At 35.3% G+C, this 72089-nt stretch overlaps 1 protein-coding gene, 2 non-coding genes and 3 pseudogenes across 3 annotated transcripts; 4 read left to right on the top strand and 2 right to left on the bottom strand.

Moving 5' to 3' along the window:
* The first annotated feature begins 4004 nt into the window (after positions 1-4004).
* LOC127901656 (small nucleolar RNA R71) lies at positions 4005-4108 on the top strand. The gene has a single exon (XR_008053900.1). It is a non-coding gene; the product is annotated as a small nucleolar RNA R71 (small nucleolar RNA).
* Positions 4109-9354: 5246 nt separating this feature from the next.
* On the top strand, positions 9355-10505 carry LOC102614054 (agamous-like MADS-box protein AGL11; annotated as a pseudogene).
* A 20692-nt stretch (positions 10506-31197) lies between these two features.
* Positions 31198-32069, bottom strand: LOC127900727 (uncharacterized). The gene is made up of 2 exons (XM_052435931.1): positions 31869-32069; positions 31198-31821 (listed from the first exon to the last, which is right to left on the bottom strand). Exons 1-2 carry the CDS (start codon positions 32067-32069, stop codon positions 31198-31200), a joined length of 825 nt encoding a protein of 274 aa, XP_052291891.1.
* Positions 32070-35757: 3688 nt separating this feature from the next.
* LOC127900726 (agamous-like MADS-box protein AGL11) lies at positions 35758-36848 on the top strand (annotated as a pseudogene).
* Positions 36849-47245: 10397 nt separating this feature from the next.
* On the top strand, positions 47246-47349 carry LOC127901663 (small nucleolar RNA R71). Its single transcript, XR_008053907.1, has one exon. It is a non-coding gene; the product is annotated as a small nucleolar RNA R71 (small nucleolar RNA).
* A 2432-nt stretch (positions 47350-49781) lies between these two features.
* Positions 49782-65069, bottom strand: LOC102619704 (immune-associated nucleotide-binding protein 9-like; annotated as a pseudogene).
* Between the last annotated feature and the right edge of the window lie 7020 nt (positions 65070-72089).

Raw genomic sequence — 72089 nt, 5'->3', positions numbered from 1 at the left:
GAATTGCTTCTACCCATTTTGATACGTAGTCAACAGCAACCAATATGTATTGATGGCCAAAAGAAGGGGGAAAGGGTCCCATGAAGTCGATACCCCATACGTCAAAAATCTCAACCACTAAAATTGGATTTAGTGGCATCATGTTCCTTCGTGTAATGCTTCCCATTCGTTGACACCTATCACATGAAGAACAGAAAGTGTAAGCGTCTCGAAATATAGATGGCCAATAGAAACCACATTGTAAAACTTTAGTCGCTGTTTTCTTAGCACTGAAATGGCCTCCACAAGCTTGTTCATGGCAGAATGAAAGGATATTCTGAATTTCACTTTCTGGGACACATCGTCTAACAATTTGGTCTGCACAATACTTGAACAAATACGGGTCATCCCAAAAGAAATTCTTTATCTCTGCAAAGAATTTAGCCTTGTCTTGCTTGGTCCAATGCTCTGGAAGTTTACCTGTAACAAGATAATTAACTATATCAGCATACCAAGGTAATACTTCCACATTCATTAATTGTTCATCTGGAAATGACTCATTCAATGGTAATGATTCTGTAATTGTGTCAAAATGGAGACGAGAGAGGTGGTCCGCCACAACATTTTCTGTCCCTTTTTTATCTTTGAATTCCAAGTCAAATTCCTGCAAAAGTAACACCCAACGAATTAGTCTGGCTTTTGCATCTTTCTTTGTGAGAAGATATTTAAGAGCAGCATGATCTGTGAATATAATTATTTTACAACCAATGAGATATGATCGAAATTTTTCCAATGCAAACACTACTGCTAGCATTTCTTTTTCAGTAGTTGAATAGTTCAACTGTGCATCATTTAATGTCATACTAGCATAGTAAATAACATGGGGAATTCGATCAACTCTTTGTCCTAATACTGCTCCTACTGCATAATCAGATGCATCACACATGAGCTCAAATGGTAATTTCCAGTTCGGGGGCTGAATGATGGGTGATGATGTCAACAAATGCTTTAATTTTTCAAACGCAACAAGACATGAATCATCAAAGACAAAAGGTACATCCTTAGCAAGCAAATTGCATAAGGGTCTAGAAACTTTGCTAAAATCTTTAATGAAACGTCTATAGAAACCAGCATGCCCAAGGAAAGATCTTACTTCTCTGACTGTTTTGGGTGGAGGAAGATTAGAAATGAGATCCACCTTGGCTTTGTCAACCTCAATACCTTTGCTCGAAATGATGTGACCGAGAACAATACCTTGTTTTACCATAAAATGGCATTTCTCCCAATTTAAGACCAAGTTCTTCTCGATACATCTCTGCAGAACTAGTGTTAGATGATGTAAACATTGATCAAATGAGTCACCAAAGACAGAAAAATCATCCATAAAGACTTCAAGGAATCGTTCCACCATATCAGAAAAAATGCTCAACATGCATCGTTGAAATGTAGCAGGTGCATTACATAATCCAAATGGCATTCTCCTATATGCAAATGTGCCAAAAGGGCAAGTGAAAGTAGTTTTCTCTTGATCTTTTGGTGCTATGGGAATCTGATTATATCCTGAGTAACCATCTAGAAAGCAATAAAATTCATGTCCTGCTAATCTATCAAGCATTTGATCAATAAATGGTAAAGGAAAATGGTCTTTACGTGTGACAGAATTCAATTTTCTATAATCAATGCATACACGCCATCCTGTAGTCACTCTAGTGGGTATCAATTCATTATCAGCATTGGTAACTACTGTGACTCCTGACTTTTTAGGGACAACTTGTACAGGACTGACCCATGAACTATCAGAAATTGGGTAAATGATACCTGCGTCTAATAGCTTAAGGACTTCAGTTCTAACAACTTCTTTCATATTAGGATTTAACCGACGTTGCATTTCCCTAGTAGATTTAGCATTTTCATCAAGGTGAATGTAATGCATGCAGTCTACTGGATTTATACCTTTAATGTCTGCTATGGTCCATCCTAATGCTCCTTTGTGATCTTTTAAAACATCCAACAACTTACCTTTTTGTTCGTCATTTAGGGATGATGAGATGATTACCGGCAGAGTGCTTTCTTCTCCCAAAAATGCATATTCCAGAGTGTTGGGTAATGGTTTGAGCTCGAGTTTCGGTGGTGATTCTGATGATGGGATGAGTTTCTTCTCTGATGGTGCTAGTTGTTCAACTCTTGACTTCCATTTATTAGTGTCCAAGGATGGTGCGGAGTCAAGCAGGGCGTTGACCTCATCGACCGATCTGTCAATATCAAAATTCAAACCAAAGTGAGTTAAACATGTTTGTAAAGGATCACTAAGGTTTGAAACAAAAGTATCATCAACTAATGCTTCAATTAAATCCACATCAACAATTCCATCATCTGCACTGTGAGGTTGTTTGGCAATGTTGAAGATGTTCAGCTCCATAGTCATGTTGCCGAAAGACAACTGCATATTTCCAGTCCTGCATTGAATGTGAGCATCTGCAGTTGCCAAGAAAGGTCGGCCTAGAATAATGGGGATGTGCTTCCTTGAATCCTGTATTGGTTGAGTGTCAATTACAATGAAATCAACAGGAAAATAAAATTTGTCTACCTGGATAAGCACGTCCTCCACAATACCACGAGGTATTTTCGTGGACCGATCTGCAAGCTGTAACACCACTGGAGTTGGGTGTAATTCTCCAAGTCCAAGTTTCACAAACACTGAATAAGGTAACAGATTTACACTAGCTCCTAAATCCAACAAAGCATTCTCAATTGTGTGGTTCCCTATACTACATGAGATAGTGGGGGAGCCAGGGTCTTTGCATTTTAAAGGAATTTTATGTTGGAGTATAGAACTAACATTTTCTGTTAAAAATGCCTTCTTTTGAACATGCATATTTCTCTTTTTAGTACAAAGGTCTTTAAGAAACTTGGCATAAGATGGAACTTGTTTAATAGCATCAAGCAAAGGGATATTAACACTTACCTGTTTGAAGATTTCGAGAATCTCACCTGTGGATTTTCCCTTTTTTCCTTTCGCTAACCTCTGAGGAAATGGAGCTTTGGGAACGTATTCTCGTGGGTTAGTTTCTTCTTTCTCCTCCGGTGATGAGTCCTCAACATTCACAGGTACAATTTGATTTTCTTTTGTCACCGGCATCTCCACTTTGTTGTCGACTTCCTTTCCTTTTCGCAAGGTCATTACTGCTTTGACCTCTCCATGCTGCTGTGGTGAACTGGTACTTGCTTCATGTACTCCTTTAGGATTAGGTACTGGTTGACTTGGAAATTTGCCTTTCTCAACGGTCATTGCCAAGGTCTGAACTGAAGAAGCAAGTTGTCCCACCATCTTCTCGAGGCTTGAAACCGATTGAGCTTGTGAGTTGAAGCCTGCTCTCAACTCATTTCGTAGTCCATCAATGGTGCGGTTCTGTTGCTCAATCGTAGAGTGAGTAAGATTCTTGAGATTTTGGAATGAATCCTCCCATGGTCTGGGTTGAGAGTAGTTCTGGTTCTGATTGTATGGTCTAAATGGTGGTTGAGAGGCTTGAGAAATTTGAGGAATTGGTTGCATTGGTGGAGCTGGAGCTGCTGGTCCATTCTGTTGGAGTCCTTGAGACCATGAAAAATTGGGGTGGTCTCTCCATCCAGGGTTATATGTGTTGGAGTATGGGTTGTAATTTGATGGCTTTCTCATTACACCTATGGCATTGGCTTGATCTGAGTATGAGTCATGGTCATGTGGTTCTGTTGATTTAGCAGTCGATAACGATGCTATTTGTCGAGCAAGACCTTCAACCATCTCCTTGACTTCTTTGATTCCCGAAGTTGACTCGCCAATTTGAACCTCATTTACTCCTTTAATTCTTCTAGTATTCCTGAGTGATCGACTCCGTTGTTGGGAATTATCCGCTTGTCGCTGGAAGAATTCCCAAATTTCTGATGCACTTTTTGACATTAGCTCTCCTCCACTTGTTGCCATTAGCCATTCTTGCACATTTGGTAGTAATCCCTCCAAAAAGTATTGGCATTGGTGCCATTTCTCGTACCCATGATGTGGACACTTCAAGAGTAGCCCATTGAATCGCTCCCATGTTTCGAAAAATTGCTCGTCCTCTCTCTGGGTAAACTCTGAGATTTCCCTGCGAATAGCATTGGTTTTATGCACTGGGAAATATTTATTCAAAAATTTCGTTACCATTTGTTCCCATGATGAAATGCTATTAGCAGGTAAAGTATTTAACCATGAACGAGCTCTATCTTTTAAAGAAAATGGGAATAGTCTAAGTTTAACATCATCATCTGAAAAATTCTCATATTTGAATGTTTGACAAATGGCATGAAAATCATTCAAATGATTATATGGATCCTCATTTTCTAGGCCATAAAATGTAGGGAGACAATTTAACACACTAGGTTTTAATTCAAAACTCCTAGCAGCTACATTTGGGTATCTTATGCATGACGTGCTCAAATTAGCTAAGGGACTAAAATAGTCCTTAAATGGCCTCTCCTGTGGTGCTTGTAAATCCATTTTATTTTTAACGTGTTTGTGTGTGCGAAGTGTTTTTTCTAGTTCAAGGTCTATAGGTTCAAGATTAGGTAATAATGACCTACGACCATGCATGCAAAATAAATAAAATAAAAATAAAGATGCAAACAAAACAAAAAATAAAGATGGGAACAAAACAAATAAAAATAAAGAAGAGTGAGAAATTACGATACTAACCTTATTGCGCTATTACAACCTTTCTATAAAAATACACAAAAATAAATACGTGAAAGAAATTAACTAAAAATTAAATTAATAAGATAAACAAAAAAAATTACAAAGAAAAATAAATGGAAAATTAAATTACAAAATTTTAAAGAAGAGAAAAAGAAAAGAAATACTAACCTTTAAATGTAGATTCACTTTTTTTTTCTTTTTTTTTTAATAATAAAAAAAATACAAGAAAACAAATAAAAGAAATTATTCACAAAAATTAATTCTATGAATTAAAATTACTTACCTCCCCGGCAACGGCGCCAAAAACTTGTTGTGCAAATTTTAATGTACTCGCAAGCGCACGAATCTATTGTAGTATAGATCTATGGTGACGAGTGTCGATCCCACGAGGAGGTGGATTTTAATTGTGTTTAGAATTAATTTTGTAAATGGGTTGTTGGATTTATGGTGGAAATGATTTGGTATATGCTAAAACTTAAATTAAAATGGCGAGGATAAATTCTGAAATTGGTATTGAAATGGCGAGAATAAATTGATGAGAATTATATTGAAATGACGTACTTGGGTATCTGGATCCGTATCAACATGCATCATGGGCTAAATAATCCGTATTAATGCCAATTAAATCATGAGGGGGGAATCCACACCTCATGAACCACGCTCTAATCAATATGGTGCTAAGGGCTTATCGTGCCAAATAATAATAACCTTGTACTAGAGGGCCGGTGAAACCAAGGCGGTACTAGACAAGATTAGTATTATTTGTCGACGAGAAGTCAAAACATCCACAAAAACTAGAGGGGAAGAGAAAATAAATTTACCAAATAAAGCCCATGACACATGTTGAGACTTCACCTTCAACCCAAGCTTGAAAGAAAATTAGCCACTCATAGTTGAACTAGGGGCAAAATGGGAATTTATTAAAATACGAAGAAAATACAAGATGGAGAGGGAATTACAGAAAATGGATCCCAAAAATGGATTCAGAGATATCAAATTAGGGGGGGGAGGCCCCCTTTTTATAGATACATGGAGTAAATCATGGCCATCGGATTAAAAACAGTTTGGACGCTCAGGATTGCGCCACGTCATCAGTCAACAGTCCACGGTTTGACCACGCGGATGAACAGTAACACGGTTTGACCCGACTTTGAACAGTAACGCGGTTTGACCCGGATGAACAGTAACGCGGTTTGGTTGAAAATAATCCTGTGTGATGCATGCACCGTACACGAGATTTTTCGTCCACTGATATGCTGCCATTTCACCATCAACAGTACATAAGAATTTTAGCCCAACAGGATCGTGACACCTCATCAGTCAATGCCACATCATCGGTCAATGCCACGTCATCGATCCGTCTATGTGAACAGTGTCGTGAACAGTAACGTAGACAGTACCGTATACGTGAATAGTACCGTACATGTGAATAGTGTCATTTTTCCTTTTATGCTCCTCCTAAGGTTTTCGACCGTCCTGAGTTCAAAAGTGATGTCCGTTTTGCCGTCTGATCTCTCCTTTATTGTGAAATGACTATAATGCCCCTAAAATACATAAAATACTTAATTAAAATAAAACACATGTAATTAAATCACAAGAAGGTTAAATATATAAAAGTAAGGGTTGTTAGTAAGACTTAAAATGTAAAATGACGGTTTTCTCCTTTATAAATATGCATTTTCTAACACTCAACAATCTTGCCGGGTATAGGTTGGGTCATGACATTATGGTATCAGAGAGGCTCCGCGTGTCCTCTTGAGCGATGGTGGGGCAAACCTCAGCGAAGACGCTGAGTCCCCAAGGGGGGGTGTATGTAACACCCTAGGCAAATCCCACATTGGCAAAGCACAGGAAAGATGCTGGGTTTATAAGGGGCGATCCACACCTTAATTGGCAAGACGCGTTTTGAGGTGTATGGGTGCCCCAGGAACAAAGCCGTGTGGGCCTTGTTAAGGCCCAAAGCGGACAATATCTTGTTAGGTCTAGGTTGGGTCATGACAAAGTGTTTGTCATGCAATTTGGCTCAGAAATTTACTGAAGGAGTTGAGTTTGCCACAAGAAGAGCTAAGCGAGATTTATGTTGATAACAAACCAGCAATTGACCTATCCAAAAATCCAGTCTTTCATGATCGAAGCAAACACATAGATACTCGCTATCATTTCATAAAAGAGTGTAGTGCAAGAAAAGAAGTGCAAGCCAAGTATGTAAAATCACAAGATCAAGCAGCTGATATCTTCACCAAGCCGCTCAAGCAAGAAGACTTCGTAAGATTCAGAAGTTTGCTTGGTGTCACAGGTTCAAGTTTTGGGGGGGGGGGGGGTTGGATCATAAACTTGATCCAAGATTAATAAATTCAAGCCCAACTCATGGAAGGTTCCATGAGTAGGTATGGTTGGTGAGGTTTGAATTATTTGTGTTAGGTGTGGTAGGTGAAGATGAATGATTATTAATTTTTTGTAATTTCTTATTTGAATGGTTGTGATTCGTTTGTTTCATGTATAAATACCCCCTCTCCTCTTTGGTTTATGCATCAAGTGAAGTAACAAAATCTCTAAGTTGTAGGGAGTAAAAAATAAGAATTGTAGTTGGTGAGAAGTGTTGTTGAATAAATAAAATAGTGTGTTTCTTGTGTGTTTTATTTGTTAATTCTCCAACAGTGATTGGTGCATGAAGAGCAAAATGGATTTTGTCATAATATTTGCCTTTTCTATCCAAACCCATATTTGATTGGCTTTTGAGTCCCACTAGTTATTGTCCCTTTTGTTTACTATTGAGATTCTTAATACCAAATCATTGATGGAGATGCTTGGAAAATGATCGTCTAAAATCCTAATTACGGTAGTGTTACAATATTTTTAATTACGGAAAATAATGATAATGTCATCATCTTGATAACATTTAATGTTAATAATTAGTTAACATTCAATATCGCTAGCATGGTATATGTACTACTAAAAGTACAATTATTTTTTTCCTTTTAGTTTATAGAATTAGCAGTTAGATATTGATTAGAATGGCATGGATTAGCCTATTATATAACAGAGTTCAGATATTTAGATTAGCCATTTATATAACTAGTAACAGTTCAAAATCCCCCATAGGAGCAGTAATAATGTTATTGAGATAAAACCACGTCATGAATTCATTTTATTTTATTTTTTCAAGTTTTATTAAAGGGGAAGGAGCATAGCGCAAACATTATTTTTAACTCATATCTTTTTTAGGAGTTCAACTCGAATGACTAATTAAACAAAGAAACTGAAAGTCGTTCAACTGCATTTTAAGGTAAATTATAAATAATGTTATCCTAATTAGAAAATAGGTAATGAGACTTTAGTGGTCAAGAATATTGCTGGTCTTGAGTCACTGCTTTGGTTAAAAACAATAATTTTTTTTTTGAACAATTTTTTTTCAACAATTTCAACTTTTTGATATAATTAAACGAATGTCATAAAGGGATTTTTGTTCGTGATGAAAGTTAGACATTGCAAGTACATCATTTCATGGTAGCAAAATCTTTTTTATAAAAATAAAAAAATAAAAATTTGACCGAAGTTGTCCACTCCAATTTCCCAGAAAAAGAAAAGGCTGTGGTGACTTTCCTATCTGTATCTTGGGTTTTAGATCATTTGACAAAATACACAGCAGTTGCAATACATTAATAATCAAATTAATAATTACAGCATGCTGCATGCAGTGATCTGAAATCTGGCCTGATGGATTCTTTCCTTTTATAATCATTTACAAATTCTCAATTTTCTTTGGCTTTTGTTTCTACTTTTAGCTTTAAAAATTTTCCCATATCTTTTTTCTTCATTGAAGCAATCTGAATCATATCTTTCACTTCAGTTTTCTTCAGTACTTTTGACTTAAAAGCACCTAAAATTTTCAATCGTGTATTGGCTTCTTTCTCAGTTTGCATTAACATTTCATGCTATTAAAGTGCTGGACTTGTTTGAAGAAATTTAAAATGATATTAGGTCTTACTCTTTCCGCATGCATGGTGAATAGAAACCTAAAACGTGAAAGAGATTTTTACTCTTCAATGTGATGGGGATATAAAGTGCTAGCTTCTTCACTTCAAAGTTCAAATTATAGGGAGTGGGCACATATAATTTCATTTATGATTAGGAAGCTATAGGGAGTGGCTGTCAATTAAAATGTTAGATTAAAGAAACCTTACACATTAAACTTACAATTGAAATATCAGGCGTAGAACTTGAAATGTTAACTTGATACGTATATCAAGAAGCACCTATTAGTTTAGTAGTTCTCATCTCAATATTCAATTGGCTTGTGGGGATAAAATGCTCTCAAATTAGAGAGTAAATAATGCCACTTTGAGCTTGGAATTAATGAACTAGCTAGATGTAGAGGGTAGCTAGGTTTAGTAAACTTATTCCAATGTCCTCATTGAGAATAAAGAATTAAAAATAAAATAAAACATTTTTACATACATCTTACTTAACATGTCTTTCTTTTTATGTCTATGTTTGTTTATCCATGTAGCTGAAGACTGAGGGATCATGAAAACTAATGAGATAACATAAATGATATTTAATAAAGAAATAAAATTGTTTATTAAACTTCAGCTCCCTCTTTTCTTATTCCTCTCTTTTTTTCCCCAAAACAATTTCAAACAATTATGCTAAATAATTAGAAATTTATGTGTTATGCACGTAGCAGCATAAGGTCAACCATTGATAGGTACAAGAAGGCGTGTTCGGATAATTCAAATTCTGGCACTGTTACTCGGATCAATGCTCAGGTAAATAATTCATTAATTTAAGCTATAAATTCAGGCTTTACTAGGAATATATGCTATTATGAAAAGGTTAAAAAAGAAAAAAAGCCAACTAATTATCATTGGTTACCACATAGCTAGCATTGAAATAAAAAGTTCCCAATAAAAATTAAACTTCTCCAGTTACATGTGACCCATGGAAACAGTACTATCAGCAGGAGTCAGCAAAGCTGCGGCAGCAAATTCAAATCTTACAGAATTCGAACAGGTATTTTCAATTATTTCATCAACAATCATTTTCACATTAGGTGTAGTTAATTATTTATTCCAAAATATACAATTTCAATTGGTTATCTCACTCTTGACTCCTCATATCGGCATCTGATGTGTGATTCTCTGAGTTCTTTAACTGCAAAGGAGATTAAGCAACTGGAGAACAAGCTTGAGTGAGGCATCACTAGGATCAGGTCCAAGAAGGTAACTAATTAATTGCATTATGCATGCATGAAATCAACCAAAAAAAAAAAAGAAAAAATTGAATTTGAGCAATACACCATTGTTTTGCAACAATACATTGCATAAACTTTAACGATATACGTTCAGTATATGTAATTTATGTCATTTTGAAAATAATTTGTTGCTTTGTCTGTTTCCTAAAATTGAGTTCTTGCAGAAAAGGGTAATAATTAAAGTTCATTAAATCCTGTTTAGCCTTTTTTTTCGTTTTCTTCCAAGCTTTTATGGAACTCTGTGACATTTTCATTTTCATAGGAGGTTGAGCTGGAAAATGAAAGCGTGCGTCTCCGATCAAAGGTATGCAAATCAATCCTTTGTATGTATAATGCATTTGTTCTCGCCCTCTTCCAAAATTTCAGCACGTTATTAAAATTTCATTGTTTCTGAAACTCAGATAGCAGAAATGGATAAGGTCTCAGCGAGCAAACATGTCGACTGGGCAAGAGCTGAATGCAATCCATACATTAGCTTCTCGGAATTTCTTCGGTCCTGCTATTATCGAGGGTGGCGGCTCTGCTTACTCTCACCCGAACAAGAAGATACTCCATCTCGGGTAATTAATTCTCCCATCACATTTCATTTCTATGAGCTCGTGTTGCGCGTGCATCAATGTTTTCTCCCGTTTGCAAGAGATCAAGCTTGTGGCATCTCAATACGAGATCTACGATCAGACTATCATTATCTACTGAATGTGTGTGCTACTTGATACCTATTTTTGAAACCAACAATATATGAAATTGGATGAGTTTATGTGTAACCTAATTACTTACGCTGACTTATCATTGGCATCTTCTCTTTGGGCGACCAGTTATTATGCTGAAACTTAATATCTATAAAACTTTCAAAACTGAGGCTGTATGATGTCGAAGGATTTGCATTATGTATGAGGTAAATAAAGATTGTGTCATATGTGCATAAATAAATTGTAACGCCCACTTTTATTTATTTATTTAATTTTTTCTTTTACCCTTATTAAATTGAGTAGGATAGTTATTATTGAGTGTTTGTGTGTGAGTAAAATTTATCAAATTGGTTTAAATAAGTTAGGTAAGTTATTAGTTTTTATTAAAAAAAATATTTATTAATTACCAAGTATTTAAGAGGAAGTCATCTTTTTAAGAAGTCTGTCTTTTATTTTCTACATCGTTACAAACCCTAGAAAGAAAAGAAAGAAACATAAATCTTTGGAGAAGAAAAAGAAAGTTTTATAACTTCTTTGCATGGATGCCATCCTTGGCCATACCGAGACATTTGACAATTTCCTTGCCGACAAACTCAGAGCCAGCAGACAAATCAAAGAGTCCTGCAATGGCTCATAACATCAATCTACTTACCATCACAACATCAACAAGCATGGAATGGAATATCTAGGCACCAACATTAGCAAATTACCGGGGGTGTCAATGACATTAACAACTTGGCCATCTTTGAGCACGGTTGTCTTCATTTCACAAGTTGTAGTAACACCAGACGAGCCAGCACTCGCCTTGAAGGCTCTTCTTCCGAGAATACTATTGCCCGTCGCACTTTTGCCATTGCCAGTACGGCCAAGTAAAACCACAGTGCGCTCCCCATTAGATGGAGAAGTAGGCTTCCAATCACCATCAATCACTCTTTCTCCCATCCTAAAAAAAAATTCAATTTACCTGCAATGCATTTACAATATCAAACCACTTTCACATTGAATTCACTTTTTATCCTTTAACAATAAGAAAGGAAAATTTAGTTACCATACCCATACAATTTCACTCCATTAAAACTTATATTTGTTATTACTTTAAATATTATCCAACCGAACATGAATAAATTCATAAAAAAAATTAAAAATAAAAATCATTCAGACCCCGACGACATAGTTAAATTTATAATCTTAATAAAATATTATGAATTAGTATATAATCAAGCACAAAATCTAAACATCATCAGTTAATTAATCAATTATGCCTATGTATAATTTAATTTAATTATGCTTGTTTTGGCCCAAATTATTGAAAAAACAAACGACGACGATGAATTTTGCATAGTGGCAGACCCAGATACTTAAATTAGGGGGCTTAGTTCAAAACATTTTATTTAATTTGGGGTTTTTTTTAATGTTCACACGAATACATTTTAAATCTCATTAACTCAAATTTCATTACTTTCTTTTAAATTTTAAATAATAATAGTAATAATCTCTTTATTTTAAATGCATGAAAGTATCATTTTTCTAAGTAATTTTCAAAAACTATTTATAAAAAAAACAAAATAACGTGGCTATTGGGATTTAAATCAGGATTTTAAAACCATCAAATAATACTCTTATCATTGAACTATAACTCTTTTGTTACATAAAAAATGTGTCCAAATTGTTTTATTTAATTCTTTAGAAGGGGCGTGGGGTACATTCAAAAGAAAATTTCTTTTAGAAGGGGCGTGGGATACATATAAGAGAGTTTAAATATAAAGTTGAGAAGTAAAGAATGTAAGAGATTTTAAATAGAAAGTTGAGAAGTAAAGAATATAAGAGAGTTTAAATAGAAAGTTGAGAAGAAAAGAATCTAAAAGAGGAATGAACATGCAATTTCCCTCTTTTGCCTTTCATTATTTTGTCACTTTTATTATTAAGGAAGTTGTTAATTTTTTTCTATTAAAACTAATATATATAATTTATTTATTACTAGTTTTATAATATAAAAAATTCATTTAATTTATAATAATTATAAATAAAAATTTATTTAAAAATAAAAATAATACTATTAAAAAATTATTGTCTATTATAAAAGCAATACTCCAATTCCCCAGAAAAAACAAAATTTTACTTAAAGATTTAAATTCGATAAGTGATACGAGTTTAAGTCAATATTTTCAAAATGAAAAAATTAAGATTTTGTAGAGAAGATCTCAACAAGGGCAAGCATCTCAAAATACTTCCAATAATATTGGCTAATATTTTGATGATATTGGAGGATCTAATAATGATCTCCTAGATTATTAAATAATTGTTCTAATTTATGCTAGTAGTAGTAGTAGCTTTTTTAATTTGTTAATTTAATTTTGTATTTTTAATTTTGTAATATGTAATCTAGTAATTAATGTTATTAGCATTTTATTTTTATTATTAATTTTTGTGTTGAATATTTTTTATTTAGAATATAGTATAATATTCAAAAATTAAAAATGAAATAAAAGTAATAACAAAAATAATAATAATAACTTAAAATATTATATAAAATAGGACATATATGTAAATAAAAATAATAATAAGGATATTTGAGACTTTTTCTCCCTAGCACTAAATGAATAGTGTTGCACCATATTTGGTGCAATACTATTCAAAACGCCATTTTGGTGTTGGTTTTGGTGTTACATTGGAGAAGCATTTTACACCAAAAATGATGTAAAAGGTGATTTGGTGTTAGTTTTGGTGTCACATTGGAGATGGCCTAAACTCCCCATAAGTAAATACGAAGGGAAATGAGGAATGCCAATTGCCCTTTGCCCCGGGCAACGAAAAATGAATCTTGTTAGTGCTTAAAGGCCTCTCCAGAGGAAAACACAACGGTTATGTGCGTCTAAAACTTTCCAATAAACAATATTCCAATTTCATTCTCAACCCAAATTGAAAATTAGTGTACCAAGTAATCAAAACTCTTTTTCAATTTTTCGAATTCAATACAGTCGGAACAAATTGAATGTGATGAAATGAAGGAGCCATTGCAGAGAACCAAAGTAGTGATTCATCATTTGCCTCCTTTCCTCTCTCAAAATGACCTTTTAGCCGTTTTCCACGATCACCTCAACAACGGTTACAATTGGTTTCACGTTCGACTAGAAAATTATGATGTGTTTGAGTTTTCTGAGTTGTTGAATGGACATGTGTTTGTTAATGAAAAGGGCAATTTTGCTAACCCTTTTTCTTTTACTTATCAATCTTAATTTGGTATGAATAGGTGTTGGTTGATTTTATAATCAAATAATATTGCTGTCAATGTGCAAGTATACACAACAAGTAATAAAGTGATGAGTATTCAAGATCGTCTCCACAAGGATTGATGTTACCAGAAATGTTGTAGCAATCACAATAGTGCAAACTAATTCAAATCTGAAGTTAACAAACCTAAAATGTGTTCGATCGTAATTATTGATTGTGAGAGAATAAAATAAACAAAACCACAATGAAATAAACTAAACTAAGTGTGTCTAAGATTCAAGTGAGAATATGGTAGTTGAATGATCAAACTCTCCTTATGGGCTGACTGTTTTTCATCAAGTTGACTCCAATTATTACGACAAGTGCTGCAGCACTAGGCAGAATTAATTTGCATCCTCAGTTGTCGCATATTGGAACTCTCATACCCTCAAATACACTAGCAATGATCAGTTGCTAATCTACTCATGATATGACTTTATGATCCTTTTTATCTCTCCACCCTAAAAGGTGAGCACTTATGTCTAGTGTGTCACAAATCTTAACTTCAAGTATTGCCCTTATGGGATTCAAGATAACTTAATCCAGGAAACTTAACTTAAGATCAAGTAATACTCTAATAATATCTGCTAAAACATGCCATTTTACTGCTCTATCTTAATTGAAACTATTAAATGGGTGGTCAACCGAAATAACAGTTATATTAATAATAACTACTAGAGTATAATGCTACAGCAATGACATAACAACACATAAGAACAGTCAAGAACCCATTGGATTGTTTGTCACTCAACTACAAGCAAATCTAGTTCATATTCTGAATAAGAAAAAAAACATAAATATGTTGTTTACGGGATACATTAGAACAGTCAAAGGAAGAAGATAAATATAAGTAGAGCACAGTGAAAGACAAATCCGAATAATTCTGCAAGATTCTTCAATGTTACCAAAACAGTACTCTTCAATTCCGATCTTCTTCTCTTTTTCTTTCTAATGATTTTTATGATAATTTTTTGTCGCCTTTCTATGTGGTGCACACCTCTCTTTTATACTGCAAACTAGGGTAAACCAAAAGTCCATAGGTGTGCATGAGTTAAATTAGAAAACATGCAAATCGCGATTCTACAGCTGACCCGCACCTAAATTTTCTCCCGCATTGCTCCCAGATTGCTATAGCACTGATTGCTCTAACATCCGCTACAACACTGCACTATTCCCGATTGTACTTTACTTCTTTTGCAGCTATCTTCTTTCCTCCTTTTGCTCATCCACTGTCTCACCATCCTCTCATGAATTAAGACTTTCTGAAAACCTATAATTATGCACCTGTTTTTAGCACCAATTACTTTGATTCAAACAAAACTTATTAAATCTTAACTAAAATGAATGTTTATGCAAAATATAACTAAAATGTAATAAAAACACCTTATTTGTTCTCTAAGTGATTTTGATTTAAGTTTAGAATTGATATAATAACTCTCATTTCCTAGAGTTATCACATCCCCAAATTTAAACCATTACTTGTCCTCAAGTAATGACAACATACTAATACTTCACACAAACAATCATGCAAAATAACTTTAGCTCTTTTATCAAATTTGCAAGGATTCTTCCACCTTCAGATCACCATCCCAATCATGCAACGTGACCATAGTAAATCAGTTCTAGACTTAAGCTTCTTTTTGTCCATTGTGTGTGTGTGCTACTTTGATTGTATTCTAAAGATGCTATAACATCACCAAGAGACTGCATGAATTTCAACAGTGATAAAACTTTATTCATATATGGGGTAGCATAAATTTCACATACTAGAACTGTGATGATTTTAAAATTGAGAAACTGGAGAGTATTCAACCTCCTCACTGCAATATTTATTTTTTATGTGAATGTCAATCAATTGTAATGATGACACCCAATTACTCAAATCATGCATAGATCACAATTACTGTAGCAATATCTGTAATATAGTCTTATCTAGGCATATCTTTTACTCAAGACTGAACATGGGGCTCATGAACAGACCTGTCTACTCAATGCCTTAGACAGAGGACCTTTTTTTTTTTAAATGCTACAGCATTACTCTTAACTCTTGCTACCTTTGAAGACAATTCTGCATATGGGGTACATACTCAGATCTGGTTATTCAGCAACTTGAGTCATTAGAACAGAGTTTATTTCATAGATATCACAGTCAATCAACTTACTTCCCCCCCTCAAACTTAATATCTTTTCTATTCTTTTGGCTTTGGTTTAGCAATCTCATACAATTCAACCAAAGTCTAAGTGTCAGGTTATAATTTCAACCTCCATCTATAACTATCTCTACTTAGCATTCTCATAAATCTTGAATAACACTCACTGTATTTTCATTAGGTTTTCAAATCCATACACAAATATTATATAACAGAGCTTCACACAACACACAACACAAGCATACACATAAACATAAATATTTGGAAACACAACCCCCTCAAATTTGAGAGTTGTTGTCCTTACAAGCAGATAGAACAAAGGTACACAAGTGGACAAGGACATGGAAGACATTAGAAAATACCACACAATTTGAAAAACATACTGAAAGAAATTTTTTTTAACAATAAATTAACTAGCAAGGAAGGGATACTCTCCTGTGGTTGGGACTGCTGCAAATGACGGGATGATATCAGTGCTTCTTGGATGCACTGCGCAGCTTATCATTTAGTGAAACTTATGGGGAAATGGTTGGCAATGTCTTTGTCTTTTTCGTCATTGGGCTGGCGAGAGGAGTTGCGGCTGGGGTAGGTTGCGCAGTTAACACCAACCTGGTCTGTTTTGGTTGAGGCGAGGCTATTGTAGCAGTGCCTTTAGACGTACTGCCTTTTCTTTTGCTAGATTGTCACGGACTGGTACGAACAGGTTGGCTAAGAATCTGCTGTTTGGTTTCTGCAGGTGTAGGCATAACTCTGGTTATTGCAGTAGCCAGCTCTGCATCAATTTGCTCCATTTCATCTTCAGTGGCAGGAGGTGTTGCTATTTTTGCCTTGCCCTTGCCCTTGCCCTTGCCCTTGCCCGCAAGGATTGGAATGGAAGGTTCCTCTTCAGGGTCTTCTTTTTCTTCTTCTTGAATGATGTGTCTTTTCCTGATTTTGGAATGAGTTGGAATGGAAGGTTCCTCTTTAAGGTCTTCTTCTGCCTCTTCTTGAATGATGTGCCTTTTCCTGATTTTGGAATGAGTTGGAATGGAAGGTTCCTCACGTTCTTTCTCAAAGTTCTCCTATGCCTCTGTGGGTGAGCTATCAGTTGCAGACTTGTCACCTTCTTCCTCAGGTTAATAAGATATTTCAGCATCTTCTGATTCTACTTCTGCTTGTGGTTCGGCTGTAGCTTCTTTTTCTAGTTCATCTATGGCAGTGGCTTCTTCACTGGCTGATGCTGGAGCACATGTGGTGTTGGTGTAAATTGTACTGCTGGAGAAATGAATCAGGGAAGTTCCGGTGGGTGTGTTTCATGTACAGAGCAAATTGGTGTAGTTGGTTGTCCAGGTGTTGTAGATAGCTCTAAAACTAATCGTTTTCCCTCTGTTCAGCTTCAGCACATTAAGTTATACTGGTGCTGAGTGCCTGGATTGTTTGTTCTAACCCAATAGCTCGTCTTGCTCCTATTACAGCAGCTGGTTTGGTTGTTGTTTCAACACTCTCACCAGAAACTCTCTCAATGGTACGTGCCGTAAAGGCACCATCATTCTTGATATGGTCATCTCTTGCGTCAAGACGAACATCGAATACTACACAAATGCTGGTGATGAGTGAAGGAAATAGCAAAGCAGCAGTTTTGTGATTCTTAACTGCACAGTCCCTGATTTCTTTTTCGATGATGCTACCCACATTTATGGGAAGTCCTCAAACAATGACATATAACAAGACCAACCTCTCTTCTGAAACCGTAGTAATGTGAGTGGTTGGCATAAGCATAGATTTTAGAAATTTCACCCACACCTTAGCAATAGATTTCAAATCTATCTTATTAACTGCACGCCCTTCCTCGTTAGCCCATGATGCCCCTTCGATTGTAAGAGTTGTGAAGATGGTGTTCCATTTCCTTGGGGTCAATTTATCAAGCAACTTGGCATACTCACAATTAATTTCAGTAGGTAAATTATAAAAAGCATTTATAACGCGGGAGTCTAATGGAACAAGTGTGTTTCTTACCCAAATGTTGTGCTTATCAGGGCTTACCAAATTGGCGTAAAATTCCTTGACTACTGGTAGCACAGGATCTTGACGGTGGTTGCAAAAGTCCAACCATCCATGCTTTGCAGTAGCATTGTGTATTGTTTGCGCAATTCTGGTGAGTCGCTCTGGAAATTAAAACCCTTTTTCTTCCAAAATCTTACGCGGCTCTATAAATTCTTCATATTTTTCTTCGGTGTGGTAACTCTAGAAGCGTGAAGGGTCTTTGAGGTGGCTGGCTGTTTTCTTATACCTTGGCATTGCTATAGCAGTAACAATTTGAGGGTCTCTGAGAGTAAAATGAGAAAAAGAGGTTAAGAATTATGAGAGTTGTATTTGCGAAGGAGATGGGGAATAGTGCCGTAGATCACTACTCACAGTGACTCCCTTTTATAGTGGACTTTAATTGAAGATAAATCCGGAAACTAAAGATAAATGAGGGAAGAAAATATTTTGAATTTAATATGTATATCCCTAAAACATAGGGCAACGAAATTAATGCATTAATTTCAGAGATTTCTTCGCAATTGCTATCCAAATCCACGCCACCATCTGTCATGATTTATCTCCAACAATAAGTGAGAGGCTCTAATTTTTAATTTATTGTAACGGTAATATTGGGTGCTGCAATACACACTTGCTTGCTCTAGTAACGGTTACATACGTCTCTCCAATGCTCTTTGACACGTGGCTTGCCTCTGCACTCTGTCACCATACAACCCCACTGGTTAAAATGGAAAGCTAATGCCACTCATACTTACCACAAAAACTAACACCAATTCTAAAAACATAATTAAAAATAAAGAGATCAAATGATAGCAACATAAAAAAAAGCAATAATGTGAAAAGATTAAACTAAGTAACTTGAATTGAAGAACAAGATTAAATAAAATGGAAGAGAAGGAAAACCATCAACAAAACCAAAGATGATCAAACTTGGTTTGAAGTGGCTATCTCCATAATGGGTTGCCTCCCATGGAGCGCTTGATTTAAGGTCCTTCAGTCTGACCTTCTTTTACTGCTCAATAGTTGGGTTCTTTAAGGAGTAAAACCTCCTTTGAACACTTTGCTGCTGGGTGTATGTAATGCTTAACCCTGTGTCCATTAACTTTAAATTCGTGACCTGTTTGTTCATCTAAAAGATCAACAGCTCCATGAGGGTAAAATTTTAATAGCCTAAAAGGTCCAGACCATCGTGATTTAAGCTTCCCTGGAAATAATCTTAGTCTTGTATTGTAGAGCAGCACTAGTTGACCAGGGCTAAATTGCCTGTGTTTGATATGCTTGTCGTGCCAGTGTTTTGTCATTTCTTTATAGATTCTAGCATTTTCATATGAAAATAACCGTAATTCATCAAGCTCACAAAGTTGAAGCTTTTTTTGCTCTGCTGCAGCATGAATGTCCCAATTTAATTTCTTCAGTGCCTAGTGTGCTTTATGCTCTAGCTCTAGTGGCAAATGACAAGCCTTCCCATAAACAATTCGGTAAGGAGACATGCCAAGTGGAGTTTTGTATGCTGTTTTGTAGGTCCATAGAGAGTCATGTAACTGCAAAGACCAATCCTTCCGTGTTAGGTTCACCACTTTTTCTAAGTTGGACACTTCAGCCTGACCATTGGACTGTGGGTGATATGCTGTTGCTACCTTGTGTCTGACTCCATATTTTACTATAGCTGCAGTAAAGACTTTGTTGCAAAAATGAGTACCCTTATCACTAATAATTGCTCTAGGAGTGCCAAACCTGGAAAAAATGTTTTTCTAAAGAAAAGCCACCACTGTTTTAGCATCATTGGTAGGTAATGTTGCAGCCTCTACCCACTTGGAGACATAACCCATAGCAACAAGGATATACAAGTTCCCAAAGGATGGTAGAAAAGGTCCCATGAAATCTATTCCCCATACATAAAAAACTTCCACTTCTAGAATGTTGGTCAATGGCATTTCATTTCTTTTAATTATGTTCCCTATCCTTTGACACATGTCACAATATTTAACAAATTCATAAGCATTTTTAAAAATAGTAGGCCAGTAATAACCCGATTGTAGAACTTTAGCAGCTGTTCTGTGACCACCAAAATGTCCTCCATATACTGCAGCATGGCATGACTCCAGTATGTGGGGAATTGATGGGTGTCGAAGCCAACAAAAATAAATTCCTACTCTAAATAAATTGTGTATAGTGATTGAGCAGGGTCGTGTCCACAGAGATCGGTAATTATTTAAATCCTTTTAAAATGCAAAACATAAAATGGGGGTTTTGTTGACAATAATAAAAATCAAATTAAAATAATAAGAATGCAAATTAAAGTTGTAATTCAAATTGGAGAAAGCTCTGGTTGAAGGAATTAACTCAGCTTGATTCGACTACTGATCATTGATTCAAATATAGATTATTATTACTTATGAATAGACCGGTTATAGCTATTGAGATCCTCTAATAGCCAATCTCTCCTTAACTAGTCGATAACCAAGGTACGACCGTTGGTTATTTCCCTAATCAATGGACAACCCTAGATACGATCATAGGATTTAATCAATTGACAGCCTGAAAAACCAGAGAGACCCAAATCCTAATCAACACATATGATGATTCATTTAAATTAGATTGTTTATTCTCACAACACAACTCTCTGCTATGTTATTTGTCACAAACATTAAATTCTTCATACGATGAATCCTTTAATTGACAATAGATTAAGTTGATAATTAAATAGTGGCCAATTACCTAATTAACAAACATAATCATGAAACTAATTCAGAGAATAAACAAATACCCAAAAAGTAATAAAACAATTAAAGCATAAGAAAGATCTCACAGTAGTGATGAATCAAAGCTTCATTATCCTTCAACCAGAAAAATGGGTTTAGTTCCTCATAGAGAGAAGAGAAAAATTAGATCTAGGGTTTCTTTTTCTCCAATCCAAAAAATCTCCCTTTCCACAATAGATTCCTCCCTTAAATACTCTCTCTCTCTTCTCTTTTAGAATTCTATTTAAAATAAAATCCTAATATCTGAAATATTAAATTCGTAATTACAAAAATAACCAAAAATACAAAACACGTTAAACTAAAAACTGCAGGTCCGCAGTTGACAGCACGCGCCCACGCCTTATCAACAAAGTTCTTCTGCCGCTCATAATTTCTCCAAGGGAACAATAATCCTTAAACATCATCTTATAGCTCAATTTTATCATCAATCCATAGAATTGCACCTACAAAAGTAAAACACAAGTAAATCACTATTATTAAGTGCAAAACATTGATATTAAGGGAAGTAAATAATGCAAAACTAGTGCATAAATTGCACTCTAACAAATTCCCCCACACCAAGATGATGCTTGTCCTCAAGCATATAACTCAAGATTAATCTCAAATCTCCACTCAATTCTCATCTCAACTCATCCAAAAACAATTTTAAGCAAGCATACCTCAAGAAATTAAGTCGTTCAACGTTCGAGAGACAAGGATTTTTAAAGCATAGAATCTCATAAGATAGAATAAGAACATTCAACCACCAAGAAGATCCATTCAAAATTCAAGTGCAGCAAGATTTAATAACCCTCTCATTGACTTCACTCCATGCACTCAAAGTGTTTAGGGTGTCATTTATGCACTCAAATCAAATCAAAGAATGCTATTACCATAAGCTTGCTTATATATCACATCTCAATCCACAAAACATGAATAAAATGCAAAAATCTAAGGGTCTTAAAAGGGTTGTAATGGGGTTAAATGAAAAAGAAAGGTTTACGAAAGAAAAAGAGATCAAAACGAGAAGAATGAACTCATTGAATGAACTTATGATATCAAAATGCTTATTTCTACTCAAGTCACCAAGAATGTAAACATTTTTTTCTTTTTTTTTTCGATTTTTCTTTTTCTTTTTTTTTCTTTTTTTTTTGTTGTTTTTTTTCTTTTTTTTTTTTGAATCAAACAAAAGAAACGAACCTTGCACAATTTAATTCAAGCATAATGCTTGTTGATCTAATTGAGAAACTTTATTACAAGGTAGAAAAAGCAACAAAATATATCCACACAATGAGTCCAAAAATCTCCTTAAATTAAGGCTCAAAAAGAAGAAAAATGGTTCAGTAGACGGAGAAAATTAGATGGGTAATGGTTAAGGCTCAAACAAAGATAGCAAATACAGGTATTCGGGTAGAGAAAAAAAAATGCGAGAATAGAAAAATGGAAAAGGGTTTGCCCTTATCATTTTAATGCATAAAATCCCGTAATGCGGCTTCAGCATGCATAACAAAGCAAGTTCTAGAATAAACAAACTAAGATTGATATTCACACAACAAAAATATTAGAGCAAAGTGGTTGCTCATAGGCTCAAATCCTCACAAAGTTGGTAAATTTGCCATCAAATCATGTACACTCTTCAAATGAATCAACCATCAATAGTGGTGTAGAATGAGAAGAAGGTATGAGTGATATATAAAAGAAAAGGTAAAAATGATAAGAAGTGAGAAAGATGTATGTAGTAATATGAAAAGTGAAAGATAAAATGTGAGTGATGAAAGAGTATGATAGAATAAAAATAGATGTAAATAATTTGAGATAGATGGGAAAAGAGTAGTGTGAGTGATGAAAGAGTATGATAGAATAAAAATAGATGTAAATAATTTGAGATAGATGGGAAAAGAGTAGTGAGAGAGAGAGGAAAAGAAAATTAATAATATATGAAGCATACTAACTCCAAAATCATTTAAGGATGAGTAGAGTGAAAACAATAATTCCAGACATCAATAATGCAAAAATCCCTCCCCCACACCAAGAACTGACATTGTCCCCAATGTAAGATAATCAAAGCTCACATAAAAATTAAAGCGTAAGGATAAAAGATTAAGGGCAAAAACTTCCCTGAATTGTGAGCTTTGATCCTCATAACGTCTATGGGCTTGGCGGGAATGGTGGGATAAATCCCACACTCTTGAAGTATGCGGCCAAATTCTGCTCCATCTTGTCACGGATTTCGATTCACGCGCCTGGAATGCAGGTCGTAGGCTGGTTGCGTTGCGATTGCTGCTCGGCTGGAGCTTGCTTGATGGACGCGGGATGGCACTGATTGTGTTGCACGCGCGCGCTGGGGCTGCTGGATCTGCGCGCTGCGTGGGCTGTGTTGTGCGCGAGAGCTGGGCTGACGCTGGTGCTGCGTTGCGTTGCGCTGCGCGATGGTGATGGCTGGAGCTTGCTGCGCGCGGGATGCTGGTGCTGCGTTGCGTTGCGCGCGGCTGCTGCTGATGCGTGGGCTGTGTTGCGCGCACGGTTGCTGCTGCTGCTTAGGCTGCGGCTGCTGGTTGCTAGTTGCGCACTGCTGGTTGCGTGCGGGCTGGAGCTGAGGATCTGCGTTGCGGGGCGTTACTGCTGCTGCTTCGCGGGATGTGTTGCGCGCACGGTTGCTGATGATTTCGCACGATGGTGATGGCTGGGGCTTGCTGCGTTGCGCGCGGCTGCTTTCGCTGGTGGGACTTCGTTGCGCGCTGCTGGGCTGCGAGACACGGGATGCTGGTGCTGCGCTCACGGGATGGTGCGTTTTCCGGCGGGCTGGTTTGCTGCTGGTGTGCTGCAAGTGGCTGGAGAAGAAAACAATTTCTGGAAAATTAGGGATTTTGTGAACAGTGAATAGTGAACAGTGATTTTCGATTTTTGGTTTTTTTTTTTTTTTTAAAATAAATAAATAAATAAAAAGAAAGAAAGAAAGGAACGAAAAAAAAATAAATAAATAAATAATTTTTTTTTTTTTTTTTTTTTTTTTTAGTGATGAATCACTTTGAGACACTAAAAATTTCAGAAGTACTTTTCTAATAAGTACGTGGGCACGCCTTATAAAAAATTTTCTTCTGACCAAAATAAGCAAACACATTAAATTTCAGAAGTACTTTTTTATTAAGTACGTGGGCACGCCTTAAAACTATGTTACTTTAAAAATTACAGAAGTACTTATTAGCTAAGACGTGGGCACGCCTTATCAAAAATTTTCTTCTGACCAAAATAAGCAAAATTTTTTTTTTTGAATCAAAATTAAAAGAAGATATAACAAAAACCAAAACAAACAAATCATTTGGGTTGCCTCCCAAAAAAGCGCCTTTGTTTTATGTCTTTGGCTAGACACATTTATGCATCAATCTCCATAATTGGGACTCTCGAGAGCCACATCCTCCACAATATTCACCGAAAAACCTTCATAAAAAGGTTTTAAGCGATGACCATTAACCTTAAAAACTTTGTCAGAGGTCGGACTCCGAATCTCAACTGCACCATGAGGAAAAACATTAGTAACAATAAAAGGTCCAACCCAGCAAGAACGTAATTTACCCGGAAAAAGTTTAAGTTTAGAATGAAAAAGAAGAACTTTTTGACCAACAGAGAACTCGTTTCTCAAAATCATTCTATCATGAAATGTCTTCGTCTTTTTCTTGTAAAAAATTTCCTGCACTATAGGGTTAATAACATCCACAGAAAATACTGAATGTTCCTCACTAGGATATTTCATGGCATCATTCATATTGAATTCTATAACCTCTCCATCAAACTCCATAGTGAGAGTTCCTTTATGTACATCCATTTTAGTCCTAGCAGTCTTAAGAAAAGGTCTTCCTAGCAAAATTGGGACAGAATTAGAGGAGTTATCATCTTCCATATCAAGTACATAAAAATCAGCAGGAAAAACCAACTCATTAACTTGTACTAAGACATCTTCTAATACCCCATCAGGATATGCATTAGACCTATCAGCTAGTTGAATTATTACGCCAGTTTCTTTTAATGGACCAACATTCAAGGATGAATAAATGGAACGAGGCATGACATTAATAGAAGCTCCTAGATCTAACAAAGCCTTTTCAATTTTAACACTACCAATTTTACAAGGGATAGTAAACATACCTGGATCCTTGCACTTAGGAGGTAGTTTCTTTTGAAGAACTGCTGAAACATTCTCCCCCATGTGAACTTTTTCATCTCCTCTTAATTTTCTCTTAGAGGTGCACAGTTCCTTAAGGACTTTAGCATATCGAGGTATTTGTTTTATAGCATCTAATAAAGGAATATTTACCTCAACCTTGCGAAATGTCTCAAGGATGTCTTTCTCTTGTTCCTCCTTCTTGGATTTTGCAAACCGGCTTGGAAAAGGAGGAGGTATCACAATAGGTAGGGGTTTCGCTCTGGTGGGTTCCGTATCTTGAGATTGAGGCATCAATTCATTCTTCTCAAGCTCATCTTCTACATGCTTTGTCACTTTCTTACTAGGCTCTTGCAACTCTTTCCCACTTCTAAGGATGACAGCACTAACGTTTTGCTTTGGATTCACCTCAGATTGTGAAGGCAATCTCCCTAATACTTGAGACTCCAGACGGCTCACTGTAGTCGCCAATTGACTCATTTGGTTCTCCAAGTTCTGAATGCTTGCTGTAGTTGCCTGCTGAAATTGTTGAGTGTTAGTCGCAAGTGATTTAACAATTTCTTCAAGAGATATACCTGACTTGGAGTTTGACTGTGGAGGTGCTGGATATCTTGGTGGATACTGTTGTGGGAATCCTGACGGCCTAACTCCATAGCTGAAGTTGGGATGATCCTTCCATCCCAGATTGTATGTTTGTGCATAAGGATCATACCTCCTCTGAGGCATGCCTGGAAATCCTCCAACTGCATTGGCTTGTTCAATGGGTTCTTCTTGAAGTGTAGGACACATATCAGTTGAATGACCCATATTGTAACATATACCACAAGTCTTCACCTGCTGCACATTACCTACAACAAACTTTTCCACAAGAGAAGTAAGTTTATCTAAACGTTGTTCAACAGAAGAAATATTTACCTCATTCACCTTCCTTGAAGTGAGCTCTTGCCTGCTGCTAAATTGTTGTGCATTGGCAGCCATATTTGATATCAACTCCCTTGCTTGAGTAGGGGTCTTGTTCACCAACACGCCTCCACTAGCAGCATCTATCATACTCCTATCCATCAATGACAGTCCTTCGTAAAAATATTGAATAAGAAGTTGATCAGAAATTTGATGCTGAGGACAGCTGGCACACAATTGTTTGAATCGCTCCCAATACTCATATAAAGTCTCCCCAGGAAGTTGTCTGATCCCACAAATATCTTTTCTGATGTTGGCAGCTCTTGAAGCAGGAAAGTACTTCTCAAGGAACTGCTTCTTCAAACCATTCCACGTTGTAATTGATCCAGGAGGCAAGTAGTATAACCAATCTTTAGCTAGCCCATCTACAGAGAACGGAAAAGCACGCAGCTTAATCTGCTCTTCAGTCACGCCTTGTGGCCTCATACTTGAGCACACAACATGAAACTCCTTAAGATGTTTATGAGGATCTTCACCTGCAAAACCATGAAACTTGGGTAATAAATGAATAAGACCAGACTTTAATTCAAAATTTACCTCCAAATCTGCATATTGAATGCAGAGTGGTTGTTGATTCAAGTCTGGTTCAGCTAACTCTCTAAGAGTTCTTTCTACAGGTGCAGGTCTATCCATCACTTGTTCTTCTGAATCGCTAGATGATTCAACTAAATCAGGTACTGTATCTATTTCAGAAAGCAAAGGCGACAAGGATCGTTGCTTAGCTCGCTTAGTCTGCTGTCTCAGCTGGCGAGCTGTCTTCTCAATTTCAGGATCAAACGAAAGTGTACCTGTACGAGAAGAACGAACCATACACCAAGTAAAACGTAAAAAGGATTAAATAAATGACACCAATCCCCGGCAACGGCGCCAAAATTTGATGGGTGTCGAAGCCAACAAAAATAAATTCCTACTCTAAATAAATTGTGTATAGTGATTGAGCAGGGTCGTGTCCACAGAGATCGGTAATTATTTAAATCCTTTTAAAATGCAAAACATAAAATGGGGGTTTTGTTGACAATAATAAAAATCAAATTAAAATAATAAGAATGCAAATTAAAGTTGTAATTCAAATTGGAGAAAGCTCTGGTTGAAGGAATTAACTCAGCTTGATTCGACTACTGATCATTGATTCAAATATAGATTATTATTACTTATGAATAGACTGGTTATAGCTATTGAGACCCTCTAATAGCCAATCTCTCCTTAACTAGTCGATAACCAAGGTACGACCGTTGGTTATTTCCCTAATCAATGGACAACCCTAGATACGATCATAGGATTTAATCAATTGACAGCCTGAAAAACCAGAGAGACCCAAATCCTAATCAACACATATGATGATTCATTTAAATTAGATTGTTTATTCTCACAACACAACTCTCTGCTATGTTATTTGTCACAAACATTAAATTCTTCATACGATGAATCCTTTAATTGACAATAGATTAAGTTGATAATTAAATAGTGGCCAATTACCTAATTAACAAACATAATCATGAAACTAATTCAGAGAATAAACAAATACCCAAAAAGTAATAAAACAATTAAAGCATAAGAAAGATCTCACAGTAGTGATGAATCAAAGCTTCATTATCCTTCAACCAGAAAAATGGGTTTAGTTCCTCATAGAGAGAAGAGAAAAATTAGATCTAGGGTTTCTTTTTCTCCAATCCAAAAAATCCCCCTTTCCACAATAGATTCCTCCCTTAAATACTCTCTCTCTCTTCTCTTTTAGAATTCTATTTAAAATAAAATCCTAATATCTGAAATATTAAATTCGTAATTACAAAAATAACCAAAAATACAAAACACGTTAAACTAAAAACTGCAGGTCCGCAGTTGACAGCACGCGCCCACGCCTTATCAACAAAGTTCTTCTGCCGCTCATAATTTCTCCAAGGGAACAATAATCCTTAAACATCATCTTATAGCTCAATTTTATCATCAATCCATAGAATTGCACCTACAAAAGTAAAACACAAGTAAATCACTATTATTAAGTGCAAAACATTGATATTAAGGGAAGTAAATAATGCAAAACTAGTGCATAAATTGCACTCTAACAGGAATTTCTCCTTCTAAAGCACATCTTCGTATTACTTGATCTGAGCACAACTTATATAAATGTAGGTCATCCCACTGATAACTTCTTACATCATGAAATTTTTTTTTTCTCTTGGAACTTCAACTCAGGTGGTAGCAATTCACTTACCAAATAGTTGGCAAAATCTGCATATCATGGAGATCCTGACTGCTGCAGCACCTGTGCTTGCTGTACTACCAACAACTGTTCATCAAGAAAAGTTTCAGTGATGTCCTTTCTTGTCAATATACTTGTATCTGCTTCCAACCGTGACAGGTAGTCTGCTACTTAATTTTCAGTCCCTTTTCTATTTTTAATTTGCAGATCAAACTCCTGAAGCAATAAGATCCATCTGATTAACTTTAGTTTGGCATCCTTCTTTGAAATTAAATATTTGATGGCTGCATGGTCTATGTATACAGTCACTTTAGTACCCACTAAGTAGGCGCTGAATTTGTCAAAAGCAAATACTACTACTCGCAATTCTTTCTCTGTAGTGGTGTAATTGATTTGAGTTTGAGTAAGAGTTTTTGCTTGCATAGTATATGGAGTGAAAAACCTTATCCTTTCTTTGCCCTAATATTGCTCCAACAGAATGATCACTAGCATCACATATCAATTCAAATGGTAACGTCCAGTCTAGAGATATAACTACTGGAGCAGTGATCAGAGCTTTCTTTAATTCTCCAAATGCTTGATGACAATCTTTGTCAAAGTGAAAGGGCTTGTCATGTTCCAGCAATGAGCATAATAGTTTAGCTACCTTGGAAAAATCCTTAATGAATCTTCTGTAAAATTTAGTATGACCCAAAAACTCCTTATACCCTTTATTGAAGTGGGGGGAGGCAGTTTATCTATTACCTCTATTTTGGCTTTGTCTACCTCAATGCCTTTCTTAGACACCTTATGACCCAACACTATTTCTTCTTGCACCATGAAATGGTACTTTTCCTAATTGAGCACTAAGTTAGTCATCTCGCATCTCTTAAGAACTTCTTCCAAGTTGTGTAAACAATCATTGTATATCTCTCCAAAAACTAAAAAGTCATCCATGAAAACTTCTAAAATTTGCTCTACCATATCAGAAAAAATAGACATCATGCATCTCTGAAAAATTGCTGGAGCATTGCACAACCCAAAGGGCATTCTTCTGAAGGCAAATGTTTCAAAAGGACAAGTAAATGTAATCTTTTCCTGATCTTTTGGAGCTATAGCAATCTGGTTGTAACCTGAATACCCATCTAGGAAACAATAGTACTGTTTTCCAGCAAGTCTGTCCAACATCTAATCTATGAATGAGAGTGGGAAGTGGTCTTTCCTTGTGGCTTTGTTGAGCTTCCTGTAATCCATATATATTCTCCATCCAGTCATTGTCCTTGTAGGAATAAATCTATCTCTCTTATTCGCTATCACAGTTATCTCTCCCTTATTTGGAACACATTGAATTGGACTCACCCACGAACTGTCTGATATTGGGTATATGATTCCAGCATCCAACTATTTAATGATTTCCTTCTTCACCACTTCTTTCATAATAGGGTTCAACCTTCTCTGGTGCTCCACCGAATTACTGTAGCAATCTTCTAACAGGATTTTATGCATGCATATTGATGGGCTTATCCCCTTGATGTCTGCCATGGTCCATCCAATTGCTCTTCTGTATTTTCCCAACAAATCTACTAAACTTTGTTCTTGACCTATATCCAAAGTAGAAGAAATGATCACAGGGAGTGTGTTGTTTTGACCAAGATAAACATACTTTAAATGTGAAGGTAACAATTTTAATTCAAGACTAAGAGGTGATTCAATAGATGGTAAAGTTGTTTTTACTTCTCTGTCTGAAAAATTCAGGTGCTCAATAAACCTGTTGTGTCTATCAGATTTTTTTCTTCCATCCAATCTATCTGATTTGCTGCAACATTTTTCTCTTCTACATCATCAAAGGTGGTGACTTTGTTGATTTCATTACTGCAGTATCTGTCCATTCTGTCTGTTACAACAAAATCTACAACACTTAGGAAACTGCAATCTTCTACTTCATCAGGACTTCTCATAGCCTCTAGTACATTAAATGTAACTTGTTGATCATTTACTCTCATGGTGAGCTCCCCTTTCTACACATCTATCAAAGTCTTTCCAGTTGCTAGAAAAGGTCTTCCAAGTATAATGGGCACCTCTTTATCAGTTTCGAAGTCCAGTACAATAAAGTCTAGTGGGAAGATGAATTTGTCCACCTTCACCAGTACATCCTCAATTTTTCCTTTAGGGTATACATGAGATTTGTCAGCTAATTACAGAGTGACTGTTGTTGGTCTGCATTCCCCTACTCCCAGCTGCTTAAATACAAATAATGGCATTAAATTAATACTAGCTCCCAAGTCACAAAGTGTTCTGCCAGCATACTTAGTTCCTATAGAGTATGGTATTGTAAAACTTCCTGGATCTTTCATTTTTATAGGAATCTTACTTTGGAGCATATGACTACTTCCTGTGTTAAAACAATAATTTCAAACTCTCCCAGCCTTCTCTTTCGTGCCAAGATGTCTTTTAGAAATTTCATATAATTTTGCATTTGCTCCAAGGCTTCCACAAAAGGTATATTTATGTGTAATTGCTTCAGCACTTCCAGGAATTTACTGAACTGTTTGTCTTGTTTTTGCTTCTGGAATCTCTATGGAAAAGGTAGTGGGTGTCTAAACTGTTGGGTAGCTTCAGGAGGTACCAAACTCTGTTTATTTGGTTTGGTGTAGGTTGTGGCTACTGGTGTTGCAAATTCTTTTTCAGCATGTTCTGATTGAATTCCCTCTGTTGTAGCTGTAGCTTGGCCCATGTAACCAGTGTTTTGATGGTTGGGTTGTTGTAACATGCTTCCATCTTGAGGTGGTTTTTATGAGGAATTAACTTCCTTACCCTTGTTAGTCACATTAACTAGGATGTCAACATTTTTTCCAGATCTCAAATTAATTGCTTTGCATTCTTTACCCTCTCCTAGGGTCTTCTGTGTTGCTAGGTAAACTTCCTTGAGTCCTGCTATTCATTGTTGTGGCAAGTTGTCCCATTTGATTTCCCAAGTTCCTCAAGGATATAGTATGACTCTGCACAATTGCTTCATTCTTTGCAATGTACTGCTTAATCAATGCTTCCATTGAAATGATTGGATCCTGACTGCTCTGTTTTTGCCCCTAACTCTGCTGATGAAATTCAGATGGTTGAGTGTTCTTATTTTGTCCATTTACTACTGGAGCATTTCGATTCTGACTACTCCATGAGAACTTTGGGTGTTGTTTCCATCCAGGGTTGTAAGTATTTGAATATGGATTGTTTTGAGGCTGTCGATTGAAATTACCCACATAGTTTACTGATGCTGGATTTCCAGGAAAATTATCAAAGTCATGTCCTTCACTACAGTATACACAAGAAAGTTTAGCAACTTGCTTCACTACTGCTGGAACAGATGTCATGGCCTTTACCATGTTAGTCAATGAGGTTACTTGTGCGGATAAGGCTGTAATTGCATTTATGTTATGTACCCTTGCTGATCCTCTTGCTGCTAGTTGCCGGGTTGATGGCCACTGATAATTATTATTGGCAATTATCTCCAAAATTTTGTAAGCTTTAGTGTAAGATTTGGATAACAGGGCTCCATTTACTGAAGCATCCACCATCAACCTTGCATTTTTTATCGGTGGAAAATATTTCATTAGGAATTTATCAGCCAACTCATTCCATATAGTGATGGAATCAGATGGTAACGAATTTAACCATGCTTTTGCTCGATCTCTTAAGGAATAAGGAAAAACCTCAGCCTTAAGGCATCTTATGTTGCTCCAGCAATTTTGAAAGTATCACTCACTTCCAAGAACAACTTAAGATGGAGATGAGGATCTTCATTTGGTAATCCATTGAATTGACCAATTGTTTGCAACATTTGAAACATCACTGGCTTCAACTCAAAATTTACAGCTTCTACTTCAGGTCTGATTATCCCAGGGTGTACAACTTGAGGAATTAACACAACATAATCTCTAATAGCTCTGTCTCTGTCATTAGCCATGCAAATAATATTGTTATTGCCTGGCTGTCTCTCGTTAGCATATTCATTCTGCTCTTCTTGAATGTTAACTGGTTGTAAGTGTTGTGCAAATTTTATTGAACTCACAAGTGCAAGAATCTATTTTAGAATAGATCAATGGTAACGAGTGTTGATCCCACGAGAAGGTAGATTTTAATTGTGTGTAGAATTAATTTTTCTAAATGGGTCGTTGGATTTGTGGTGAAAGTGACTTCAATTATTCTAAACTTAAAATTGAAATATCGAGAATAAATGGAAGAAAAATCTATTGAAATGACGTACTTGGGTATTTGGATCTGTATCAACATGCATCATGGGCTAAATACTCCTTATTAATGCTAATTAAATCATGAGGGGGGTTTTCACTCCTCATGAACCACACTCTAATCAATATGGTGCTAAGGGCTTATCGTGCCAAATAATAATAACCTTGAACTAGGGATCCAGTGAAACCAAGACAGTATCTAGACAAGATTATTATTATTTGTCAATGAGAAGTCAAAACATCCACAAAAACTAGAGAGGAAAAGAAAATAAATTTACCAAATAAAGCCCATGACACATGTTGAGGTTCACCTTCAACCCAAGCTTGAAAGAAAATTAGCTACTCATAATTGAACTAGGGGCAAAATGAAAATTTATTAAAATACGTAGAAAATACAAGATAGAGAAGGAATTACAGAAAATAGAGTCCAAAAATGGATTCAGAGATGCCCAAGTAGAAAGGAGAGGTCCCATTTTTATAGATACATCGAGTAAATCATGGCCATTGGATTAAAAATAGTTTACATGCTCAGGATTGCGCCACATCATCAGTCAATAGTACGCGGTTTGAACAGTCAACTGGTTTGAATAGTAACGTGCTTTGGTTAATAATAATCTTGTGTAATGCATGTACCGTACGCGAGATTTTTAGTCCACTGATATGCTGCCATGTCATCAATCAACAGTACACAAGAATTTTAGTCCAACAGGATCGTGACACCTCATCAGCCAATGCCACATCATCGGTCAATGCCACGTCATCGTTCCGTCTATGTGAACAGTGTCGTGAACAATACTGTACATGTGAATAGTACCATACATGTGAACAGTGACATTTTTCCTTTTATGCTCCTCCTAAGGTTTTCGACTGTCCTGAGTTCAAAAGTGATGTTCTTTTTGCCGTCTGATTTCTCGTTCATTGTGAAATGACCATGATGCCCCTACAATACATGAAATACTTAATTAAAATAAAACACACGTAATTAAATCACAAGAAAATTAATACATAAAAGTAAGGGTGTTAGTAAGATTTGAAATGTAAAATGATGATTTTCTCTTTTATAAATATACATTTTCTAACACTCAACAGTAAGGGCCCGTGAGGGTTCAAATTTCCCTCACCCTGCAAATTATTCATGCTTGAAACAATTTTTGACTTCCTTGGCTCTCTTCGCAATCTCCTAACAGTCCTTTCAATCTCAGGATCGAACTGAAATATCACAAATCTGTCTTTGCGCATGCAAGTATTGATTTGCCAATAAATAGAATGAATTAAATCAAATTTGGTGCTATCAAGATTTACTTCACATTTCAAAAATAAACAATCAATCCCCGGCAACGGCGCCAAAAACTTGTTGGTTGATTTTATAATCAAATAATATTGGTGTCAATGTGCAAGTGTACACAACAAGTAATAAAGTAATGAGTATTCAAGATCGTCTCCACAGGGATTTATGTTACCAGAAATGTTGTAGCAATCACAATAGTGCAAACTAATTCAAATATGAAGTTAACAAACATAAAATGTGTTCTATCGTAATTAATGATTGTGAGAGAATAAAATAAACAAAACCGCAATGAAATAAACTAAACTAAATGTGTCTAAGATTCAAGTGAGAATATGGTAGTTGAATGATCAAACTCTCCTTATAGGCTGACTGTTTTTCATCAAGTTGATTCCAATTGTTACGGCAAGTGCTGCAGCACTGGGCGGAATTAATTTGCATCCTCAACTGTCGCATATTGGAACTCTCATACCCTCAAATACACTAGCAATGACCTGTTGCTAATCTACTCATTATATGGCTTTATGATCCTTTTTATCTCTCCACCCTACAAGGTGAGCACCTATATCTAGTGTGTCACAAATCTTAACTTCAAGTATTGGCCTTATGGGATTCAAGATAACTTAATACGAGAAACTTAACTTAAGATCAAGTAATACTCTAATAATATCCACTAAGACATGCCCTTTTGCTGCTCTAACTTAACTGGAACTATTAAATAGGTGGTCAACCGAAATAACAGTTATATTAATAATAACTACTAGAGTATAATGCTACAGTAATGACATAACAACACATAAGAACAGTCAAGAACCCATTGGATTGTTTGTCACTCAACAACAAGCAAATCTAGTTCATATTCTGAATAAGAAAAACAAACATAAATATGTTGTTCACTGGATACATTAGAACAGTTAAAGGAATAAGATAAATACAAGTTGAGCACAGTGAAAAACAAATCCGAATAATTCTGCAAGATTCTTCAATGTTGCCGAAACAACACTCTTCAATTCCGATCTTCTTTTCTTTTTCTCTCTAATGATTTTTATGATAATTTTCTTGCCGCCTTTCTATGTAGTGCACGCCTCTCTTTTATACTGTAAACTAGGGTAAAACAAAAGTCCATAGGCTTGCATGAGTTAAATTAGGAAACATGTAAATCGCGATTCTGTAGCTGACCCGCACCTAAATTTTCTCCCGCGTTACTCTCAGATTGCTATAGCACTAATTGCTCTAACATCCGCTACAACACTGCACTATTCCTGATTGTGCTTTACTTCTTTTGCGGCTATCTTCTTTCCTCCTCTTGCTCATCCACTGTCTCACCATCCTCTCATGAATTAAGACTTTTTGAAAACCTGCAATTATGCACCTGTTTTTAGCACCAATTACTTTGATTCAAACAAAACTTATTAAAACTTAACTAAAATGAATGTTTATGCAAAATATAACCAAAATGTAATAAAAACACCTTATTTGTTCTCTAAGTGATCTTGATTTATTTTTAGAATTGATGTAATAGCTCTCATTTCCTAGAGTTATCAATAGGTTTATGTTGTTTTAAATGAAAAGGGCATTTTCTGTTTGGTTAATTTTATGTGTTATTGGGTTCTCGATTAGGGGCTCAATTTAAGGCTACTGTTGAATATGCTCCATCCCAATGTGTTCTCAAGCCTTGTTCTAGAAAGGATAGTCGTGAAGGCACCATTTTTAAAGGTAATTTTTTTTTAAAAAAAAAAACTTAGAGTACTTTTGGGGTTGAAGTTTTGTGGCTTCTACCGTACACTTAAGTTGCTAGATTGCAAAGTTAACTAAAAGCTCAACAATTACAAGCATACTTTAATTTTCTTTATCTTCTTATTGGTTTTAGAAGTACTGTAGTAATAAGTTGTATTTGGTTTTGATGTGGACAATAAAGACCCGGATTATCTGGAGTTCCTGAAGTTTATTGATAAACCTACTGAGAATCTACCAAGTGTAGAAATTCAGTAGGAAAGAAAAGAAGCTGAGCTATCTGGTTAGTTAGTTATATTTAGATGAATTTGATGAATATAACCTGCTATTCCTAGTGTGCGCGAGTGTGTGTGTAAATGTATGTAATTTAAGCTATAAAATAAATAAATTCTGGCACTATTACTGAGATCAATGCTCAGGTAAGTAATTCATTAATTTAAGCTATAAAGTCAGGCGTTGCTAGGAATATATATTATTATGAAAAAGTGAAAAAAAAACAAGTTATTATCATTTATTACCACATAGCTAGCATTGAAATATAAAGTTCCCAATAAAAATTTAACTTCTCCCATTACATGCGACCCACGGAAACAGTACAGTCAGCAGGAGTCAGCAAAGCTGCGGCAGCAAATTCAAATGTTACAGAATTCTAACAGGTATTTTCAATTATTTCATCAACAATCATTTTCATATTAAGCATAGTTAATTAATTATGCCAAAATATACAATTTCAAATGAATTTTCAATTGGTTATCTCACTCTTGACTCTTCATATAGGCATTTGATGCGTGATTCTCTGAGTTCTTTAACTGTAAAGGAGCTTAAGCAACTGGAGAATAGGCTTGAGTGAGGCATCACGAGGATCAGGTCCAAGAAGGTAATTAATTAATTTCATTATGCATACAAAAATAATTGAATTTGAGCAATACACCATTGTTTTGCAACAAAACATTGCATAAACTTTATAGATATACGTTCAGTATATGTAATTTGTGTCATTTTGAAAATAATTTGTTACTTTGTCTGTTTTCTGTTTTGTGCAACATGAAATGCTGCTAGCTGAAATTGAGTTCTTGCAGAAAAGGGTAATAATTAATGTTCATTAAATCCTGTTTAGCCTTTTTTTCGTTTTTTTCCATGCTTTTATGGAACTCTTTAACATTTTCATTTTCATAGGAGGCTGAGCTGGCAAATGAAAGCGTGTGTCTTCGATCAAATGTATGAAAATCAGTCTGTTGTATGTATAATGCATTTTTTCTCACCCTCTTCCAAAATTTCAGCACGTTATTAAAATTTCATTGTTTCTGAAACTCAGATAGCAGAAATGGAGAGGTTTTAGCAAGCAAACACCGCGATTGGGCAAGACCTGAATGCAATCCATGAATTAGCTTTTTGGAATTTCTTTGGTGCTGCTATTATCGAGGGTGGTGGCTCTGCTTACTCTCACCCGGACAAGAAGATACTCCATCTCGGGTAAGTAATTCTCCCATCACATTTCATTTCCACGAGCTCGTGTTGTGGGTGCATCAATGTTTTTCCCGTTTGCAGGTAAGCTAGATGCTGGAGATCAAGCTTTTGGCACCTTAGTATGAGATCTGCAATCAGACCATCATTATCTACTAAATGTGTGTGCTACTTGATACCTATTTTTGAAACTAGCAATATATGAAACTGGATGAGTTTATGTGTAACCTAATTTCTTACGCTGACTTATCATTGGCTTCTTCTCATTAGGAGACCAGTTATTATTGTTGTGCAAATTTTATTGAACTCGCAAGTACACGAATCTATTGTAGTATAGATCAATGGTGACGAGTGTCGATCCCACGAAGAGGTAGATTTTAATTGTGTGTAGAATTAATTTTGTAAATAGGTGATTGGATTTGTGATGGAAATGATTTGGAATATGCTAAAACTTAAATTAAAATGGTGAGAATAAATTCTAAAGTTGGAATTGAAATGGCGAGAATAAATTGAAGAGAATTATATTGAAATGACGTCCCTGGGTATCTGGATCCGTATCAACATGCATCATGGGCTAAATAATCCTTATTAATGCCAATTAAATCATGAGGGGGGAATCCACACCTCATGAACCACGCTCTAATCAATATGGTGCTAAGGGCTTATCGTGCTAAATAATAATAACCTTGTACTAGGGTGCCGGTGAAACCAGGGCGGTATCTAGACAAGATTAGTATTATTTGTCGACGAAAAGTCAAATCATCCACAAAAATTAGAGGGGAAGAGAAAGTAAATTTACCAAATAAAGCCCATGACACATGTTGAGACTTCACCTTCAACCCAAGCTTGAAAGAAAATTAGCCAATCATAATTGAACTAGGGGCAAAATGGAATTTTATTAAAATACGTAGAAAATACAAGATAGAGAAGGAATTACAAAAAACAGAGTCTAAAAATGGATTCAGAGATGCCAAATTAGGGGGGAGAGGTCCCCTTTTTATAGATACATCAAGTAAATCATGGCCATCGGATTAAAAACAGTTTGGACGCTCAGGATTGCGCCACGTCATCAGTCAACAGTAATACGCGATTTGACCATGCGGTTTGAACAGTGACACAGTTTGCACAGTAACGCGGTTTGTTTGAAAATAATCCCATGTGTTACATGTACCGTACGCGCATTTTTCGGTCCACTAATATGCTGCCACGTCACCATCAACAGTACATAAGAATTTTAGACCAACAGGATCATGACACCTCATCAGTCAATGCCACGTCATCGGTCAATGCCACGTCATCGATCCGTCTATGTGAACAATGTTGTGAACAGTAACGTAGACAGTACCGTACATATGAATAGTACCGTACATGTGAACAGTGCCATTTTTCCTTTTATGCTCCTCCTAAGGTTTTCGACCGTCCTGAGTCCAAAAGTGATGTCCGTTTTGCCATTTGATCTCTCGTTTATTGTGAAATGACTATGATGCCCCTAAAATACACAAAATACTTAATAAAATAAAACACACATAATTAAATTACAAGAACCTTAAATACATAAAAGTAAGGGTTGTTAGTAAGACTTGAAATATAAAATGACGATTTTCTCATTTATAAATATACATTTTCTAACACTCAACACACCCCCCAACCAGCTTATTGCTAGTCCCTAGCAAATAAATCGAAAACAAAATTGAAATCCAATTTTTTTTTTTAGAAATACTTGTATTTATTCAATCAGATTAATGACAACAATCAAATAAAAGTATAAGTATTATCTCCAGTTTAAAGCAACATCACACCCACATCAACCATCCACATGAATCAGCCCAGTAGACTTTGTTATAGCTACTTTCAAGAATGACATGGCGAACCCCAAAATCTCACTGGAAGTAGTGACACTCTCATAAAGAAATTAAACCCAATAAAAATAGTCACTCCAATGAATGGTAATTGAGAGAGAAAATAATAAATGAGTGATATCACATGCTCTCACCAAGATGAAATAAATATGCCCTCAGCTTAGAAATAATACGATCTCAAGTCAAACAAAAATGTTAGTCAACCCAATTTATTTATCTTTTTTTTTCTTTTATTTATTTTAAAATTATTATGCACCACTACATCTTTTTAGCTCATATAACTAGCTTTTACTTTAGACTATAGTTCCCTAAAATCAAGAAGGACTTTTATTAGAACGTAACGTAGGCTAGGGACATGGCTACCAAAGAAGAGAAATAAGGAAAACAAAGTGTATGTTTGAGAAAAATACAGAGAAATTTTTTTTTTAGAAGTTGCAAGGTGGATTTCACCTATTATTGTTATTTTTATTCTTTTGAAACAACAATTTTTGTTTCTTTTTTTTTGCTTTTATTTGGCATAACTTTACTGAACAAAATAATTATTTACATTTTTCTCAAACATAAATAGGTGATGGAACTTATAAGACATCGGGTAATACTCTAAATCGGAGTGGGTCAAGATGATAAGTTGACAAAGAAAATGTTTTTTTTTTAAAGGCTCAAAATGGTTAACTATGGATATTTGATAAAAGGGATGGCTAAAAAGGTTCAAACGGATCAAAGATGGTCTTTCCATCATTTTTTAGGGCTCTAAATAATCTTCCATATCTACTAGTTAGATGGGCCTCCAAATTTAGCAACACACATTTTTTTCTCTCTTTTTTTTTATTTTACAAATTTTTTTTGGAAGGGTTAACTCAAAAGAAATCTAAAGATCGTGTATAAAATAATAAACTGCTAAGCTGTATAAAGAATGGGCAAAAGGGTTATTTTCCAAGAAAAATGATAGGCTCAAAAACTCACTTGGCACTTATTATGACATGTTCATTCCTTCAAGCAACTCATATTTGTCTCCGACATCAACATGTAAAGTAGCAAACATGGCGTAACATCACTTAAGACCAAAGATAATACAAATACTAAAATTTGAAATCCATCATGTCATCCAATATTAAAACAAATCACACAATTATTTTTTTTTTTCAAACAACATTCTACCCCCCAACCTATTCTAAACATGAAAGGAAAATATGCATGCAGAAATGTGAAAATGATGCAAAAAAATTAATTAGAAAAAGTACACTTAAAATGATAGAAAAAGAATTTTTTTTTTTAACTAAGAAGATGTGTTTCTAGAGGCACTACACTCCATATTCAGCCATTTTCGACTCAAAAATTTGAAAATGTATATTTATAAAGGAGAAATTAAAAAATAAGAAGAAAAATGAACATCAAAACTTAATAAAGAAAAAGAAAATGTCTGAAACTTTTTTTTGTTTTTAATTTTTTTTGGTTTTTTTTTCAAACGATGAATATGCGTTTCTAGAGTCACTACACTCCATATTCAGCCATCTTCAACACAAAAAGTTAGCAACATTTAGTTTCTACAATAAAAAATCAGTAAAAACTTAACCAATATTCCACAATTGTCGACTATTCCCTCCCCCCAACCAGAACAAAACATTGTCCTCAATGTTTTAAACGAAAGAAGTAGAGTTTAGAAGACATCACCTGGGTGGTGCAACATAGAAGAAAATATTTACAGGCGGAGAGTTAAATCTAATTTGCACTTCTTACTGCTGCTCCTGTTACCATCATTATTTGGGCACTTCAACACAAAGGTCCAGGGGTTTGGCTCCGGTCTATAAGCTTGTAACAGATCAAATAGCTCATTTGCAGTGTGAGTACAAATAAAAAGTTTTTTCGCATTGGAAGAAATGAAATAATTTTTTATTGCATGGTTAAGAAATGCGATAAAGCCATCATAAAAGTTATTGACATTTAACAAACCGATGGGTTTTTGGTGGATGTGCAGATGGGCCCAAGATACTAGTGTGATAAGTGCCTCTAGTGTTGCAAGATCTCCTGGAAGGAAAATAAAAGCATCAGCATGATTAAGCATTTCAGTTCTTCTTTCTTGCATACCTGAGACGACTAACTCTTCTCCAGTCGATGAGTCAGACAAACTGCCCAAAGGTTTTAGGGCTCTTGGGATGATGCCTGGCACTTGGCTTCCTCTGACAAAAGCAGCTTCTGAGACCAATTTTGATAAGCCTAGGCTACCTCCTCCATACACCAAGTGCAATTTTCTATCTGCTATGCTTCGACCAAGATCTATGGCTGCCTCAACAAACTCTTTATGTTTGCCATAGTTGAATCCAAAAAGCACACAAATGTTCTTGAATTGTCTATTAGGAGTAGCTACCATTGTGATACTTCTCAAAAATAATTTGTGAGTGCTTGACAAAAAAGAAATCACATTTAAGAATCTTGGTGACAGTGGGTAACAGCTGTGTATGAGGTAGCATGTCAGTGTCAAATAGCGCGTAAAGCACGTGGCTGGATAGTAAAAAAGGAAACAGTAAAAAGGAAAAAGCAAACAGTAATAAAATTATTAAAGACAATAATGCAAACAAAAAAAACAACAGTGAAATAAAATAACAGTAAAGTAAAAGGATATTTACAGGTAGTTGCGACTGTGGCTCACATCTTCCTCTGGTTTTACGTCCAGAAACGGTTTGAACGCCCTCTATGGGTCAAGGATAGGCTTCCTATCCAATTTTCTTATAAACTGGCAAACAGGGTCATTTATAGTCAGATTCCCGAGACTATATCGTACATGCTCTTTCTGGAATAATGGCCATAACTGGAGAATCGCTCCTTGCACATATCCACTGGGATGCGTTTCAAGAGACAAAAGGATATCATCTAATGACTCCTTATTCAAGCCATCCCTAATGAATTAAATCATATCTTCCCTGTTATCAGACAACATTCCTAAAGAACATGGTTTTTACCGCAACTCATTCTAGCACACTTATGACAAGCAACATAAATTCTTCTAGCTCGTCGTTTTCTTGCATAATTTCCTTTACCATAACCAGGCATGAATGCAATAAATTTTGGAGGTAACTCACCTGCCAATCGTACTTTCGTCTCGATTAACCAACGGATATCAGCAGGTATGTTATTCCTCATGAGTAATCGCATGCGTTCAGACTGAGTTTTTAGATCGTAAGGAGGGCATTCTGAGGAAGTGAAGGGAATCGCTTGTGAAGCTTCGCTAGAATCTCATTTCTGTCCATACCTTCATCTCATAATATCAGTTATTATGGGAAACTGAAGTAACCGACTTGAATGTCACAGAGTACCGTTATCCGCCACTTCACCGGGGTAGCAAACTAAAGCACACAAACAGAAAAACAAATTAAAACACACAAAGAAAATTAAAATCGTCCTCTTATTGAATTTACTTCAAGCTCCAACTGGATGTCGTAAACACTTCTCTCAATGTCTCTAAGTTGGCTTTCTAAACCCTCAACATAGGCTACTAACTTTGGTGGTTGTAGAGTCTAAATGCAATGTGTTTTACAAAATTGAATCTGCCTTTTGAGATTAGTTTTGACACGTTGAAGTGGTTTAAGAATGTTCAGGAGGAACGGCCTAAGTATGGTACTCATGATTAACAATGATAAGAGAAAACTTACTGGTAAAACAAACACACTTATGCAAAAATAATTTCAATTAGCAAAAGAATAATAAAAAGAAAGAAAGAAGAAAAAAATCAAATCACCAAAAAGAAAAAAATCAATTCAAATATGGTGGATCACTCAAATTTATTTCGGTGTCTTCTCTATGTGGTTGGTACTCTAGATATGGCTTTAATCTTTGACCATTAACTTTAAATGTGACACCGTTCTTTGGGTCCTTAATTTCAATTGCCCCATGTGGAAAAACAGTATGACCAATAAAGGGACAAGACCATCGAGAGCGTAACTTACCTGGGAATAGGTGCAAGTGAGAATTGAATAAAAGCACTTTCTGACCTGGAGTGAAAGATTTTCTCATAATTTGCTTGTCGTGGAAGACTTTCATTCGTTTCTTGTAAATCTTGGCATTTTCGTATGCGTCATTGTGAATTTCTTCAAGTTCTGCCAGTTGTAATCTTGTTTCTGAGCTGGCTTGCAGCATGTCAAAGTTGAATTTCTTGATGGCCCAATATGCATGATGCTCGAGTTCCACAGGTAGGTGGCAAGCTTTTCCATACACTAGCATGTAGGGTGACATCCCAATCAGGGTCTTGAAAGCCGTTCTATATGCCCATAATGCATCATCAAGTCTTAATGACCAATCTTTTTTGTCTGGCCTCACTGTCTTTTCTAATATGTGCTTTATTTCTCGATTGGAGATCTCAACTTGGCCACTGGTTTGCGGATGATATGGGGTCGCCACTTTGTGTGTGATTGAATACTTTGTCAAAAGAGCTCTGAATGCTTTGTTACAAAAGTGGGCACTACCATCACTGATTATTGCTCAAGGGAATCCAAAGCGCGAAACAATATTGCTTTTCAAAAATCCTATCACCACCTAGTGATCATTGGTTCTACATGGAATTGCTTCTACCCATTTGGATACGTAGTCAACAGCAACCAATATATACTGATGGCCAAAAGAAGAGGGAAAGGGTCCCATGAAGTCGATACCTCATACGTCAAAAATCTCAACCACTAAAATTGGATTTAGTGGCATCATGTTCCTTCGTGTAATACTCTTCATTCGTTGACACCTATCATATGAAGAACAGAAAGTGTAAGCATCTCGAAATATAGTTGGACAATAGAAACCACATTGTAAAACTTTAGTCGCTGTTTTCTTAGCACTGAAATGGCCTCCACAAGCTTGTTCATGGTAGAATGAAAGAAAATTCTGAATTTTATTTTTTGGGACACATCGTCTAACAATTTGATCTACACAATACTTAAACAAATACGGGTCATCCCAAAAGAAATTCTTTATTTCTGCAAAGAGTTTAGCATTATCTTGCTTGGTCTAATGCTCTAGAAGTTTACCTGTAACAAGATAATTAACTATATCAGCATACCAAGGTAATACTTCCACACTCATTAATTGTTCATCTGGAAATGACTCATTCAATATTAATGGCTCTGTAATTTTGTCAAAATGGAGACGAGAGAGGTGGTCCGCTACAATATTTTCTGTGCCTTTCTTATCTTTAAATTCCAAGTCGAACTCCTGCAAAAGTAACACCCAATGAATTAGTCTAGCTTTTGCATCTTTCTTTGTGAGAAGATATTTAAGAGCAGCATGATCTGTGAACACAATTATTTTACAACCAATGAGATAAGATCAAAATTTTTCCATTGCAAACACTACTGCTAGCATTTCTTTTTCAGTAGTTGAATAGTTCAACTGTGCATCATTCAATGTCATACTAGTATAGTAAATAACATGAGGAATTCGATCAACCCTTTGTCTTAATACTGCTCCTACTGCATAATCAGATGCATCACACATGAGCTCGAATGGTAAGCTCTAGTTTGGGGGCTGAATGATGGGTGATGATGTCAACAATTGCTTTAATTTTTTAAATGCCACAAGACATGAATCATCAAAGACAAAAGGTACATCCTTAGCAAGTAGATTGCATAAGGGTCTAGAAACTTTGCTAAAATTTTTAATGAAACGTCTATAAAATCCAGCATGCCCAAAGAAAGATCTTACTTCTCTGATTGTTTTAAGTGGAGGAAGATTAGAAATGAGATCCACCTTGGCTTTGTCAACCTCAATACCTTTGCTCGAAATGATGTGACCGAGAACAATACCTTGTTTTACCATAAAATGGCACTTCTCCCAATTTAAGACTAAGTTCTTCTCGATACATCTCTGCAAAACTAGTGTTAGATGATGTAAACATTGATCAAATGAGTCACCAAAAACAGAAAAGTCATTCATAAAGACTTTAAGGAATCGTTCAACCATATTAGAAAAAATGCTCAACATGCATCGTTGAAATGTAGCAGGTGCATTACATAATCCAAATGGCATTCTCCTATATGCAAAAGTGCCAAAAGGGCAAGTGAAAGTGGTTTTCTCTTGATCTTTTGGTGCTATAGGAATTTGATTATATCCTGAGTAGCCATCTAGAAAGCAATAAAATTCATGGCCTGCTAATCTATGAAGCATTTGATCGATAAATGGTAAAGGAAAATGGTCTTTACATGTGACAGAATTCAACTTTCTATAATCAATGCATACACGCCATCATGTAGTCACTCTAGTGGGTATCAATTCATTATTGGCATTCGTAACCACTGTGACTCCTGACTTTTTAGGGATAACTTGTACAGGACTGACCCATGAACTATCAGAAATTGGGTAAATGATGCGTCTAATAGCTTAAGGACTTTATTTCTAATAACTTCCTTCATGTTAGGATTTAACCGACGTTGCATTTCCCTAATAGGTTTAGTATTTTCATCAAGGTGAATGTAATGCATGCAGTCTATTGGGTTTATACCTTTTATGTCCGCTATGGTCCATCCTAATGCTCCTTTGTGCTCTTTTAAAACATCCAACAACTTACCTTTCTGTTCGTCATTGAGGGATGATGAGATGATTACTGGAAGAGAACTTTCTTCTCCCAAAATGCATATTCCAGAGTGTTGGGAAATGGTTTGAGCTCGAGCTTCGGTGGTGATTCTGATGATGGGATGAGTTTCTTCTCTGATGGTGCTAGTGGTTCAACTCTTGACTTCCATTTATTAGTGTCCATGGATGGTGCTGAGTCAAGTATGGCATTGACCTCTTCGACCGATCTGTCAATATCAAAATCCAAACCAAAGTGAGTTAAATATGATTGTAAAGGATTATCATTAAGGTTTGAAACAAAAGTATCATCAACTAATGCTTCAATTAAATCCACATCAACAATTCTATCATCTATATTATGAGGTTGTTTGGCAATGTTGAAGATGTTCAGCTCCATAGTCATGTTGCCGAAGGACAACTGCATATTTTCAGTCCTGCATTGAATGTGAGCATCCGCAGTTGCCAAGAAAGGTCGGTCTAGAATGATGGGGATGTGCTTCCTTAAATCATGTATTGGTTAAGTGTCAATTACAATGAAATCAACATGAAAATAAAACTTGTCTACCTGATAAGCACGTCCTCTACAATACCACGAGGTATTTTCGTGGACCGATCTGCAAGTTGTAACACCACTGGAGTTGGGTGTAATTCTCCCAGTCCAAGTTTCACGAAAACTGAGTAAGGTAACAGATTTACACTAGCTCCTAAATCCAACAAAGCATTCTCAATTGTGTGGTTTCCTATACTACATGAGATAGTGGAGGAGTCTAGGTCTTTGCATTTTAGAGGAATTTTATGTTGGAGTATAGAACTAACGTTTTCTGTTAAAAATGCCTTCTTTTGAACATGAATGTTTCTCTTTTTAGTACAAAGGTCTTTAACAAACTTGGCATAAGATGGAACTTGTTTTATAGCATCAAGCAAAGGGACATTAACACTTACCTGTTTGAAGATTTCAAGAATCTCACTTGTGGATTTTTCCTTCTTTCCTTTAGCTAACCTTTGAGGAAATGGAGCTTTAGGAACGTATTCTCGTGGGTTGGTTTCTTCTTTCTCTTCTGATGGTGAGTTATCAACATTCACAGGTACAATTTGATTTTCTTTTGTCACCGGCATCTCCACTTTGTTGTCGACTTATTTTCCTTTTCGCAAGGTCATGACTGCTTTGACCTCTCTATGCTGTTGTGGTGAACTGGTACTTGCTTCATGTACTCCTTTAGGATTAGGCACTAGTTGACTTGGAAATTTACCTTTCTCAACAGTCATTGCCAAGGTCTGAACTGAAGAAGCAAGCTGTCCCACCATCTTCTCAAGGCTTGAAACTGATTGGGCTTGTGAGTTGAAGTTTGCTCTCAACTCATTTCGTAGTCCATCAATGGTGCGGTTTTGCTGCTCAATCGTGGAGTGAGTAACATTCTTGAGATTCTGGAATGAATCCTCTCATGGTCTGGGTTGAGAGTAGTTCTGGTTCTAATTGTATGGTATAAATGGTGGCTGAGAGGCTTGAAGAATTTGAGGAATTGGTTGCATTAGTGGAGTTGGAGCTGCTGGTCCATTCTGTTAGAATCCTTGAGACCATGAAAAATTGGGGTGATCTCTCCATCCAGAGTTATATGTGTTGGAGTATGGGTTGTAATTTGATGGTTTTCTCATTACACCTATGGCATTGGCTTGATCTGAGTATGAGTCATGGTCATGTGGTTCTGTTCATTTAGCAATTGATAACGATGCTAATTGTCGAGCAAGACCTTCAACCATCTCCTTGACTTCTTTGATACCCGAAGTTGACTCGCCAATGTGAATCTCATTCACTCCCTTAATTCTTCTAGTATTTCTAAGTGATCGACTCCGTTGTTGGGAATTATCCGCTTGTCGCTGGAAGAAGTCCCAAATCTCTGATGCACTTTTTGACATTAGCTCTCCTCCACTTGTTGCCATTAGCCATTCCTGCACATTCGGCAATAATCCCTCCAATACGTATTGGCATTGGTGCCACTTCTCGTACCCATGATGCGGACACTTCAAGAGTAGCCCATTGAATCGCTCCCATGTTTCGAAAAATTGCTCGTCCTCTCTCTGAGTAAACTCCGAGATTTCCCTGCGAATAGCGTTGGTTTTATGCACTGGGAAATATTTATTCAGAAATTTTGTTACCATTTGTTCCCATGATGTAATGCTATTGGCAGGTAATGTATTGAGCCATGAACGAGCTCTATCCTTTAAAGAAAATGGGAATAGTCTAAGTTTAACATCATCATTTGAAAAATTCTCATATTTAAATGTTTAACAAATTGCATGAAAATCATTTAAATGATTATATGAGTCATTTTCTAGGCCATAGAATGTGGGGAGACAATTTAGCACACTAGGTTTTAACTCAAAGCTCCTAGCAGCTACATTTGGGTATCTTATACATGATGTGCTCAAATTAGCTAAGGGACTAAAATAGTCCTTAAATGGCCTCTCCTGTGGTGCTTGTAAATCCATTCTAAATTTATTTTTAACGTGCTTGTGTGTGCGAAGTGTTTTTTCTAATTCAAGGTCTATAAGTTCAAGATTAGGAAATAATTACCTACGACCATGCATGCAAGGAACACAAAAATAAATGGGAATAAAACAAATAAAAATAAAGAAGAATGAGAAATTACAATACTAACCTTATCGCGCTGTTACAACCCTTCTATAAAAACACACTAAAACAAATACGTGAAATAAATTAACTAAGAATAAATTAATAAGATAAAAAAAATTACAAAGAAAAATAAATTGAAAATTAAATTACAGAATTTTAAAGAAGAGAGAAAATAAAAAAATAAAAAATTCTTAGCTTAAAATGTAAATTCACTCTTTTTTTTCTTTTTTTAATAAAAAAATTACAAGAAAACAATTAAAAGAAATTATTCACAAAAATTAATTTTATGAATTAAAATTACTTTCCTCCCCAGCAACGGCGCCAAAAACTTATTGTGCAAATTTTATTGAACTCGCAAGTGCACGAATCTATTATAGTATAGATCAATGGTGACGAGTGTCGATCCCACGAAGAGGCAGATTTTAATTGTGTGTAGAATTAATTTTGTAAATTGGTGATTGGATTTGTGATGGAAATGATTTGGAATATGCTAAAACTTAAATTAAAATGGCGAGAATAAATTGAAGAGAATTCTATTGAAATGACGTACTTAGATATCTGGATACGTATTAACATGCATCATGGGCTAAATAATCCTTATTAATGCCAATTAAATCATGAGAGGGGAATCCACACCTCATGAACCACGCTCTAATCAATATGGTGCTAAGGGCTTATCGTGCCAAATAATAATAACCTTGTACTAGGGTGCCGGTGAAACCAGGGCGGTATTTAGACAAGACTATTATTATTTGTCGACGAGAAGTCCAAAAATCCACAAAATCTAGAGGGGAAGAGAAAATAAATTTACCAAATAAAGCCCATGACACATGTTGAGATTTCACCTTCAACCCAAGCTTGAAAGAAAATTAGCCACTCATAATTGAACTAGGAGCAAAATTGAAATTTATTAAAATACGTAGAAAATACAAGATAGAGAAGGAATTACAGAAACATAGTCCAAAAATGGATTTAGAGATGCCCAATTCGGGGGGAGAGGTCCCCTTTTTATTGATACATCGAGTAAATCATGGCCATCGAATTAAAAACAGTTTGGACGCTCAGGATTGCGTCACGTCATCAGTCAACAGTACGCGGTTTGAACAGTGACACAGTCTGTACAGTAATGCGGTTTGGTTGAAAATAATCCCATGTGTTGCATGTACCGTACGCGCGTTTTTTGGTCCACTAATATGCTGCCACGTCACCATCAACAGTACATAAGAATTTTAGACCAATAGGATCATGACACCTTATCAGTCAATGCCACGTCATCGGTCAATGCCACGTCATCGATCCGTCTATGTGAACAGTGTTGTGAACAATAACGTAGACAGTACCGTACATGTGAACAGTGCCATTTTTCCTTTTATGCTCCTCCTAAGATTTTCGACCGTCATGAGTTCAAAAGTGATGTCCATTTTGCCGTTTGATCTCTCGTTTATTGTGAAATGACTATGATGCCCCTAAAATACACAAAATACTTAATTAAAATAAAACACACATAATTAAATTACAAGAACCTTAAATACATAAAAGTAAAGGTTGTTAGTAAGACTTGAAATGTAAAATGATGATTTTCTCCTTTATAAATATACATTTTCTAACACTCAACAATTATGCTGAAATTTAATATCTATAAAACAGATGTCGTATGATGTCGAAGGATTTTCATTATGTATAAGGTAAATAAAGATTATGTCAGATATGCGTAAATAAATATTGTCCTTGATAAATCTAGGCTATGAGCTGGTTGAAGTTTTGGTGTGAATCAAAGAAGGGTCATAGGCTTGGTGGGTCTATTGCAAGTCTCTTGGACATTAGGATTAATCTATTAGTCTATTTGAAGTTTTTGGGAAAGTCATGATTGTTAGAAGGGCATATCTTGGGTTGCATCTGCTGCAAATGTGAAAACAATATAGCGTTCGTTAAGAGCTCAATGAGGAGAAAAGGAATCACATCTCTTTGGATTCACTGTGTAAGAAAAGATTCAAGATGGCTCTATAAAAGAAACTTCATTTGATGTCAATACAGTTTTTCCATATAAAACTATCTTAAGAATGCCCTTGAGACTGGACAGTGAACATTTACATAATACAGGATATAAGCTTCTTGACTGTAGTAAAACACCGAGAATAAATGCGGTATAAAGTTCAAATATTATCTGAAAAGGAAGAGGAGACAGAAAAAATATACTTTAGGTGATTTTCAAGCCAATGGCACATAGAGCCTGCAGGTGACTAGGTCAAAGAATAGGACACTGCAGTTTTGGAACTCCGTTACGGAGCTCCTCAGTCTCCCTCTGACCTCTTTCAAGTTTCTCTCTAAGGTTAAAAATTTCTTCATTTGACTTTATTTGAGCTAATTGAGCAGCCCCTTCTGCCTTTAATCGAGCAAGATGCTCCTCTGCCAATTGCTGTTCTAGCCTAGTTGTTGTCTCTTTGAGCTTAGACTCAACCTATCAAAAAAGCATCAATATCAGCCAGAAAACACGCCACTAAGCCTTGGAGTAGCAGCCTAATACAAAAAAAGATTGGTAGTGGTAATATAAAACTCCAACTTAAGAGAAGAAAATTCTTAAGTGTTAATTTAGTTTAATCTAATTGCAAAGGGAGTTGCTAAGTTCACCATACTTGGCAAAACTTTCTAACGTCAATCAATTCCACTCTTTCAATCATTGATAAATGGTAGAAACAAAAACTTAAAAAAATAAACAGATAAACACAAAATATAAGGCATTAAAGAATCTACTAAACTTTTCATTTTGCCACACTTCAGGAATGTGGAGAGTGAAACGTATTAACAACTCAGACATATAGTTATTACACAGAATGTTACAGCAAATCCAAATTATTGTTGAATAGGATCAGGCTTAATGCCGAATCATTCTATTGCCTTGCTATAAATTAAAACTGTGGAACGGAAAATCAAAACTACGCAGCTTTTTTATTAGGTTCCATGTGCCTAACTATATTTTTCATAAAAAATTATTTTGAATGTGGCTATTTAGTTTTTAACAAATTTAGAATATGACATAACTTGGATATAAGTTATAACATTTCAATTGTTCCCACAGATTCAGGAGTGCATAATTCCTAGCAACAAAACAGGATCTACAGTATTACAAGAAATGTTCTAAAGATTGATGACTAAACAAGTGCAGAATCTATTCCTAAGTGCAAGTCATGATGAGCAAACAAAACAGAATCAGTGAACAATCATTAGAACATTTCATCAAGAAACACTTAATTTCATCCAGAAATAAAATAGAACACGACAATCAAACAATCTTCAAGGTAAGAACAACATGCTACAGCCATCAAAACACAATTAGTGAACAGATAACTTAATAACATATTTGTCCACATCAACTAGCAAGATAAGGCATTTTTTCATATGGCAATCTCCAACAATCTAATTGTAAGGACACAGCGGCAGTCTTTACCACCTCCAAGTCTCACAATTTAGAATATCAGTACAGGTACCTGCATGCTTTATAAAAAATACCATCTCAATACTTCGTTTGAGTTGATCTTCATATGATTTTTTCATCTGCTCCTTCAGCTCTGAAATTTCTCGTTTTGAATATCCCTTGAGAGAATCTACCTCAACTTGTTGATCACGGAGTTTAGTAGCCCTTTTCTGAGTAGAAAAAAAGAAAAAGAGACATTGTCATGACATATTCAGAAAGAAGCAGCACAGAAGTCTATCATGATACTAATGAAGACACCTTCAACTCAGCAAAGATTTCATCTATATATGGTTGCCCACCATTCTACAAGATCATAAAGTCAACCAGAGAAAGAAGCTTTCCAACCTGCTCAGTTCTCTTCGCCGCATCCTTAGTCTTGTTATCAAAAAGCACACGCCTATTATCGCATAGTTGAAGGATTTCCTAAAAGAATGGAAAAATGATCAGCTGACAAAATTTTTTTTTATTGTGATCATTAGTACTTAATATCATGCATCCTCAAAAACTATTTAAGGGCAAGCCATAATCAAATTTTAATAATCAATTCCATTCTCCTTATAGTTTGACAACTTACAATAACCTTTTACGTCCATCAAATTTAAAGATCCTAAAAGGTGATCAGCATTCCGTATAACAGAAAATAATGATAATAATAATAATGCTCTGCATAAATTCCAGTAAAAAGCATTGACCCAATCAAAATGACTAATGAAATTATCGAAAACTATTGCCTTTCAGAAACAAACCTTTAAAGGCTTTGGACACTCAGGACCCAAGTAATCTTCTAATGTTTCGTCATTATCTTCAAGTTCATCCCCTCTAGTGAAAACAACAATCATATAGTCAAAAACTTTTTTCCCGAACAAGGACTCCAAACTGTGTATTGCAGCTCCTTCCTCTTCAGAAAAACGGTTTCTAACAGAGAAAACTATAAGGACTGCATGGATCCCATCCTTGGCCATACCAATACATTTGACAATTTCCTTGCTGACAAACTCAAAGTCAGCGGAAGAATCAAAAAGTCTTGCAATGGCTCATAACATCAATCTACTTACCACTACAACATCAACAAGCATGGAATGGAATATCTGAGCACCAACATTAGTAAATTACCAGGAGTATCAATGACATTAACAACTTGGCCATCTTTGAGCATGGTTCTCTGCATTTCACAAGTTTTAGTATCCTCAGACGAGCCAACCTTCGACTTGAAGGCTCTTCTTCCGAGAATACTATTGCCCGTTGTTGTGCAAATTTTAATGTACTCGCAAGCGCACGAATCTATTGTAGAATAGACTAATGGTGACGAGTGTCGATCCCACGAGGAGGTGAATTTTAATTATATGTAGAATTAATTTTGTAAATGGGTGGTTGGAATTGTGGTGAAAGTGATTTAAATTATCCTAAAATTAGAATTGAAATGGCGATAATAAATTCTAAAATTGGAATTGCAATGACGAGAATAAATTGAAGAGAAATCTTTTGAAATGACGTACTTGGGTATCTGGATCCATATCAACATGCATCATTGGCTAAATATTCCTTATTAATACCAATTAAATCATGAGGGGGGAATCCACACCTCATGAACCACGCTCTAATCAATATGGTGCTAAGGGCTTATCGTGCCAAATAATAATAACCTTGTACTAGGGGGCCGGTGAAACCAAGACGGTACTAGACAAGATTAGTATTATTTATCGACGAGAAGTCAAAACATCCACAAAAATTAGAGGGGAAGAGAAAATAAATTTACCAAATTAAGCCCATGACACATGTTGAGACTTCACCTTCAACCCAAGCTTGAAAGAAAATTAGTTACTCATAATTGAACTAGGGGCAAAATGGAAATTTATTAAAATACGAAGAAAATACAAGATGGAGAAGGAATTATAAAAAATGGATCCCAAAAATGGATTCAGAGATATCAAATTAGGGGGGAGAGACCCCATTTTTATAGATACATAGAGTAAATCATGGCCATCGGATTAAAAACAGTTTGGACGCTCATGATTGCACCATGTCATCAGTCAACAGTACGCGGTTTGACCACGTGGATGAATAGTAACACGGTTTGACTTGGATGAAGAGTAACGCGGTTTGGTTGAAAATAATCCTGTGTGATGCATGTACTGTATGCGAGATTTTTCGTCCACTGATATGCTGCCACGTCACTATCAACAGTACATAAGAATTTTAGCCCAACAGGATCGTGACACCTCATCAGTCAATGCCACATCATCATCCGTCTATGTGAATAGTGTCGTGAACAGTAACGTATACAGTACCGTACACGTGAATAGTACCGTACATGTGAACAATGCCATTTTTCCTTTTATGCTCCTCCTAAGGTTTTCGACCATCCTGAGTTCAAAAGTGATGTCCGTTTTGCCATCTGATCTCTCGTTTATTGTGAAATAACTATGATGCCCCTAAAATACATAAAATACTTAATTAAAATAAAACAAACGGAATTAAATCAAAAGAAGGTTAAATTCATAAAAGTAAAGGTGTTAGTAAGACTTGAAATGTAAAATGACAGTTTTCTCCTTTATAAATATGCATTTTCTAACACTCAACACACCCTCCAACCAGCTTATTGCTAGTCCCTAGCAAATGAAGCAAAAATAAAATTCAAATTCAAAATGATTTTTTTTTTAAAATTTAGAAACACTCGTGTTTATTCAATCAGATTAATGATAGCAATCAAATAAAAGTATAAGCATTATCTCCAGTCTAAAGCAACATCACACTCACATCAACCATCCACATGAATTAGCTCAGTAGACTTTGTTATATCTACTTTCAAGAATGACATGTCAAACCCCAAAATCTCACTGGAAGTAGTGACACTCTCACAAATAAATTAAACCCACTAAAAATAGTCACTCCAATGAATGGTAATTGAGAGAGAAAATAATAAAGAAGTGATATCACATGCTCTCACCAAGATGAAATAAATATGCCCTCAGCTTAGAAATAATACGATCTTAAGTCAAACAAAAGTGCTAGTCAACCCACTTTATTTATCTTTTTTTTTTATTATGCATCACTACATCTTTTTAGCCCATATAACTAGCTTCTACTTCAAACTATAGTTCCCTAAAATCAAGGAGGACTTTTATTAGGAACTAACGTAGGCTAGGGACATGGCTAACAAAGAAGGAAAATAAGGAAAACAAAGTGTATATTTGAGAAAAATGCAGAGAAATTTTTTTTTTTTGGAAGTTGCAAGGTGGATTTCACCTATTATTTTTATTTATATTCTTTTGAAACAACAACTTTTGTTTTTTTTCTCTTTTTTTTTGGCATAACTTCACTGAACAAAATAATTATTTACATTTTTCTCAAATATAAATAGGTGATGGAACTTATAAGACATCGGGTAATACTCCAAATCGGAGTGGGTCAAGATGATAAGTTGACAAAGAAAAGGTTTTTTTTTTTTTAAAGGCTCAAAAGGGTTAACTATGGATATTTAATAAAAGGGATGGCTAGAAAGGCTCAAACGGATCAAAGATGGCCTTTCCATCGTCTTTTAGGGTTCTAAATAATCATCCATATCTACTAGTTAGATGGGCCTCCCAATGTAACAACACACATTTTTGTTCTTTCTTTTTTTTATTTTACAATTTTTTTAAGGGTTAACTCAAAAGCAATTTAAAGATCGTGTGTAAAATAATAAACTGCTAAGCTGTATAAAGAGTGGGCAAAAGGGTTATTCTCCAAGAAAAATAATAGGCTCAAAAACTCACTTGGTACTTATTATGACATGTTCATTCCTTCAAGCAACTCACATTTGTCTCCGACATCAACATGTAGAGTAGCAAACATAACGTAACATCACTTAAGACCAAAGATAATACAAATACTAAAATTTGAAATTAATCATGTCATCCAATGTTAAAACAAATCACACAAAATTTTTTTTTTCAAACAACATTCTACCCCCCAACCTATTCTCAGCATGAAAGGAAAATATGGATGCAGAAATGTGAAAATGATGCATAAAAACTAATTAGAAAAGTTACACGTAAAATTATAGAAAACAAAAATGGTTTTTTTTTTTTTTAAGAAGATATGTTTCTAGAGGAACTACACTCCATATTCAGCCATCTTCGACTCAAAAGTTGGAAAATGTATATTTATAGAGGAGAAATTAAAAAGAAGAAGAAAAATGAACATCAAAACTTAATAAAGAAAAAGAAATTTTTTTTAAAAATTTTTTAATTAATTTTTTTTAAACGATGAAGATGCGTTTCTAGAGTTACTACACTCCATATTCAGCCATCTTCAACACAAAAAGTTAGCAATAGTTAGTTTCTACAACAAAAAATTAGTAAAAACTTAACCAAAATTCCACAATTGTCGACTATTCCCTCCCCCCAACCAGAACGAAACATTGTCCTCAATGTTTGAAAGGAAAGAAGTAGAGTTTAGAAGACATCACCTGGGTGGTGCAACACAGAAAAAAATATTTACAAGCGGAGAGTTAAATCTAATTTGTACTTCTTACTGCGGCTACTGTTACCATCATTATTTGGGCGCTCCAACACAAAGGTCCAGGGGTCTGGCTCCGGTTTATAAGCTTGTAACAGATCAAGTAACTCATTAGCAGTGTGAGCACAAATAAAAAGTTTTTTCACATTAGAAGGAATGAAATAGTTTTTTATTGCATGGTTAAGAAATGCGATAAAGCCATCATAAAAGTTATTGACATTTAACAAACCGATGGGTTTTTGGTGGATGTGCAGATGGGCCCAAGATGCTAGCGTGATAAGTGCCTCTAGTGTTGCAAGATCTCCTGGAAGGAAAATAAAAGCATCAGCATGATTAAGCATTTCAGTTATTCTTTCTTGCATACCTGAGACGACTAACTCTTCTCCAGTTGATGAGTCAGACGAACTGCCCAATGGTTTTAGGACTCTTGGGATGATGCCTAACACTTGACTTCCTCTTATAAAAGCTGCTTCTGAGATCATTTTTGATAACCCTCGGTTACCTCCTCCATACACCAAGTGTAATTTTCTCTCTGCTATACTTCGACCAAGATCGATGGCTGACTCAACGAACTCTTTATGTTTGCCATAGGTAAATCCAGAGAGCACACAAATGTTCTTGAATTGTCTATTTGGAGTAGTTGCCATTGTGATACTTCTCAAAAAAATAATTTGTGAGTGCTTGACCAAAAAAATCACATTTAAGAGTCTTGGTGACAGTGGGTCACAGTTGTGTATGAGGTAACATGTCAGTGTCAAATAACGCGTAAAGCACGTGGCTCGCGAGTCAAAAAGGAAACAATAAAAAGGAAAAAGCAAACAGTAATAAAATTATTAAAGACAATAATGCACACAATAAAACAATAGTGAAATAAAATAACAGTAAAGTGAAAGGATATTTACAGGTAGTTGCGACTGTGGCTCACATCTTCTTCTGGTTTTACGTCCAGAAACGGCTTGAACGCCCTCTATGGGTCGAGGATAGGCTTGCTATCCAGTTTTCTTATAAACTGGCAAACAGGGTCGTTTATAGTCAGATTCCCGAGACTATATCGTGCATGCTCTTTCTAGAATAATGGCCATAACTGGAGAATCGCTCCTTGCACATATCCACTGGGATGCATTTCAAGAGACAAAAGGATATCATCCAATGACTCCTTATTCAAGCCATCCCTAATGAATTGAATCTTATCTTCCCTGTTATCAGACACCATTCCTAAAGAACATGGGTTTTTATTGTAACTCATTCTGGCACACTTATGACAAGCAACAAAAATTCTTCGAGCTCGTCGTTTTCTTGCATAATTTCCTTTACCACAACCAGGCATGTATGTAATAAATTTTGGAGGTAACTCACCTGCCAATCGTACTTTCACCTCGATTAACCAATGGATATCAGCAGGTATGTTATTCCTCATGAGCAATCGCATGCGTTCGGACCGAGCTTTATAGATCGTAAGAAGGGCATTCTGAGGAAGTGAAGGAAATCTCTTGTAAAGTTTCGCTAGAGTCTCGTTTCTGTCCATATCTTCGCTTCAGAATATCAGTTATTATGGGAAACTGAAGTAACCGACTTGATTGTCACGGAGTACCGTTATCCGCCACTTCACCGGGGTAACAAACTAAAGCACACAAACAGAAAAATAAATTAAAACACACAAAGAAAATTAAAATCGTCCTCTTATTGAATTTACCTCAAGCTCCAACTGGATGTCGTAAACACTTCTCTCAATGTCTCGGAGTTGGCGTTCTAAACCCTCAACATAGGCTACTAACTCTGGTGGTTGTAGAGCCCAAATGCGATGTGTTTTACAAAATTGAATCTGCCTTTTGAGATGAGTTTTGACACGTTGAAGTGGTTTAAGAATGTTCAGGATGAACGGTCTAAGTAATGTACTCATGATTAAAAATGATAAAAGAAAACTTAATAGTTAAACAAACACATTTATGCAAAAATAATTTCAATTAGCAGAAGAATAATATAAAGAAAGAAAAAAAAATCAAATCAACGAAAAGAAAAAAAAATCAATTCAAATCTGGTGGGTCACTCAAATTTATTTCGGTGTCTTCTCCATGTGGTTGGTACTCTAGATATGGCTTTAATCTTTGACCATTAACTTTAAACGTGACACCGTTCTTTGGGTCCTTAATTTCAATTGCCCCATGTGGAAAAACAATATGAACAATAAAGGGACCAGACCATCGAGAGCGTAACTTACCTGGGAATAGGTGCAAGCGAGAATTGAATAAAAGCACTTTCTGACCTGGAGTGAACAATTTTCTCATCATTTGCTTATCATGGAAGACTTTCATTCGTTGCTTGTAAATCTTGGCATTGTCATATGCGTCATTGCGAATTTCTTCAAGTTCTGCCAATTGTAATCTTCTTTCTGAGCTGGCTTGCTGCATGTCAAAATTGAATTTCTTGATGACCCATTATGCACGATGCTCGAGTTCCACAGGTAGGTGGCAAGCTTTTCCATACACTAGCCTGTAGGGTGACATCTCAATCGGGGTCTTGAAAGCCGTTCTATATGCCTATAATGCATCATCAAGTCTTAATGACCAATCTTTCATGTCTGACCTCACCGTTTTTTCTAATATGTGCTTTATTTCTCGATTGGATATCTCAACTTGGCCACTGGTTTGCGGATGATATGGGGTCGCCACTTTGTGAGTGATTGAATACTTTGTCAAAAGAGCTTTGAATGCTTTGTTACAAAAGTGGGCACCACCATCACTGATTATCGCTCGAGGGAATCCAAAGCGTGAAACAATGTTGCTTTTCAAAAATGCTATCACCATCTTGTGATCATTGGTCCTACATAGAATTGCTTCTACCCATTTCGATACATAGTCAACAGCAACCAATATGTATTGATGGCCAAAAGACGGGGGAAAGGGTCTCATGAAGTCGATACCCCATATATCAAAAATCTCAACCACTAAAATTGGATTTAGTGGCATCATATTCCTTCACGTAATGCTCCCCATTCGTTGACACCTATCACATGAAGAACAGAAAGTGTAAGCGTCTCAAAATATAGTTGGCCAATAGAAACCACAATGTAAAACTTTAGTCGCTGTTTTCTTAGCACTGAAATGGCCTCCACAAGCTTGTTCATGGCAGAATGAAAGAATATTCTGAATTTCATTTTCTGGGACACATCGTCTAACAATTTGATCAGCACAATACTTGAACAAATACGGGTCATCCCAAAAGAAATTCTTTATCTCTGCAAAGAATTTAGCCTTATCTTGCTTGGTCCAATGCTCTGGAAGTTTACCTGTAACAAGATAATTAACTATATCAGCATACCAAGGTAATACTTCCACACTCATTAATTGTTCATCTGGAAATGACTCATTCAATATTAATGGCTCTGTAATTGTGTCAAAATAGAGACGAGAGAGGTGGTCCGCCACAACATTTTCTGTCCCTTTCTTATCTTTGAATTCCAAGTCAAATTCCTGCAAAAGTAACATCCAACAAATTAGTCTAGCTTTTGCATCTTTCTTTGTGAGAAGATATTTAAGAGCAGCATGATCTGTGAATATAATTATTTTACAACCAATGAGATAAGATCGAAATTTATCTAATGCAAACACTACTGCTAGCATTTCTTTTTCAATAGTTGAATAATTCAACTGTGCATCATTCAATGTCATACTAGCATAGTAAATAACATGGGAAATTCTATCAACTCTTTGTCCTAATACTACTCCTACTGCATAATCAGATGTATCACACATGAGCTCAAATGGTAAGCTCCAGTTTGGGGGCTGAATGATGGGTGATGATGTCAACAACTGCTTTAGTTTTTCAAATGCCACAAGACATGAATCATCAAAGATAAAAGGTACATCCTTAGCAAGTAAATTGCATAAGGGTCTAGAAACTTTGCTAAAATCTTTAATGAAACGTCTATAGAAACCAACATGCCCAAGGAAAGATCTTACTTCTCTGACTGTTTTGGGTGGAGGAAGATTAGAAATGAGATCCACCTTGGCTTTGTCAACCTCAATACCTTTGCTCGAAATGATGTGACCGAGAACAATACCTTGTTTTACCATAAAATGGCATTTCTCCCAATTTAAGACCAAGTTCTTCTCGATATATCTATGCAGAACTAGTGTTAGATGATGTAAACATTGATCAAACGAGTCACCAAAGACAGAAAAGTCATCCATAAAGACTTCAAGGAATCGTTCAACCATATCAGAAAAAATGCTTAATATGCATCGTTGGAATGTAGCAGGTGCATTACATAATCCAAATGGCATTCTCCTATATGCAAATGTGCCAAAAGGGTAAGTGAAAGTAGTTTTCTCTTGATCTTTTGGTGCTATGGGAATCTGATTATATCCTGAGTAGCCATCTAGAAAGCAATAAAATTCATGGCCTGCTAATCTATCAAGCATTTGATCAATAAATGGTAAAGGAAAATGGTCTTTACGTGTGACAGAATTCAACTTCCTATAATCAATGCATACACGTCATCCTGTAGTCACTCTAGTGGGTATCAATTCATTATCAGCATTGGTAACTACAGTGACTCTTGACTTTTTGGGGACAACTTGCACAGGACTGACTCATGAACTATCAAAAATTGGGTAAATGATACCTGCGCCTAATAGCTTAAGGACTTCAGTTCTAACAACTTCTTTCATGTTAGGATTTAACCGACGTTGCATCTCCCTAGTAGTTTTAGCATTTTCATCAACGTGAATGTAATGCATGCAGTCTACTGGGTTTATACCTTTAATATCTGCTATGGTCCATCCTAATGCTCCTTTGTGCTCTTTTAAAACATCCAACAACTTACCTTTTTGTTCGTCATTTAGGGATGATGAGATTATTACCGGCAGAGTACTTTCTTCTCCCAAAAATGCATTTTCCAGAGTGTTGGGTAATGGTTTGAGCTCGAGTTTCGGTGGTGATTCTGATGATGGGATGAGTTTCTTCTCTGATGGTGCTAGTTGTTCAACTCTTGACTTCCATTTATTAGTGTTCAAGGATGGTGCTGAGTCAAGTAGGGCATTGACCTCATCGACCGATCTATCCATATCAAAATCCAAACTAAAGTGAGTTGAACATGTTTGTAAAGGATCATCACTAAGGTTTGAAAGAAAAGTGTTATCAACTATTGTTTCAATTAAATCCACATCAACAATTCCATCATCTGCATTGTGAGGTTGTTTGGCAATGTTGAAGATGTTTAGCTCCATAGTCATGTTGCCGAAGGACAACTGCATATTTCCAGTCCTGCATTAAATGTGAGCATCCGCAGTTGCCAAGAAAGGTCTGCCTAGAATAATGGGGATGTGCTTCCTTGAATCCTGTATTGGTTGAGTGTCAATTACAATGAAATCAACAGGAAAATAAAACGTGTCTACCTAGATAAGCACGTCCTCCACAATACCACGAGGTATTTTCATGGACCGATCTGCAAGCTGTAACATCACTGGAGTTAGGTGTAATTCTCCCAGTCCAAGTTTCACGAATACTGAATAAGGCAACAGATTTACACTAGCTCCTAAATCCAACAAAGCATTCTCAATTGTGTGGTTCCCTATACTACATGAGATAGTGGGGGAGCCTGGGTCTTTGCATTTTAAAGGAATTTTATGTTGGAGTATAGAACTAACATTTTCTGTTAAAAATACCTTCTTTTGAACATGCATATTTCTCTTTTTAGTACAAAGATCTTTAAGAAACTTGGCATAAGATGGAACTTGCTTTATAGCATCAAGCAAAGGGATGTTAACACTTACCTGTTTGAAGATTTCAAGAATCTCACCTGTGGATTTTCCCTTTTTTCCTTTAGCTAACCTCTGAGGAAATGGAGCTTTGGGAATGTATTCTTGTGGGTTGGTTTCTTGTTTCTCCTCCGGTGATGAGTTATCAACATTTACAGGTACAATTTGATTTTCTTTTATCACCGGCATCTCTACTTTGTTGTCGACTTCTTTTCCTTTTCGCAAGGTCATGACTGCTTTGACCTCTCCATACTGCTGTGGTGAACTGGTACTTGTTTCATGCACTCCTTTAGGCTTTAGGATTAGGCACTGGTTGACTTGGAAATTTACCTTTCTCAATGGTCATTGCCAAGGTCTGAACTGAAGAAGCAAGTTGTCCCACCATCTTCTCGAGGCTTGAAACTGATTGGGCTTGTGAGTTGAAGCCTGCTCTCAACTCATTTCGTAGTCCATCAATGGTGCAGTTCTGTTGCTCAATTGTGGAGTGAGTAACATTCCTGAAATTCTGGAATGCATCCTCCCATGGTCTGGGTTGTGAGTAGTTCTGGTTTTGATTGTATGGTCTAAATGGGGGCTGAGAGGCTTGAGGAATTTGAGGAATTGGTTGCATTGGTGGAGCTGGAGCTGCTGGTCCATTCTATTGGAGTCCTTGAGACCATGAAAATTTGGGGTGGTCTCTCCATCCAGGGTTATATGTGTTGGAGTATGGGTTGTAATTTGATGGCTTTCTCATTACACCTATGACACTGGCTTGATCTGAGTATAAGTCATGGTTATGTGGTTATGTTGATTTAGCAGTCGATAACGATGCTATTTGTCGAGCAAGACCTTTAACCATCTCATTGACTTCTTTGATTCCCGAAGTTGACTCGCCAATGTGAACCTCATTTACTCCCTTAATTCTTCTAGTATTCCTGATTGATCGACTCTGTTGTTGGGAATTATCCGCTTGTCGCTGGAAGAATTCCCAAATCTCTGATGCACTTTTTGACATTAGCTCTCCTCCACTTGTTGCCATTAGTCATTCTTGCACATTCGGCAATAATCCCTCCAAAAAGTATTGGCATTGGTGCCATTTCTCGTACCCATGATGTGGACACTTCAAGAGTAGCCCATTGAATCGCTCCCACGTTTCGAAAAACTGCTCGTCCTCTCTCTGGGTAAACTCTGAGATTTCCCTGCGAATAGCATTGGTTTTATGCACTGGGAAATATTTATTCAAAAATTCCGTTACCATTTGTTCCCATGATGAAATGCTATTAGCAGGTAAAGTATTTAACCATGAACGAGCTCTATCTTTTAAAGAAAATGAGAATAGTCTAAGTTTAACATCATCGTCTGAAAATTTCTCATATTTAAAAGTTTGACAAATGGCATGAAAATCATTCAGATGATTATCTGGATCCTCATTTTCTAGGCCATAAAATATGGGGAGACAATTTAGCACACTAGGTTTTAATTCAAAACTCTTAGCAGCTACATTTGGGTATCTTATGCATGATGTGCTCAAATTGGCTAAGGGACTAAAATAGTCCTTAAATGGCCTCTCCTGTGGTGCTTGTAAATCCATTCCAAATTTATTTTTAATGTGCCTGTGTGTGCGAAGTGTTTTTTCTAATTCAAGGTCTATGGGTTCAAGATTAGGTAATAATGACCTACGACCATGCATGCAAAACAAATAAAATAAAAATAAAGAAGAGGAAGAAATTACGATACTAACCTTATTGTGCTATTACAACCTTTCTATAAAAATACACAAAAATAAATACGTGAAATAAATTAACTAAAAATTAAATTAATAAAATAAAATAAAATTACAAAGAAAAATAAATTGAAAATTAAATTACAGAATTTTAAAGAAGAGAAAAAGAAAAGAAATACTAACCTTTAAATGTAGATTCACTTTTTTTCTTTTTTTTTAATAAAAAAATACAAGAAAACAAATAAAAGAAATTATTCAAAAAAATTAATTCTATGAATTAAAATTACTTACCTCCCCGGCAACGGCACCAAAAACTTGTTGTGCAAATTTTAATATACTCGCAAGCGCACGAATCTATTGTAGAATAGACTAATGGTGACGAGTGTCGATCCCACGAGGAGGTGAATTTTAATTATATGTAGAATTAATTTTGTAAATGGGTGGTTGGAATTGTGGTGGAAGTGATTTAAATTATCCTAAAATTAGAATTGAAATGATGATAATAAATTCTAAAATTGGAATTGCAATGGTGAGAATAAATTGAAGAGAAATCTATTGAAATGACGTACTTGGGTATCTGGATCCGTATCAACATGCATCATGGGCTAAATATTCCTTATTAATATCAATTAAATCATGAGGGGGGAATCCACACCTCATGAACCACGCTCTAATCAATATGGTGCTAAGGGCTTATCATGCCAAATAATAATAACCTTGTACTAGGGGGCCGGTGAAACCAATGCGGTACTAGACAAGATTAGTATTATTTGTCGATGAGAAGTCAAAATATCCACAAATATTAGAGGGGAAGAGAAAATAAATTTACCAAATTAAGCCCATGACACATGTTGAGACTTCACCTTCAACCCAAGCTTGAAAGAAAATTAGCTACTCATAATTGAACTAGGGGCAAAATAGAAATTTATTAAAATATGAAGAAAATACAAGATGGAGAAGGAATTATAGAAAATGGATCCCAAAAATGGATTCAAAGATATCAAATTAGGGGGGAGAGGCCCCCTTTTTATAGATACATGAAGTAAATCATGACCATCGGATTAAAAACAGTTTGGACGCTCAGGATTGCGCCACGTCATCAGTCAACAGTACGCGGTTTGACCACGCAGATGAACAGTAACACGGTTTGACCCGGATGAACAGTAACGCGGTTTGGTTGAAAATAATCATGTGTGATGCATGTACCGTACGCGAGATTTTTCGTCCACTGATATGCTGCCACGTCACCATCAACAGTACATAAGAATTTTAGCTCAACAGGATCATGACACCTCATCAGTCAATGCCACATCATCAGTCAATGCCACGTCATCGTCCGTCTATGTGAACAGTGTCGTGAACAGTAACGTATACAGTACTGTACATGTGAACAGTGCCATTTTTCCTTTTATGCTCCTCCTAAGGTTTTCGACCGTCCTGAGTTCAAAAGTGATGTCTGTTTTGCCATCTGATCTCTCGTTTATTGTGAAATGACTATGATGCCCCTAAAATACATAAAATACTTAATTAAAATAAAACAAACGGAATTAAATCAAAAGAAGGTTAAATTCATAAAAGTAAAGGTGTTAGTAAGACTTGAAATGTAAAATGACGGTTTTCTCCTTTATAAATATGCATTTTCTAACACTCAACACCCGTCACACTTTTACCATTGCCAATACGGCCAACTAAAACCAAAGTGCGCTCCGCATTAGATGGAGAAGTAGGCATCGAATCGACATCAATCACTCTTCCTCCCATCATAAAAAAGATTTCAATTTACCTGCAATGCTTTTACAATATCAAACCACTTCACTTTGAATTCAGTTTTTACCATTAAACAATAAGAAACAAAATTTAGTTACCATACCCTTACAATTTCACTCCATTAAAACCTATATTTGTTATTACTTTAAATATTATCCAACCGAACATGAATAAATTCATTAAAAAATTAAAAATAAAAATCATTCAGACCCCGACAATATAGATAAATTTATAATCTTAATAAAAATATGATGAATTGATATATAATCAAGCACAGAATCTAAACATCATCAGTTAATTAATTAATTGCGTCGATAAATATTTTAATTTAATTCTGCTTGTTTTATGAAATTATTGAAAAAAAAAATGACGACGATCAATTATGCACAGTAGCAAACCTGGGGGGCTTAGTTAAAAAAAATTATTTAATTTGGGTTTTTTTTAAATGTTCACATGAATACGTTTTAAGTCTCACAAGCTCAAATTTCATTAGTTTCTTTTAAATTTTAAATAATAATAGTACTAAACAATTTATTTTAAATGCATGAAAGTATCATTTGTCTAAGTAGTTTTCGCAAAATATTTTTAAAAAATAAAATAATGTGGCTATTGAGATCCGAATATGAACTTTAAAACTATTAAATAACATTCTTACCATTGAACTATAAGTTTTTTGTTATATGAAAAATGTGTCTAAATGTTTTTTATTTAATTCTTTTAGAAAGGGCTTGGAGTACATTTAAAACAATAATTAATGGCCCAGAAGGGGCTGAACCCCCTCCTAGGCCTTAATTGGGTCGCCCATGATTATGCATTACATTTGATAAAATTTACAAACTGAGGTAAAGAAAATCAAGTCTATAATAAAAAAAAAAGAAATTGAGATTGACTGGAAAAGGCAAGGACAATTTGGAGAAAGCAAAGTATGAAAGCAAACCATGAGATGATGTGATGAACTGAGATTTTACTTACTTGCGAAGAGAGGAGAGCTAAAAAGAATGTGTTGCGTATGCAAAGATGAGAAAGGGGAAGAGACTTGACTTAAATTTTAGGATTTAAGGTATGAAAATTATAAATTGAATAATGAATGTCATAGAAAATTGAGAAGTACAGGATGTAAGAGAGTTTAAATAGAAAGTTGAGAATAAAAGAATGTAAGAGAGTTTCAATAGAAAGTTGAAAAGTAAAGAATCTAAAAGAGTTTGAAGAAAAGAATTTAAAAGAGTTTAAATAGAAAGTTAAAAAGTAAAAAATGTAAGAAAGTTGAGAAGTAAAGAATGTAAGAGATTTTAAATAGAAAGTTGAGAAGAAAAGAATCTAAAAGAAGAATTGCAGCTAATATAATTAGAACTAAAGAACACTTCTCATTTAAAAAAAAAAATCTTTCAATTAACAAAGTTAGAACTGTAATTCATACTAGAGAACAATTGAAGAAACCAACAAGAAAATCCAAGTGATCTGCCCAATAGAGATTGAATAAATTCGGTATTGGATGTAATTTGTATTTTGTTACTTTCAATCTTTTTGCCACCTTCAATTGAATTTATATTCAATGTAAAGTTTAACTTCTGTTGAAGAAATCTATCCATATATGCGTCCATTCCCTCACATCGTCGTGTAGTACACATGTCAGTAAAAAAATGACTCGTTAAGAATGTTTCAGCCCATCTATGTTATTTTGTGTAAATTTTGTTAACCCAATCATTATTTTGCAAACTTTCTACCTCTACTATATTCCAGCATAATTTATTAAACTGTTTAGGTATAAGAAATTCAAAAATACACTTCGTGAATATTTTTGTGAAATTAGGTTTATTACGTACATTAAATTGTGCATTCCTCTGTAGATGCCAAAAACACAAACGATGATGGGCTTCAGGAATCACCTTTTTAATCGCCTTACTCATTGCTTGATCTCCATCAACCACCATAAAAATAGGCATTTTATTATTAGCAAACAAAAATGTTTCCAAAACCCATATGTATGTCTTAATTGTCTTATCCACAAGTAATGCACATCCAAAAAAAAGTCGCATAGTGATTATTAACTTCCACTAATATGAATAGTGGCTTACTATACTTATTTGTCTTATATGTACTATCAAAAGCTAACACGCCCCTAAAGTGGTGATAATCTTAACAAAACCATAGAATCGACCCAAAATAAGTTTGCAAGTCTATTATACTCATCTACAATATATTTACAAAAGAAATTTAGATCCATACTAGCTTTTCATTTTAAGTATGTCAGTGCAAATTCTGAATATGTTTTAAGTATCATAGATTGACGTTGTCATAACCTCTAACTTGATCAACTAAAAAGTCCATAATTTGACTAGTCTTAATACCAATAACTTTCGTCGAAGTAGCTTGAGTCATCCCAACCTTATAATCCATTGTCAACTCATATAGGTGTTCAAGAATAAATTGATTAACAACACAAGTATCAAGCTATCTTTTCTTTTAACAAACTTTTTAGCATGCTCACCTTCTCTATTACAAACCCAACTTTTCACATTGGTTTCACCATTATTATTATACCTTATATCATTCTTATAACTGTTGAAGCCTATTATTTTCAAATATTTACCATAAAAATTCTTAGCATCTGTAAGTGTCTCAAACTGACTTCCAATTACATCTTCACTAGTCAGTTGTTGCATTTGCTTACTATTAAAATAAATGGAGCATGAGGAATCATCCACACTTGGTAGAATGTTTTCCCTAGCCATTAAAGGAATTTCATGTGATGAAGGAATGTCAAGCTTTGCTTCTTTTAAATTTTGCTTGATAGCTACAAAATAAATATTGAATTTAGGTTGATAACCCTAGAAAGCTCTATTTCTAAGTTCGAATAATTTTACAATGTTCAATATGAATTTTTCTACGTTAAGATACGACTTAAATAATACAGATTGCTCAGAAACATTGAAGCAACCAACTTTGAAGATGTATTAGTTCATTCTTTTAGCCTTTTTCCTTAAGGAGCACGACTGCCAAACATTATATGCTCAATTTTCTTATATTTCTACTTTTTTTTTTGGACAAACAATTGAATAGGTGTTTGATTTTAAAGCATTGGTCATTACATGGTTACATAGCCGAAATCTCTTCATAACCATCTCTCTACTCAACATAAACATAAAAATTCTAAATATCAAATTATAAAGAATATATACAGTACTAACCTTGTTGATCAATATTAATGACTTTCTTGTAGTGATAGCTCCTAGATTTACCTTCAACATAAATTTTTCAAAACCAAAAAGCTTGATTAAGTGACAAAAAAAACTCTACTCAAATTTAATCAGATTGATTGACCAAAAACTCCACTCAAGTTTGATCTTGATGAGATATTATTTATTGTTTACAAATATGAGTTTGAATTGTGTTTCGTTGCTGATAGGAATTTATTCTACCTACAGTCAAAGTGGTTAACATGCTGAGAATTCTTTGCATAAACTATTTGGATCGTGTAGTTGACTAAAGTTTGGGAAATTTCTGCAATCACCCCTACAATTTCAAATATTCTCACAATTTCGCTTGAATAACATATTTTGTTTAATTACACAAAATTTGGTAAAGATATGATCTCAATAAAATATATGAACACGTATACAAAACTAATATTCATAGGAATGTTTAGTTACACTTTAAATTTTATTTTACCTATGTCCTAAACCATTCGTTATCGACTTTTAGTAATTTATTAAGTAGTAATTTCAAGCCAAACAGGAAAGAGTTTAAACATTTAATTAATTTGAAAACTTAATGCGAAACTGAAAATTTCTAAAATAGTACTTAAATTATACTTTTAATGTTATAAGACAATTCGATTATTATGTAATCAAACTAATTTCAAAATCTATTTTGAAAGCATGCAAATGGATATAGTCTCTGCTATGAGTTTTTTTTATTCCAATGTATGACCATGGAAGAGTACCAAAGATATATATTTGTCCAATAGTGAAATATAAATAACAACCTTCAATTTCTTACGTGGCATATTTTATTGACTTACTAGCTATAAAACTATATGCAAATTTGAAAATTGGACTATTATATGAAATATCATGTGATTTATCTCATTTGACCTTAGATTAATGTATCAAATGCCCATAAAATATGGTTTACTTCATTAACCTGTAAATTCATTTTTACTAATATTTATATTTCATAATACATCAGGGTAATTACGACTTTTTCCCTCCTACTAATAAATAAGGATACATAAAAGTAGTCGTCAATGTGTGTGTGTGTGTGTGTGTGTGTGTGTGTGTGTGTGTGTGTGTGTGTGTGTGTGTCACTTCATATGTTTTAATAACTATAAGAAAAATCAGCTCTACTACCTTTTCCCATACTATTTTTATTACATTTTATCACTTGTCTTTCTATGATACTACTTTGTAAAAGAAACTACAATTGACTACTAAAAAATGTCTTTATATTTTTTATTACATTTTACATTAAAGTTGTTGTACATTATAAATGCAAAGTTTAATTTTCAATAACATAACACTTCAACAAAATCAACATCCTAAGTGTGATGTATGATATATAATGATATGGAACTTTAAATATGCTACAAAATCAATAGGAAAAAGATCATCCACACATCTAAATTTGCCCTAATGGCCATACGAGAACCCCTTTAAAATATATATATATATATAAGTAAATATTCATTATGTATTTTCCAATCGTTTTATTTTGAATTTTTGTATCTTCGGATGGTCCCCTGGACACAAGTGAGAGCGCACATGTCTCTTCACTCGTTTTATACCTGTATTTTAAAGTCCCTATGCTTTTGTTACAAAGATTACTGTTCGCTACAGCTCCAATCTACAGTGGCGAGTTCCAAAGATTACTATATACTACAGCTCCGCTACAGTCTACAATGAAGAATTCCAAAGATTACTGTATGCTACAGCTCCGCTACAGTCTACAGTTTAAATACAAGTTTTTAAACACAGAATTCTAAACCATAAAACACTTTCCTCCCCTTTAATTAAACCAATGTGAATGTAATTAAAATTATTTTCTCTTAATTTCTTTAAAGACTTTTCTGAAAACAAATGAATTGTTTCAAATGGTTCTGAAAGAGTTATGTCACGTTCTTCGGTTTTTATGACATAATCAAGAACATAATTATATATATATAATTATGTATAATTATGTTCTTGATTATATATAATATAGTGGGCTTTGAAGAGGTTTAAACAATGGGTGGCATTTGGAGTTAGAATCTGTGGCATTGGGCCAAAATAGTTCCACCATTACTGGAACCGGTTTAGGAGGCTTTGAACGGTTATTTTTTAATTGAAGAAAAATAACCATGAGTGGGTCTTTTTTGAGTTTTGTAAAAAGAATGTGTCAAACCAGGCTTGTTGATAATCCCAATAGGAATAGGTCAAACAATGTGGTAAACGCATTTGAAAATTGGAGGGAAATCTCTTTTGGTTGTGGAGTAGATCACCCCACTCTTTAGGGCTCAAGACTTTTAAGATTGTGGCTGTAGAATGGGCTGGCTCTGAATGGGAGTCACTGAGATAAAAATGTTTGAATTTAACTGACTCAGTGGCTTCCAAAATGCTTTGATAATAAGGCTGGGGTTTTGTTAAATCCCATGGTTTAAAAAACCAGCCTTTGGGGAAAAACTTTGTAAGTGTTTGAAATGGGTCAGTATGGTAAAACCCATCTTTGATAGTTAAAATATTTTGGAAATGGGTTTTATCAAACCAAACCGAGGTTTTCTTTGTTGGTTGTGAGAGAACAATTTATGAAGATGAACTTTCACCATAAATAATAATATTTTGGGATGACTTTGTAATATCTTTAGGGCTTTCTTTCTCAGAAATCTCTGCTGGAGATTCTTGGCTTTGAGAGAAGTTTTGTAAAGCAAGCATGAGCTCAGGGGATTTAGATATGGATTTGATCCATTGGTTTACTTGGTCTTGAGTAGAAAGGGCTTTAGATTTTGCTTCTTCATCTTCGATCATGTTAATCCAAGACTTGATTGGCATGGCAGAGGAGAGTAGTTTTTCTTTAGGAGGAGAGGATTGGGGTTCTTTAGAGGTGGCTTTAGGATCAAAATCTTTGGCAATGCCTTTTCCTTTGTCTCTTCTTTTCGGCAGCATTATCTATTTTAAAGAAATTCCCAGGTTAGAAAATCAGGAATAGAATTTGTATCTCCTTTAATAAATTCAATGTCAAAATAAAAAACACTTAAAATAGCTTGCCAACGTGCAAAAATCTGTTTTGATGCAATGTTTTGAACATCCTTTTCTAAAACATGTTTTGTAGCTTTGCAATCAATTCTAAGTAAGAATTTTTGATTTAATAAATCACTTTGGAATTTAGAAATGCATAGAACAATGGAAAGAATTTCTTTTTTAATAGTAGAATAGTTTTTCTGACATTCATTCCAATGGGCAGAAACATATTGTACTATTTGTTCTTTATTATCTTCCTTTTGTTTTAATATACCTCCATAACTTAAATCTGATGCATCGGTTTCAACAATTTTGGGTAATACAGGGTTTGCAAGATATAAACATGGGATGCACTTAACAGAATTCTTTATGAGCTTAACTACTTTGGTATGTTCATCAGTCCAAGCAACATGATTTTTCTTTAATCTATCATGCAAAGGTTTGGACATCCTATTGATATTGGGACAGAAATCAAGAACATAATTTAGACTTCCTAGAAATCTTTGTAATTGAGTTTTATCTAAGATTTTATCTGGGAATTTGTCTGCAAAGACAAGAGAACGCTCGATAGGAGTAATGGTTCCTTTACAAATGTAATGACCTAGGAACCTGATTCTTGTTTGAAACAAGGAAACTTTGGAATTAGAAATAGCTAGTCCAGCTTTCCTAGTGGCTAAGTAAAAAGTCTTTAAATGTTTGAAATGTTGGTCGATGGTTTGAGAGAAAATCAAAACATCATCTATATAAACAATGCAAAACTCAGAGTAAGGGTTATAAATATCATTCATAATTCTTTGAAATT

The sequence above is a fragment of the Citrus sinensis genome, chromosome 3, assembly GCF_022201045.2.
Source record: "Citrus sinensis cultivar Valencia sweet orange chromosome 3, DVS_A1.0, whole genome shotgun sequence".
Taxonomy (NCBI): domain Eukaryota; kingdom Viridiplantae; phylum Streptophyta; class Magnoliopsida; order Sapindales; family Rutaceae; genus Citrus; species Citrus sinensis.
The sequence above is the reverse complement of the archived record's forward strand: the minus strand, read 5'-3'. Positions and strand labels throughout refer to the sequence as shown.

Bases quoted from the DNA above. Each gene is read 5' to 3' on its own strand.
- LOC127900727 (XM_052435931.1), bottom strand. From the start codon at position 32,069: ATGGCTAATGACAGAGACAGAGCTATTAGAGATTATGTTGTGTTAATT. The intron at 31,822-31,868 runs GTGAGTGATACT...AGATGCCTTAAG, and splicing joins ATCTTAAGTTGTTCTTGGAA to GCTGAGGTTTTTCCTTATTC.